Here is a 72089-nt window from a genome sequence, read left to right on the forward strand (position 1 = left end):
CCTGCCACTAGACCCCCGAGGAATTCGTTTCCTAGCTGTGGAAAATGATGAAGGCGTCCCTTTCGACGCAGTAATGCTGATGAGATTGCACTGTATATGGAAAGCCTGCATGGCAGCGCGACACGCTGACATTGATGCAAGGCCGGCACGCCAGTACTTCTGCGAATCCGTTGCGGCATTCGTGGCAACCCACAAGAATGTGTGCCCGGTGCCCGAATGGGTATCGAGAATTGAGCCCCTTATGCACATGAACAGTTTGTAGCCCCTTTACATCAGTCAAGGTTTGGCTGGAGGTTTTAGCCCATACCGACGCTACTTTTGTTGTGTAGCGATGTATGTCTAAGCAGGCAATACAAAAAATAAAAACTCGTGGCTGAGTGGTAGCGTCTCCGTCTCACACTCTGGATACCCTGGTTCGATTCCCACCCAGCCCATCTTGGAGGTTGCTTTATATTTATGAAGTGCATGCCGGGATTTATCGCTCACGGCCAACGCCGCCGACGCCGACGATACCGGCTTTCTGCAACACGAGCTCCATAACACTACCGCGTTAAAATTGCCCAAATTCACCGACTCTCACGCACCCGGTATGGTCGCCTTATACTTGACCGCCTACATGTAACTCCTATCGGGGATACATATTACGCAGCTTACCTTCCTATAGGGGTCTACGGCCCCCTCATGGTTAAACCCATTCCGAAGAATATGCTGGCTGGGCGCCACAACGCACGCCATCGAATCAAGGCCGAGACACTGGACACCACTTACCTTACAGACGACCACGCATGCTACGTGGATGTAGCTATACAAAGTGACAACCTCTATGTCGCATGCATAGCCACGCCACACTCCACACTTGTTACTGCTGCCACGGTTAGCACTCCCTCTCCCACCGCGGCAGAGGAAACTGCGATCGCGTTGACCATCACCGGCCCACGTACGCACACTGTCCTTAGTGACATTCAACGTGCGATTCAAAATTATTCGAAAGACCTTATCTGTCCAACCGCAGCACGCATACTCCGCGGCCGCACTCCCGATCATAAAATCTCCTTGGTCTGGGTACCCGCCCACGCGTTGAACTCTGGGAACGAAGGGGTCTACCGACAAGCCCGAGGTCTAACAAACTGGGCGGGCGGCTCCGCGCATCCAGGTACCTTCGCCGAGGCCCCCTTGACATTTTCAGAAATCGCCAACCTACACAGAGAGACGAGACGACGATTCCCGCCTCCCCATCCTGACCTTGACAGAGCGCAGGCCACCATGCTGCGTAAACTTCAAATTCTATTCTCAGCTTTTCGAGATTGGCACTGATTACGGACGGAGACTACGACCTCATTTGCCCCTATTGCGACTGTGCAGTAACGGCGACATTGGCACACACCCTTTGGGGATGTAGGGGAAGACCACCCCTTCCTATTCTACTGCCAGCTCCCTCCGAGGAGAGCTGGGCCAACTTCTTGCGCGCTCAGACAAGAAGACGCAGCTGGCGCTTGTCTCGTGGGCCCAGAGCATAGCTCCCACCTGGGGGCCACGCCAGGTCGACATGCCTTAATTATTGCTTTTTTTGGCATTAAAAGTTTTTTTTTCTCTCTCTCTCCCGTCAGGTGGTCGAAATTGATCTGCAGCCCTCCACTAGGGCTCCTTTTCTCTCTATCTACTTTCACTCCCACCCTCCTCCCTTTCCTTACGGCCGGTTCAGGTGTCCACAAAAACAAGTGTGACAGATACAGCTTATTTACCTTCCTATGAACCAATTACTATTATTAGTACCGGAGGCACCACAACATTTGAAGAAAATTGCCTGTGGCTTAGCTTGGTTAAGCCTGGTAATTGCGAAGCTGTTAGAACTGGTGCTTGGGCGAGTTGGTATGCCATTTTGTGAAGAACAGCGCGACTTGGACAAGGACGGAAGGAGGACAACACGGACAGGCGCTGACTTGCAACTTGCAGGGAAGTGACATGGTGGCATCACATGTGTTTCCAAGTGTAAAATCAAATGTGTATCGCTTCTGTGTTTTCTTTTGTTGTTTGGAGCCTGATATATATATTACCACGTTCCGAGCAATAAACATCAGTTGCAAGTCAACGCCTGTCCGTGTTGTCTTCCTTCCGTCCTTGTCCAAGTCGCGCTGTTCTTCACAAAATTGCGAAGCAATACGTGGGTTCTGCTATTGTACCGCTTGTGAAATGCGTGAAAGCCTTCCAATGCGTGAAAGCCTTAAGCAATGTAGGAAACATGAGGGAAGTCACCGGCGTAAGTTTATCTTTGTGCCACAACCGGTAACACACCGAACATGCATAGCCAAACGGATTGTTAGTAAAGCGTCTATTGAATTCACGTGTTGCCGCTTCAAACTCCTTCACTCTCCTTGCATGTTCTTCACGGCACTGTGTCACAGCACTTTCGTCGGATTGAGTCTGGGTAGCTTGGGTGAGAGATTTCTCTCGTGTTTTCTTCAAACGTTCCTCTCGTTGCTCGGGTGTTTCTTCAGCATGCCGTTTTCTTCGCTTTTCATTCTGCCTCTCTCGATACGCACGTTCCTTCTCGAGTCGCTGCTGCCGCTGTTCAGGAGTTTCTTGGGCACGTCGCTCCCGTTTGGCTGCGTTCCGGCGTTCCGAACTAGTAGTGCTAGAACGAGATGCACATTTCACATTGTCGGCCAAACTTACAACTTCCTCACTTGCTTCTGCCGTTGATTCTGCTGCCGAAGACGCTGGGCGTTTTTTTCGCCTGACTGCATCTTGAGCTCGTCGCTGGAAAGCAAGTTAGCCAGAGAGATTTATCAAGCATATGCAATCTGTGACTCGGGAGACCAATGTGTCAGCATGCCATCGGTGGTTTTGCTGAAGAAGGACGTAGAATTTTTGCGCTAACCAGCAGGATGTTAACGACAAGAAAGAAGTTGGCTGCTGACGTAAAGTGAAGGAAGAAGTGAAGAAAGAAGATGTGCGGTTTCCAGTTAATGTAGTTGTCAGTGCAACGTAGTCCTTGTGTGCGTGTGTGTGCCTCTTGTGCGTTGTGTTGGTGTTACCAGCTCTGCTGCCTTCTTCCAAGAGATGTGTGACCAACTAGCTCATCGTTCGGCTATTATTGTCATCATCGACTCGAGGTTCACCTGTGAAAGTTATATGCGCGGTGAGGTGGGCACAATGGCTCACCGCTTGCTTTAGAATGCGGACCGCAACGGGGAACCCCACCCTAGGCGCATCGTGTGGGCGCCGGCCCATCAGTCTACTAAGGAACAGGACGGCAAACGCTGCTGCCCGCGCGTTTATCCTCCGGGCACCCACCCTCAGATCCCTAGATGACGAGCTACCGACCGCTGCTGCAGCTCCGAGAAATTATCGACGACCGTAAAGCTCGGCATCAACGAGTACCCCTCTCCGGCAAAAGGGCTGTCGAAGGCCGAGGACAGCGTTCTGCGACAGCTCCAGACCAACACTTTCTGGTGTCCGGCCCAGGCTGCTCGCTACGACCCAAATAATCAACCAGCAAGCCCACGCTGTGGTGAGAGTCATAGCTCCTTATCTCAAATGGTGTGGGCATGTAAATTTAGTCCCACTTTTCTCCCCACCCCATTCCCACTGAAGAGGCGTGGGAGGCCTTCCTCCTAGGGTGCTTGTCGGTCGCGGCCCTGGCCCGTCGTTCTCGCGAGGCGGCTGGCATTTGAGGCGGCCCAGACTGGAGGTGCTGACCAACTGAGGCCGGCGTTTACCATCTTCACCGGCTCGCGTCCTCTCATCAAATGAAATAAAACGTTTCACAAGCAAGCAAGTCGGAGACCCTATGTGAAGGGTAGAGGTGAAGGTGGGAGAAGTTAAGTTGCAGAAGTGCGCGCTTGCCCTAGAAGCCGCGGCAAATCCAACGTAAGATGGGGAGAAAATTAGCGGTCCGTTCCGCCATACCGGAGTGTAGGGGTGGGGAGGAAGGCACGTGTCTACTGGCATGTGTTCATGGGGGAATGGCCGGCTGCGCTTGCGGAGAGCGGGTAGTGGCAGGGGTCAGAAGTTTGGTAAATCAATTTTCATTACTTCGGCCATATTGTTGAGCATCGTGTCCATGCGCTGCTCCAGCGTTTCGGTAAGAGCGGTGGCAAGGTGACTGAATTTAGCCTCTAGGCGGGCATCTATTTGTTTATTTTGTGGGCGTATTTGGCCTCCATTGCGGATAATCTAGCGTATATTTCTGGGGACGTGAGAGTGGGTATGGCATGTGAGGTGTGTTGTTTTGCTTTAGGGGATACTCGCAGACACTATGGAGGAGGAGGTGGGGTCAAGGAGGGGTGAGTCAGATTGAGAGGGCGTGGAGGTTGTACTTAGGAGGAGGAGAGCTGTTTCGTCCCGCAAGTCCCGGAGTTTCCGGTCTCTGGGATCTTGGAAGGGCTGGGTTGGCGGGAGATGGCAGGTGGTGTGGCCGGAAACGCGGTCTGCTCAGCTCATTTGCGAGTTCTTGCAGCTCTCTTGCCGGTGTCTAGGAGTTGACCTAAAATTATGGAAATGCGTCTGCTGGCTTTGCGTTCCGGCCGATCGCTGGGGGACTGCCGCGGCGTCGATGTTGGAGAGATCGTGTTCCGAGAGATGTTAGTTTACGACCCTGTCCTTTGCAGTTACCAGTCACAGTCACGTGCGGGCCTCCACATCTCGGAGATGGGATACCCCACAGCGGGGGCACTTGTGTGATTTGGGTTGTACACACACGTCGGCTCGTTGTCCGGGAGTTCGGCAGTTCGTGCAAGCGTCTATATGCCCCCGGTAAGGGAAAAACTTATGGAGGGCTGCTCCGTAGAGGACGGTACGTGGGACAGGGCCTGCGCGGGAGGTAATTAGTATGGAACGCGTGGCGCCCATCCGGCATGCGTCAAGTATGGGTGCTTCAGAGTTGCCGACGATGAGGTCTTGGAGGAGCGCTGTAAGAGCGCACGTATCAGTCCGCGTACTGATCATTCCGGTGGAGCTATGTAGGCTGCCACTGCAAAAGCTTTGGCGCCGTACCGGATAGAGGTAATACGAACCAGCGTGACTGGACCGGCTTGTAAAGGCGTGCTCACAGTATACGTATTGTTGAGTGGGTGTACCCTGATTTGAAAAATCGAAGAAGAGAGCCGCTACTTGGGACAAACAGAGGATAATAACGGACAACCGCTGACTAACAACTGAAGTTTATTTAAAAAATACACAAGAAATACAAACCTTTTTTCTCAAGGACCAGGACGCATGCGCACCCAGACAAGCAGCAGTCTAATCGTGTGGATCCAGATATACAATTTCACTATCATGCAGAAACACCGATGGCGTGCTCACGCAACTATCCCCTTTCTGTGCATATGATATGCTTCAGATAACTCCCTGGTTGATCCTTATGCCTTTAGATTATATTAGTGAGGGTAAAAACTATTTAGATACGCATGGGCTCCTGAAGCTCGGACGCTGCTTTCAAGATGGACTCCCGCAGCTGTCTGGGCGGAAGCATGGCGAGCTGCAGCCCGCCCCGAGGTCTGCACACCTCCTTGTAGTCGGCAGCAGGAAGCGGCGGCCGACTACATCGAAACGCCGCCGGTCGGGACAAGAATAGAAAATTTGCACTGTGCGGCACGAGTCCTGCACTTGCTAGCAAAAGCTACACAAAGGGCGAGTGATGCACCGTGTGCATCACTCGCCTTTTTTAAATGTGGTAAGAACATTTGTAAATGTGGTAAGAACAAGGGCCAGGAGGTATGTATGGATCAGCCCATAAGGGATCGGTCCTTACAAGCACTAGGTGGAGGTCCCTAGTTTGGGACCGCAGTGGCGGCTGTCGACGCCCGGGCACGCCCGAATAAGGCTTGTTGGGCTTGTAAGCCATCGCAGCCGAGCAGATTCACCTCCCAGTTCTCCCGAGTTGAGTTGGGGATAGGGAGAATAGCCGGGTCGGAGGGGCAGGCCCACATCATGTGATAAGTGTCAGTAGACACCGCTCCACAGTGTGGGAAGCTGTCACTAAAGGACTGGCCAAAATGTTTTAGGGACGCCGGGCACAGCATTGTATTGGTGAAAAGGCGGTCTCCGCCTGCCTTTCTGAGGTAAAGACGATGTCAATTTTGATAGCACGTCGTGATATCTTTGAAGGTGTAGACCGGATTAAAATTGGGTTCCTGATCGGGTGGGGAGGAGAAAACGGCCCCGTGAAAAAGCGCGTGGGGGGCTGCGTCTGCTGCTTCGTTTCCTGCCAAACCCTGATGAGTAGGGGCCTATATGAGGTAACGGTGTGCGGGGTCCGTATCCCGTATGCAATTTGAGTAGATTTGATAGGCTAGAAAGCGAGTCCAGCCTGCTTGACGTTCGGACAGGCTCCTCGCGAGTCGTTAATTATGTATTTTGAATCGAAGTGAGGCCGCGAGAGTAATCGCCACCTCTTCTGCGTGTGTTTTACTGTGGGCTCTGATGGTGAGAGCGGTAACCGTTTTGCTGTTGTGAACTACAGCGGCCGTTTGTACCATCCTCCGTGGTGAGGGCCGGATGCATCTACTTGGTATACACCTGGTTTTTGCCTTAATGTCGGGCTAGGGCTTCCGCTCATGCCAGGCGCCGACATTATGATCTTCATGTGACATATTGACTGGAAGAGGTCGCACACAGAGAGCTCGTCTCCACAGTTCTGGGATGCGAAGCCTGTTTTTCATGAGAGTGGTGTGTTCGATACGGAGTCGAGCAAGAAGGTGACGACCCGACTTGGTTTGCGACAAACGCGTGTATTGGTTTGTAAAATGCGCCTCCTGGAGCTCCCGGAAAGTGTTCACCACCCCAAGGGCCATAAGACGGCTGTTTGAAGTAGTGATGGGGAGGTCCAGGGCAAGCTTAATAGTTTTGCGAAGAATTACCTCGAAGGCATCCTCCTCTTTTTCTGTTGGTGGAAATAAGGTGCCCAGTAGAGAATCCGACTGGTGACGAAGGCGTTTGCCAGCAGCAAGGCATCCTTACTTCGTAACCCCCCGCATTTGTTTGAAACCCGGCGGACCATGCGGCCCACCTGGTCCCCCACCTTACGGCGTTTGGCAAATGTAGTGTCGGACCGTCTTTGTTTGTGGATGTAGAGTCCGAGAACCGTATCTCGTCAGCTTCGTGTATGGGACTACTATCTAAAAAAAGAGTGATTTGAGTTGTGCACTTTGGCCAGGGGAGGAGGTGCACAAATTCCGATTTTTGTGGGGAACACTGAAGGCCGCAGCGGCGGGCGTAGCGGTCTATTATCGTTGCCGCTGTTTGCAGGCTGGTTTCAATGTCCCCTATGCTGCCATGCGTGGCCCACAGAGGGATGTCATCGGCATACAGGGCATGCTGCACACCAGTGACACCATCGAGCTGGGAAGGCAGGTGCATCATAGCCAGATTGAAGAGCAGCGGGGAAGGTACTGCGCCTTGCGGGGTTCCGCGCGTGCAGAGTATGTAAGGGCCATGCGTGTTATCTTGAATGCGAATGTAGTAATGACGGTTCGTGAGAATTCCTTAATGTATTCGAATGTGTTGCGGCTACAGTCGGTCTTGCTTAGGTTAGTGAGTATTATCTCGTGTGTTACGTTATCAAATGACCCTTTGAGATCTAAGGCGAGTACTACCTAGTCATCATGGGGCATTCGAGTGGGTCAAGGACTTCCCGATTGAGTTGCAGGATGAATCCGAACATGGTGCCCGCGAAAACATGTGTCTCTTCAAGATATTCAGATAGTCGGTCCCGCACCATCGTCTCCATTCATTTGCCTGCACAGAAGGTGAAAGAATTGGGGTGGAGGTTCATCATCATCATCATCATCATCATCATCAGCCTGATTATACCCACTGCAGGGCGAAGGCCTCTACCATATTTCTCCACTTAACCCGGTTCTGTGCTAGCTGCATCCACTTGACCCCTGCGAACTTCTTAACCTCATCCGCCCACCTAACTTTCTGCCGCCCCCTGCTACGCTTTCCTTCCCTTGGAATCCAGTTTGTTACCCTAAGCGACCATCGGTTATCCTCTCTTCGCACTACATGTCCTGCCCATGTCCATTTCTTCTTAATTTCCACTAGAATGTCGGTAACTTGAATTATTTCTCTTACCCACTCTGCACGCTTTCTATCTCTTAATGTTACCCCTACCATTTTTCGTTTCATAGCCCTCTGGGTTGTCCTCAACTTAAGTAGAATTCTCTTGGTTAGCCTCCACGTTTCAGCCCCATAGGTGAGTACAGGCAAGATGCAACTGTTGTATACTTTCCTCTTGAGCGATACCGGTAAGCTGCTAGTCATAATCTGCGAGTGCTTGCCAAATGCGCTCCATCCCAATCTTATTCTTCTTGTTATTTCCTTTTCATGGTCCGGATCTGCGGTTACTACCTGTCCTAAGTAGACATATTCGCTTACTACTTCCAGTGTTTCGCTACCTAATGTAAACTGCTGTTCCTTCCCGAGGCTGTTGAACATTACCTTAGTCTTCTGCATATTGATTTTCAAGCCTACCTTTCTACTTTTTCTGTCTAGGTCATCAATCATTATTTGCACTTCATCCCCCGAGTTGCTTAGCAAGGCAATGTCATCAGCAAATCGCAGATTACTGAGGTATTCTCCATCTACCCTTATCCCTAACTGCTCCCATTCCAAATCACTGAATACTTCCTCTAAACAAGCTGTGAATAGTACTGGGGAGATTGTGTCTCCTTGGCTAACACCTTTCTTTATGGGAATTTTGTTGCTTTCTTAATGTAGAACTATGGTTGCTGTAAAGCCACTATATATATCTTCCAGCACTTTCACGTACGGCTCGTCTACCCCCTTTTTTCGCAATGCCTGCATCACCGCCGAGGCTTCAACTGAGTCAAATGCTTTTTCGTAATCAATGAATGCTATGTATAAGGGCTGGTTATATTTCGAGCATTTTTCGATCACCTGATTGATGGTATGGATATGATCGATAGTAGAGTACCGTTTCCGAAACCCTGCTTGATCCTTTGCTTGATTGCAGTCTAAGGTTGTCCTGATTCTATTAGCGATTACCTTAGTAAATACCTTATACGTAACAGACAGTAAGCTGATTGGTCTGTAATTTTTAAAGTCTTTAGGTCCCCTTTCTTGTGAATGAGGATAATGTTTGCATTCTTCCATGCTTCCGGTACCGTCGATGGCCAGTTTTTCTAGCACGATATCCCCCCCGTCCTTCAGCAAATCTGTAGTTATCTGATCCTCTCCAGCTGATTTCCCCCTTTTCATAGTTTCTAGTGCTTTAATGACCTCGTCCTTCGTCACTGGTGGAACGTCTGACTGTTTTTCCCTACCGCCAATCTCATTACGGTCCTGACTACTTTGGCTACTGTAGAGATCTGTATAGAACTCCTCGGCTACTTTGACTATCTTGTCGATATTCGTGATGACGTTGCCCGCCTTCTCCCTTATCGCATACATCTGGTTTTTGCCTATGCCCAATTTCTTCTTTACCGCTTTAAGGCTTCCCCCGTTCTTTACAGCATGCTCAATTTTCTCCATGTTATACTTCCTTATATCGGCCACCTTGCGCTTATTGATTAGCTTTGATATCTCGCCAGTTCGATCTTTGGTCTGTTCGATTGGAAGCTTTCATACTCTGCCGTTTCTTAATCAAATCTTTCGTCTCCTTAGACAGCTGACCGGTATCCTCTCTAACTATCCTACCGCCTACTTCTACCGCGCACTCAGTAATGATATCTCTGAAATTATTGTTCCTTGCCTCTAGGGTAATGTCGCCATCCTCAGTTAGAACTGAATACCTATTCTGTAGCGAGATCCTGAACTCTTCTGCCCTCCCCCTCACCGCTAATTCGTTGATGGGTTTCTTTCTTACTAATCTATTGCGTTCCTTCTTCAGATTTAGGCTAATTCGGGACCTCACCATCCTGTGGTCACTACACCGAACTTTCCCGATTACCTCTACATCCTGCACAATGGCGGGGGTTGAACACATTATGAAGTCGATTTCATTTTTAGTCTCTCCGTTAGGACTTTTCCATGTCCATTTCCGGTTCTTCCGTTTGCTGAAGAAGGTATTCATGATTCGTAAGTTATTGCACTCTGCAAACTCAACTAGTAACTCCCTCCTGCTATTCCTAGAACCAATGCCATAGTCACCTACTGCCTTGTCTCCTGCCTGTTTTTTCCCTACCTTGGCATTGAAGTCGCCCATTAGTACAGTATACTGCGTCTTTACTTTTCGCATTGCCGATTCTACATCTTCATAGAAGCTTTCAACTGCCTGGTCATCATAACTACATGTAGGTGCATAGGCCTGTACAACCTTCAGTTTAAGCAGCTTATTAAGCCTAATTACGATGCCTGCAACCCTCTCATTAATACTATAGAATTCATCTATATTACCCGCTATATACTTATTGACAAGGAAACCTACTCCTAGTTGTCGCTTCTCTGGTAAACCTCGATAACACAGTACATGCCCATCCTTCAGTACAGTATATGCCTCATTCGGCCTCCTAACCTCACTAAGCCCTATGATATCCCATTTCATGCCCTCTAGTTCCTCTAACAGCACTGCTAAACTAGCTTCACTAGCTAGGGTTCTAGCATTAAACGTTGCCAGGGTCAGTTTCCAATGGCGGCCTGTCCAGCGGAGCCAGGCTTTCTTAGCGCCCCCTGCGGCGTCACAGGTCTGACCGCCGCCGTGGTCAGTTGTTCCGCAGCCGCTGGTGACTGAGGGCCGGGGTTTTATGGAGCTTGTCATAGGAGGTTGTGGCCAATTACTGCACCAGGGTGGCCAACTCCTGTTCTGGTGAGGGAGTGCGTTGCCGGAGGGGTTCACCGGCATCAGGTCGCACTCCAAACCTGTATATGCAATTCCATCGACACGCGGATTTTTTTTTAGTCATCCGGTGGAGAATTGCGCGGCACCGGGATTTGAACCCCGGTCCTCTTGCATGCGAGGCGGATGTTCTACCGCTACGCCACCGCTGCACCGTGGTGGAGGTTATCTGCAGCAGGACTTTTTGACGGGTTAGTTGGTACATGATCTTGATTCTTATAGCGCCGACGAAACACCACAGGAAGAAAGACACAAAAGGACAGAAGCACTTCTGTCCTTTTGTGTCTTTCTTCCTGTGGTGTTTCGTCAGCGCTATAAGAATCAAGGAGGTTATCTGTGTCAATTGGTTTGCCTGATTTAGGAATAAAGGTTACCAGAGCCGTTTTCCAGTCGCTTGGCAGGGGGGTGTTCTCGGGCCAAAATGCATTGATGTAGTCGAGGACGGTCTGGTATGCCAAGTCGGGCAGGCGCTTTCGCATTTCTCCTGCTCATATTTTGCAGTGCTCTCGCAATTTTCGTTATGGAAAGGCCGCTTTTTATGTCGACTTTTCGAATTGTTATCAGCAGCAAAAGCTTGCAACAATTGCAAAAAAACAATTGCCAACAATTACGTTACTTTTTAATGCGAAATTTGAGTGCAGCTCATTAGTTTTTTAGCTTTTCGATAGAGTGAGCAAAGAATTTCAGCAAGACATGTATGCACAATTAGACATTTTTTTTTATTTTTCCATATAATAATTCTTCAAGAAACACTCCATTATGTCACACAGCATGCTTGTGTGACGTCACAGGTCAGGCGAAAGCAGCTATAAAAGCAGCTGCACTTTATATTGGTTGTTCTTCGTGTGTCAGACAGGGCCTGAATAAACGCTGGCATATGCAGTCTTGCCATGTGTGCAACTTGGTGAAAATATAAGGGACGACGGGGATGGCATCCACCTTGCAATTGATGCAGTACTGTTCGGTAGCGCAAGCACTCGGGCGCCGGATAGCAACATGGCTATGCTCGGCCAGTTCGACTAGTTTGTTGAGGACGAGGACAAAGCTTTCAAGTCTTAAGTCGAACGCATTCAACATTACCTGTAAGCTAACAAGGTGATGAACGACTTGAAGGTAATAAAAGTGAGTTGGCAGGCTAGTTGGTTTTGCATGGTGAAGGAACAGCTCAACGGACGAGACAGAGACGCGAGGAAGCACAAACAGAAGGCGCTGACTATCAACCGTTGTTTATCGCAAAAAGGCAGATTTATTTATTTATTCAGGTTACCCCTAAAGGGCCTCCAAAGGAGGGTATTACATAGGGGGATACAATTGTAAAAAACACGATGCAATTAGCAACAATTACAATCGGAAACACTGGTGAAGAGGAAGAGTGCACGAGGAACATTCCAGGCAGTGGCATCGTGATCGCTGCTCGTGTTGGACCTGACTGTGTTCGCTGTTGCTGTGTTCGCCGCTGATCTGCCCAGTCCTGCTGATCGAGTCCTGCTGATCTGCTCAATAAACCCCCATCTTACATTTGGTGGAGCTGCCGGTTAAGATCTATCCTCTCGCCCTGGACCTCCGCAGCCGCACATTACCACCTCCTGCGATTCCTGAGGACGTTAACCACCAAGCCGTACAAGTAGGTTCGCCATCATCTGTCCCGGCTCCCTCCGCCAGCGAGACCCCGCCATCTTCAGCGGCACTGAGGACCATGACGTCGATGACTGGCTCACATCCTATGAGCGAGTGAGCGCTTAGAACAAATGGGACGCGGAAACGAAGTTAAGCAACATGATTTTCCACCTCACCGGCGTAGCAAATCTATGGTTTCGGGACCATGAAGCGGACATTCCATCATGGTCCATGTTTAAAGTCAGCTTCTCTGAAGTTTTCGGCCGTCCAGCTGTGAGGAACCTCCGCGCTGAACAGCGCTTGCGTGCGCGGTCTCAGCAGGTTGGCGATAATTTCACGAGTTATATCGAGGACGTCGTCGACTTGTGCAGCGCGTGAACGCACAGATGTAAGAGGCCCACAAGATCAAAAACATTCTGCAAGGCATCGATGACGACGCCTTTCAGATGCTGACGGCTCGAGATATCTGAACCGTCGTGCAAGTGGTCACACTGTGTCAAAGTTATGATGAACTGCGCAAACAAAGGGCCATAACTCGCGCGAACACCATGCACTCTGAGTCGCTTGCTGGCATGACAGATGCAGGCGAACATTCTGCGCTCCTGTCACAAATCAAGAGCTTCATTCGGGAAGAAGTTGCTCGATAGCTCTCCCTTATGTCCTGCCATCAAGAGCCTTCCTCACACCTAGCTCCCAGTTTGCGCCCAATTATTCAAGAACAGGTAGCTGTATCTCTTTCTACAGCCCCTCAATCCATGCCTGCCGCAGCGCCGTTAACATATGCTGCTGTTGCTTGCCACCACCACCTACATATGCTCTGCCGCCACCTGCCTACATTTAGCCGCCTCCTGGGCCTGCTCGAGAACCTGCGCAGTTTATTCGACCGGCTCGAAGACCACGCAATCCCTGGCGCACGACAGATAACCGGCCAATTTGTTACACTTGCGTGCTTGTTGGACATGTTTCTCGTTATTGCCGCAACCGTCTCCATCTGTCGGCACCACCTACTCACGGTTCTGGGTACTGGTCTCCGACGCCTTAGTATTCCGCGCCTACTGAGCCTCCTGCCAGCCGTCATTTCTCCCCGGATCGCCCAGCCATGTCCGACATCCGTTCACCATCGCCGCGACGCCGCTTTCTCTTTCCGATGCGACGTAATCAGAACGCTTCACGTGAGGAAAACTAGAGGCCGCAGTTCCTGAGGCGACAACTGCGACCCCGCCGAACTTCCCAAGTTCTCAGCTGTCACCGGCAAACCTAATTGATGTCTTCGTCGAGGGTGTTGCTGTCATGGCTCTAATTGACACTGGTGCTGCGATTTCGGTTATGGACGCAAAACTATGTAGCTCTTTAAAGAAAGTGAAGACGCCAATTGCGGGACTTGCGAACGGCCAACGCTCCGCATATCAAGCCTTTGGCAGCGTGCACCGCTCGAGTAGTTATCCAGAATTGACTTTATACGATTGAGTTCGTCGTGCTGCCAAGTTGCTCACACGCTGTAATTTTAGACTGGGATTTCCTGTCGCGTCACGCTGATATGATCGATTGTGCTCGAGCTGAAGCGGAGTTCTCGACTGTGCGCGATGCCTTACCAGACGCTGATCCATCAAATTCCTGCGCTAAAGCCCTCGTCGCCGAAGATACCGACCTTCCTCCCTGCTCTTCTGTGCTTGTTCGTGTCGCTTGTGCTTCTGTTGGTGATTGACACCATTCTCTTCACACCAGCCGATACTTTCCTGCGCCGCAAGTGCCTTCCATTGCCCTACGCAGTGCTCACTATTTCCGCTGGCCTTTCCATGTTATGAGTCTCAAACCGATTTAACTCCCCTACTGCTTTGCGCCATAGTGAATGCCTCGGAAGTATCCAGCCAATCGCATCTCTTCTGACCTCTGAGGAACTTGACGACGCGCCGCACTCTGCCGTGACTGCGCACAGCCGCCCTTCACCTGCGCCCGCTCTCCCCTCTACAGACTTGTTCATCCGTTCCATCGACGCCGATCTTCCTCCAGAGCAGCGCACTCAGCTTTTGAACCTACTACATCACTTCCGCTCCTCCTTCGACTCTCATCAAAGTTATTTGGGTCAAACTTCTACAGTCACTCATCGCATCGACACCGGCACCCACGCACTACTGCGACAGTGCCCCTATTGTGTGTCTGCAACCGAACGCCAGGCTATTGAAGAGCAAGTCAACCTAATGATCCAGAATGGCGTGATTCAGCCCTCAAGCAGCCCTTGGGCGTCACCTGTTGTCCTCGTAAAAAAGAAAAATGGTTCTATCTGCTTCTGTGTAAATTATCGCCGCCTTAATAAGATTACGCGACAGGACGTATACCCTCTTTCACGCATCGACGACGCTCTCGATTGTTTGCAAGGCGCCGAGCTCTTTTCTTCCCTAGATTTACGTTCCGGGTACTGGCAAGTTTCCTTGGAAGCGTCTGATCGCCCTAAAACTGCATTTGTAACTCCCGATGGCTTGTACGAATTTAGTTATGCCGTTTGGCCTTTGTAATGCTCCGGCAACTTTTGAGCGGACGATGGACACCATTTTGCGTGGCCTAAAGTGGAAGACGTGCCTCTGCTACCTCGACGACATTGTCTTCTTTTCTCCTGACTTTCACACATCTCTACCGTCTGAAGCCGTTTTGACCTGCCTATCTGATGCCGGACGGCAGCTGAATTTGAAAAATGTCGTTTTGCCGCCCACCAGCTCACAATTTTCGGCCACGTTGTTTCCAAAGAAGGTGTATCTCCAGACCCTGCCGAACTTCCTGCCGTAGCAGCCTTTCTCAACCAGACTTCCATCAAAGATCTACGTAGCTTTCTCGGGCTGTGCTCTTACTTTCGCCGCTTTATTAGAAATTTTGCTTCCATTGCAGCTCCCTTGACAGAACTTCTGTCTGGCAGTTCCGACCTTTCGTCGTGGTCGCCAGCGTGCGACGATGCCTTCAATGCTTTACGCCACATCCTCACGGCACCGCCTGTCCTACGTCACTTCGACCCCACAGCGCCTACTGCGGTCCACACGGACTCCAGGGGTATTGGTCTCGGCGCTGTACTCGCTCAGCGCAAATCTGGTTATACTGAATACATGGTCGCCTACGCTAGCCGTACACTCACGAAGGCTGAATCCAATTACTCTGCCACTGAAAAAGAGTGCTTAGCGGTTATTTTGGCTCTTATTAAATTCCGCCCTTATCTTTATGGCCACCCTTTTGACGTAGTGACAGACCACCATGCGCTTTGCTGGCTTTCCTCACTGAAAGACCCGTCTGGCAGTCTGGCAAGATGGGCTCTTCGCCTTCAGGAATATGATGTTCGCGTTGTTTACCGCTCCGGCCGCAAGCATCACGACGCCGATGCACTTTCCCGCTGCCCCCTTACAGCTGAGGTCGCGAGCCTTTCCTCTTCCGACGTTTCCCCGCCATCGCTTCACATCAATGACATGCCGTCAGCGCAGCGGCAAGATCCTTGGATAAATTCTCTCCTACATTTTATCTCCAATCCTACAGCTGCTTCTTCATCGCGTGCTTTCCGCCGCCATGCTTACCACTTCGCCATTCCTGATAATGCAGCCGCAACTACAGCGCAGATGGCCGCAAGTGGTTGCTAGTTATTCCCCGGCAGCTATGTTCGCAAATCTGTGACTATTTCCACGCTGACCCACAATCCGGTCACGCGGGCATCTTCAAGATATACACTCGTCTCTGGCTGCATTACTACTGGCGCGGCATATACACCTTCGTCCTCAAGTACGTTCGCTCATGCCTCACCTGTCAACGTCGCAAGACATCTCCTCAACGTTCTGCTGAAGCATTGCTGCCTTTACCCAGCCCACCACGCTGTTTCGGCCGCGTCGGCATTGATTTATAAGGGCCGCTTCCCTACACTGCGGCCAGCAACCGCTGGGCTATCGTAGCCGTTGATCATCTGACGAGGTATGCAGAAACTGCCGCACTTCCATCTGCCACAGCGTCGGAAGTGGCTTCCTTCATTTTGCAGCGATTTGTTCTTCGCCATGGCGCACCTCGAGAGCTGCTCAGCGACAGAGGACGCGTTTTCTTCAGTGACGTAGTGAAAGCCTTGCTCACCAAGTGCAACATTATTCTTAGAACCACCTCCGCCTATCATCCCCAGACTAATGGCCTCACTGAGCGTTTCAATCGTACCCTTGGCGACATGCTCTCTATGTACGTTTCCTCCAACCACTCAAACTGGGACCTCGTCCTTCCGTATGTCACGTACGCTTACAATACCTCAACGCAGTCTACTACTGGCTTCTCTCCTTTTTTTCTCCTCTACGGCCGTCACTCCTTTGCTACAATCGACACTATACCCCCGTATAAGCCAGGCATATCAGAGTATACTCCTGCGTCTCAAGCAGCCCAACATGCTGAAGACTGTCGACAAATTGCCCGCGCATTCACGGCTAACACCCAATACCACCATAAATCCAACCATTACAGCCAACACTCGACACCGGACTTCTCGTCTGGCGCTCTTGTGTGGCTGTGGATATCTTCCAATGCTCCTGGACTGTCTTCAAAATTTCTTGCTAAATACCATGGCCCATTCCGAGTTCTGGAGTGCACCTCTCCGGTTAATTATGTGGTGGAACCTGTTACGCCGTCCCATGATCTACGCCGGCGCTGACGCGAGATTGTTGACGTCCAGCGCCTCACGCCGTAAGTCGCCAGGATGTCTCCTCTTCGTCCCGCGGGTAATTGTGAAGAAGTAGTGCACGAGGAACATTCCATGCAGTGGCATCGTGATCGCTGCGCGTGTTGGACCTGACGGTGTTCGCTGTCGCTGTGCTCGCCGCTGATCTTCCCAGTCCTGCTGATCGAGTCCGGCTGATCTGCTCAATAAACCCCCATCATACATATTAGTGTCCGCCTATTAGCTTACAACTCCCTCATCCGTCCACTGTTAGAATATGCCGTAATTATATGGGACCCTTTCACCTTAACTAACATTCATAAACTTGAGCGCATACAGCATAAGGTCGTTAGGTTTGTATTTAATTCATATGGCCGTGCGTCTGTCAGCGAGCTTGTAAAGCGTAGTGGATTACCTTCTGTGACTCAGCGCAATCGTGTCTGCCGATTAAAGTTTCTTTTCCAGCTCGTAAAAGGTCATTATAATATTAACACTTCCAATTATATTACTTACTCTTCAGGTTATAATACGAGACAAAGGCATGCACTAACAATAACCCCTGTGAACGCGCGAAATAACTGTTTTAAATATTCTTTCTTTCCGAGGACAATTACGGAATGGAATAAACTTAATAGCGAGACTGTAACTCAAAGTTCTTTACTAATGTTTGAAAAGTGCCTGCAAATTTTATGAATTTGAGTGCGTTTATATGCTTGTATTTCTTTTTGTTTTTCCCACCCTGCTATGATCTGTACCAGATCGCAGTACCTATAAATAAATAAATAAATAAATAAATAAATAAATAAATAAATAAATAAATAAATAAATAAATAAATAAATAAATAAATAAATAAATAAATAAATAAATATAACATCAAAAGAGGAAAGAAAAACAGCAGCAAAATATTCTACACATTTCCGTGACAGCGAAGTAGCTCTTGGAATTTGTTTATGTTAGTTTCTGTAGCTATGTGCGATGACAAGTTATTCCATTCAATGATAGTGCGAGGTATGAATGGATTGGCATAAGATGATAAATGACACTTTGCGCGTTTAACTTTGAAGGCATGCTCAAGTCGTTGAAAAATGACATCAGGTGACTGAAACAAATTGCTGCGCAGTAGTGGACGGTGATAAAGCTTATGGAAAAGTGTTAACCGAGCGTGTTTACGACGACATAAGTGTTCCAGTTCAGCACGTTGTTTTAATGCTGTGACGCTAGTGAAAGGTGACTAGTCTGAAAAAATGAAACGCACACCATGGTTCTGCAAGGATTCGAGGTTGGTGATAACATAGACTTGATCAGGGTCCCAAATAGCCACGGCATATTCAATTTTATGGCGCATTAGAGTGATATAAGCAAGTTTTTTAACATGGATAGGAGCGTGTTTGAAAGTACGTTTAAGAAGACCGAGTGAACGGTTAGCAGCAGCTAGGCTGAGGTCGATATGGTGATGCCCTGTTAGATAAACTGAAGGTGCGTGCCAAGGTATTTGTAAGTGTTTGTTAGTTCAACAGCATTGTCATTGAGCATGTAAGTGGTTGAAATGCGAGCTGTACGACGCGTGAAAGATATCTGTTTAGTTTTAGAATCGTTTAAAGTCATTACCCAGGATGAGCACCATGAGCTTACTGCGTTAAGGTCAGATTGTAAGAATTGGGAATTGGCGGCCACTGTCATAAATAACGTTACGGTAAACTACGCAGTCATCTGCGAAAAGACGAACTCTAGATGTTACACAGGCAGGTAAATCATTAATATAGATTGGAAAAAGCAAAGGACCAAGTACGCTTCCTTGCGGTACACCAGATGTCACATTTAGTCGAAGAATAGTTAGAATTATTAACTGAGGTATACTGAGATTTAAAAGAAAGAAAATCCTTAATCCAGGCGAGCACATTATGTGGATGTTAAGCTTTGCTAGTTTTAGTAAAAGTCTGTGATGAGGGACCCAATCGAATGCTTCTGAAAAATAAAAAAAAAACTGCTTCGACCTGAAAGCCCGCGTTGAGGGATGGTTGTAAGTCATTAACAAAGCCTGGTAGTTGAGTGTCACGTGAAAAACCCTTGCGAAACCAGTGCTGATATTTGAAAATAATGTTATGATCTTCGAGGTAGTTAATGACTTGGCTATGAATGATATGCTCTAGACGTTTGCAAAAGTTGCTGGTTAACGAGATAGGTCGATAGTTAAGTGGGGAGGAACGTTCACCTGATTTGAATATAGGTATTACCTTTGCTACACGCCAGTCATTAGGAATTAGTGCGTTCGATAACGACTGCGAGAATACCCCCCCCCCCCCCGCCCCCCCAGGACAAGATAGCGGAGATACTTCTGAATGTATTTTTTAGTATCTTATTGTTAAAGCCAAGGTGATCCGAGCTACTTGTAATTTTGAGATTGTTTAATAAAGCTGAAATACCTGCTTTGTTAATAACTATGTCAGGCATACAGAGGTCATAAAATGTATTTAAGATAGGAGATGACCTAATGTCTTCGTTGGTAAAAACTGATGAGAAGGTAACTTTAAGAACCTGAGCACAATCGGATTCATTGATTATGATGCCGCTACTGCCGGAAAGTAAAATGTCAGGATGAAAGTTAGGATTTATGATGCGCCAAAATGTACGAGGGTTGTTGGTTAACAGAGAAGACAATTAAGTCATGATTGAAAAACTGACGTCGAGTGGATTTTAATAATGACTGGTATTCTCTGTCGTATTTCTTATACTTTTCCCACGTGCCTAAACTACTATTTTTTTGGCCTGCCGGTAAAGTCGCTTTGTTTTTGTTATTCATACGCCGCAGCTTGTGATTGAACCATGGTGTATTGCTGCTACATCTAATGGACGTAAGAGGCACACAGTTGTCGATAAGGTTTGTAAGGGTAGTTTTGAATAAATCTCAATTTTGCTCAACAGTGCGCAATAAATATTAATTTTTGAACTGGGCAGCGAAATAATCTAATTCAGTGTTAATTATTTCATAATTAGTTCTGTTGTAACATCTTATTTGTTTAACAGTAGTTTTCTTTTCGTTAAAGGAGCCGGTAATGCGTCCTGTTATTACGTCGTGATTTAAATGCCGTCTAAATAAATTATGTCTGAAAAATATCACGATTATTTGTTAGTAATAAAACAAGAATGTTGGCGGTGCTCGATGTGCGACGTGTGGGATTGGTGATAAGTTGCGACAGCGAAACATCAAGACATGATTAAAGAAACATATGAGCTTCGGTTTCACTCGCTGTGACGGATTGTGTAAACCAGTTTATGCTAGGGAAGTTGAAGTCCCCAAATATGAGCAGTGTAGAGTTAGGGAAACGCGTACAAATTTCACACAGGATTCGATTAAATTCAGAAGAAAAGCAAACAGTCATATTAGGAGGATGGTAGATAGCACCAATGATTACATCAATTGAAAAGCACTTTAAAGAAACCCATACACATTCAAGAAAAGAACTAGCCATCACAGGTACAGCCAACAAATCGTCTTTTACCGCCAAGAGTACACCACCTACTCTACGATTGTCTCTCATTTCGAAAAATACTAAAACATGTTTCGGTGACAAAAATGGTGTTATCAGGAACTAAGTCAGTGAGCCATGTGTCAGTTAGTGCTATTACTGATGCAGAGCATGAGTCGATCAGCGAAGATATTTCAAAAACCCTTGATACAACCCTTCTGATGTTAGTGTAAAGAAAAGCAATGGTTTTATTGGTATTACATGATGATCTTTGTGAAGAATGGGAAGCTGGTGCTTTATCTGGGATAAAAGAAAAACGTCACTCTTCCGTGGATGGGTGAAAAACGCAGACTACGCTGGCAGCCTGAGTGTTCCACACATAGACGTCATTATTGATGTGTAGCTTATTAAAAGCGATACGAATGCGGTCACCTTCCTTTTTTACTGATTTGGCGTACTGCCAGAGATTACGGCGCTTTTGTCGGACGGCTTCAGAGTAATCACGAGAGATGCTGTAATCTGTGTCCTTCAGCTTGGATCCGTTGCTCAGCACCAATTTACGTCTTTATCATTATAGAAGTTAGCAATGATAGGTCGGGGATGGCAAATCGATAGAGATAATGCTCTGTCAGCGGCCGTCGGAAGATAGCCACGTCAGTGAGTTAAAACGTCTGCTAGTGATTGAAGTTGCGGTGAAAAAACAGCCATCGGTGGAAAACAAGATAAACAATAGATTAGCAATAATGGAATATGAAGTAGAAACGAACTGGCGGTAAAATCTATAGAACGTAAAGGGTAAAATTGAGGTGTAAAGGGCCTTGGTGAGACCATGACAAACTAAACCAAACTAAAACCAGAAGCAGAAGCAATTTAAAGCACCCAAAGAAGGGTAAAATGTTAAAAAAAGTAACATTACAAGCTGTAAAATGCATACGGGGGAAGAAACAATTAAAAGCGGTAAAAATATAAGTACAGCAAAGAGTCAGGCGATAAACAATAAAACGCTGAAACAGGATAAGGAACCTTCACAACGCATGCCCGGAGGCGCTTAGGAATTTCAATTCTTTCTCCGATAAACAGTTGATGGTGTGCTAACACAGTGGTCCTTGGCACGGCGGATTTTGATGGCTTCAATTATCTCCCTAGACATACGCTTTCATCCTCTACCGATAATCAAACAGTTATGTAATATATGAAGAAACACTGAACCAGGGTAAAAAGGTACGCCCTCCCCCCCCCCCCCCTTTGCAGAAAGGTTTAAAATTGTCCCCCTTAGATATATTCGTTATCAGTGCCCTTTACAAAGCCTGTCCCTTCGTAAGTTGTATCTGCATCAAACCTGCTTAAGTGGTGACGAATCGTCTACCCGGTATTGTAGTGTTTCCTTGTACAGCCGATTTCACTTCTTTTGCAGGCCACAGGATCCCTGGTTCCAGGCTGCGAAATGCATACTGAAGAAATATTTTTTGTTCGCTCCATGACCTACTTTCTTCTCACACATCCTCCCCTCCACACTCCTTCACCTACTTTCTTCTCACCCACTTTCCCCTCCCAAGCTTTTCTGCCTCGGAAGCAAAAGTGTATTTAAACCCCTGCCAGTGATGATCGCTTTGCCCAGACGAGGACAAGACCACTTGTAGAAACGTTGGCTCGACCTGCGAACTGATGCGTAGCCCCTTTACCCTTGTTCAGCGGTCCTTCATACCTTGTAAACCATCTTCTTCCTCTTGTTCTACCTGAATCCTCAGTAACGGAAGATGACGACGGAACAAAGTAAGCCTCCTCTTCTTTCACTGGCACACGTAGCGCTTATGAGTGACAGTCAGTGCAAGTACAGCTAGAAGCAATATGAAAGGGAACACGGGAGCGCGTGGCCTCCACTCTTTCACATGCGCTGTCACCGACAGGTGATAAGAATTAGTAGTAAAGATGCATCTAAAGTAAGCTTGGTCGGCTGCTCTTCCCAAGCATACCGTTGACGTCAACCATTCACCTCCTGCGTTGATGACAGCGCTTTGCAAAGCGTGCGCAGGCCACGCGCTTTCGTGTTCTCTCTCATATTTCTTCTAGCTGTACATTCACACACACTTCCCTTCTGGAGAGCACCCACCTTACATTACGTTTCAAAGTGGTGCCACGACTGATGATATAAGGAAACTCATAGCACCACGGTAAATCACCCATTGCGTCCTTCATTGCGGTACTAATGACGTGAAACACAGCGCCGGAGAACAAACGAGTTAGACGACTCAGACCATGCAAACGCTCATCCACGATGTTCATGACTACAGACCAGACGCGAAACTCACACTGACGACCATCCTACCTAGGTTCACAAACAAGCACCAAATGGGCATGTACCAGTCATGCACCCTAGCAGCACGCGCAGAGAACGCATCTAAAGTTAACCACTTCTTGCTTGACATAGAACTCAGTCATGAACACGTCGATGTCATCCACTATGAACCTGAGGCACACCTGGCCAGGGATGGACTATACCCCAACTTTCAAGGCGTCCGACGAATGGCAAACATGATCAAGTATAGAATTAGGAATGCATTTAAGTCGATGCAGCCATGTGAACCTACCACACGCACCTCTCTGGCCAGCAAGTATCAACTGAGCACACACGAAGCTGACAATGAACCGGAACGCCCACGACCTCCCATTGTCAGTACCCGCGACATGTGCACACAAACGGAGGCCGTGGAACCAACACGAGTGGAACAACACGCGCGCACAGACCCCAAGACATACCACAGTTTCTTCCCACAGACACCCACATATTCTAGGAAAGACACAAGCTGCCAGGCAGGCACCAAAGTGGGCTTCGCCACAAACGCCAGCCCTAAGTCAGCCACACCCAAGCATGTAACGCCTGTCAGGAAGTCCACTCGGAACAAAAAGAAATCACTGACTCCTAGAGCCGTAATCCTCCAGCATAAACGTCGGCCTTTTCTCGTTGCTAGGAAATTAGCCGCAAAGCACAGTAACGTCATTTAGATACTTACAACAAGCATTATTAAACAAAAGCAATGGAACCGAAAGGACTTAAGATTGATGTGAAGTGCGCTCTCGGCACACTTCGCCGTGAACTATTCAATCGCTGGAAAAAGAGTTTAGATGACGCGTCATTAGCTTTGATAGCTGTTTTAAAACAATACTGTCAGGAAAAAGTAAATGAACTTAACGACCAATAGACAAACACTAACCGCGGACGAGCATCAAGTACTAAAAGAATTCGTGAAAAGGAAAGCACAAAAACTTCAGGTTAAAAAACAGCGTAAATTCATAAGGGATATGCTGTCGGTAGATAATGACACACCTTGGCAGCGAAGAATACCTCCTGCAGTTTCACAACAACGACCGGTATCACCTGCGAGACAGGACATAGATGATAGCAACGTCACTGACATTTCTAAATCTCTAAGCGATAGTGATAAACAGATTCTAAGGCGAGACCTGACCTTCTGCCCAGCGAATAACAGCTTTTAAGAATATAAACTTTACCGAGATATAACTGAATTCGCAAGAAGAATGCGTATTGAGAAATTCTTCGCTGAAAATAAAAATAATGTAGCGGAAGCCTCTAACCTACGCAGCGCCCCCCCGCAGAGCCCTAAGCACAAGTTTCCTGATGCAGAGCGCAGCCCCGAACTGGACCTATATATTAAATCCGTCTCAAAAGAAATGATTGAAAAAATAAAGCTAGCTCGAGAGCCCAAAAGACTCTCTATAACTGAAAGGGACTCTCTTGACAACGAAGCTTCTAGAACTGAGTTATGAAGCCTGCAGACAAAGTTGGTAGCATAGTGATTCTCCCAGTTGAATATTACAAAAAAGGCATATAGTCAGCTTAACAAATCTTGCCACTATGAAAAGTTAAATGCCGATCCGACTGAACAGTTCAGTGAAGCCATCCTGAATAAAATGAGAGACCTATTCGCAAGGGAACTAATTACCGAGATGAACTACAAATTTCTTAAGCCGTCAAACAAACAAGCAGGTCGATTGTATCTACTGCCCAAGATCCACAAGATTTCCGCTGAAGCATTGTTCAGGAAAACCGATTGTTTCTAACAATAATAGGCCCACAGAAAACTTCTCAATATTTCTAAATCACCACCTAGCTGACCTCCCGACCCCGCTTCCTTCGTTTGTGCAGGACACAGTTCACTTTCTCCGAATTATTGAGTGGGCTCGGTAGCTGTGCAAAAGCGCAGACTACGAATCCGTTTGTCTTCATAATGCAGGCGCTTACAGTCACCGTTCACCTGCTGCTCGTTGCCTTGCTGCATGCTTCACCTGGCTCCCCGCTCCGCGTGGCCACTCGCCACCATGAAAATGCAGCTTTCCTGCCTGCTACGTCACCGGCCCCAGACCTGCATGCGCCACCGCCGCCGGATTACCTCATCCTGGATCGTGCATGGCCATCCCCAGCGAGACAACCATCATCGACTGAAGCATCTATAAATGTGTCGCATCTGTCGCCGCCGCTCTGTGGGCTCGGTAGCTGTGCAAAAGCGCAGACTACTAATCTGTTTGTCTTCATAATGCAGGTTGGTAACAAGTTCTCTTTTCGCTAAAAAAAACTAGTAATTACTTCCTAATGCAGCTGCCGAGCCTGCAGTGCTGCGCTAGTGTTGTTGATTGTTCACGTGCCATTCGTTTACTACTACTCTTGTCGGGAGATGTGGAGACCAACCCTGGGCCCGAGAACTCTGAGACTATACTGTCCGAACTGCAGAAATTGACAACTGGACAAGCAACGCTAATTTCCGACTTGCAGGACATCAAAGCACAGCTCAAAACAACTGACATAACCTTGGCCGATTTAAACAAACGCATGATTAACCTGGAATCGCACTGAGCCACTCTTTCTGCCCTTAACTCTGAAATAGACAGCCTGAAAACATTAACAACTGAACTGAGCCAGCAGATCATCAAACTAGAAGAACGCGTTGATGACGTAGAAAATCGTTCCCAGCGCAACAATCTGATATTTTATAATATCCCTGACACTAATGCGTCCGAAAACTATCAGGACTCAGAACAAACAATCATTCACCACTGCTCCACGCATCTAGATTATGAAATTGACCCGAATCAAATCGAGCGCGCTCACCGTCTCGGCCGTTATTCCACAGATCGCTTAAGGCCAATCATTGTAAAGTTCTCATCATCCAAGACCAAAGAAACCATCCTCTCTTATGGCAAAAAGCTTAAAGGCACAAATTATAGCATTGGTGAGGACTTTTCCCCTGCGGTCCGTAACATTCGAAAACAGCTAGTTACCTACGCACGAACAATAACAGATAAATTCGCCTTGCGTTTTAAAACCCTGCACATCGGTCCTAAGCGTTACACTTACGACGAAGCTTCACAAACCATAAAAGGGATTAAATAGCAGTCATTCCGTCAACATTCGGCAAACAGTCCTAAACATGCACCGTAACCTACTCTTTCTTTATCAGCGATTTTCACGAATATCCGCAGTTTTATTTCAAAGCGCGACATCATTTCTAATCTGGTTTTATCATCATCCAGCAACTTACTAATCTTGAAAGAAACGTGGCTGCACTCTGACAGGGAGGTCCTAGCTGACTTGCAAAATTTTCGTCTTTTCCGCAAAGACCGCGAAGACAAGAGGGGAGGGGGAGTACTCATTGCAACTAGGCAGGAGCTATCATGCACATACATTAACTTGTCATCAGATATCGAAATATTGTGGATCTTACTTCACTCTTTACCACACTCAGTTCTCATTGGCGTTTGCTACAACCCCCCTAACAACAGGTCAGATTTCCCTCGTAAATTTAACAATGCATTGAATGAAATCAGAATCAAGCACCCTAATGCCACCATTCTACTCTTTGGCGATTTCAATTTTCCTACCATCAATTGGGAGACTCTAACAGCTATGGGTAACAGCGATGCTAACGAATTTCTGGATATTTGCCTTAATTTCAACCTCGTACAAATAATATCCGAACCAACTCGTGTAAGCCATGACTGCGCTAATACCCTCGATCTCATATTGACGGACCGTCCTGATTATGTTAAATCTGTCACATATCATCCAGGTATCTGTGATCACAAAATAATACATGCATGTTTCACCATTAAACCCCTTTCTCGCATAATCAATAAGCAAACAAATAAACTATACGATAAGGGAAACTATACTGCCATTAATGACGGTCTTCGCGCGTTCCAACTTTTTTTTGAGTCAAACTATAACCAAAGAACAGTTCATGACAACTGGTCACTATTCAAAAGGAAAATTGAAGAATTGGTTGAAAAATTTATTTCTAAAATGACCGTACGAAACAACCAACAAAACCCATGGTTCACCAACACATTAAAACGTTTGGAAAACAAAAAGAAACGCCTTTACCGCTCAGCTAAAAAACATTACACTGACAAGTCATGGAATAAGTATTACGAGGCCGAGAAAGTATACCTAAATAAAATTCGTGAAGCCAAACGCACCTTTCTTCATTCCGATTTACCTAAAATGCTGACCACTAACCCCCGGAAGTTTTGGCAACTCATTAATCCACAACATGCGCGTACCATTTCAATCGCTGATGAGTCAGGTGAAACAATCTTTGATACAGACTGCGCAAACTTATCTAATGAAGCGTTTTGATCCGTATTTACTAACGAATGTGATCCACCTCTTCCTGTACAACAGACATTTATTCACCACCCTATGCCTCCCCTAATATTCTTTCCTGCAGGAATCTTATCATTGATAGAAAACATGAAGCTCTCATCTTCTGCCGGTATCGACAATATCAACGCTCAAATACTGAAAAACACCAAAGACACATGTGCGTATTTATTGTCATTGTTGTTCACGCAGTCACTACTCACAGGCCAACTACCCAACGATTGGAAACGTGGGAAGGTCGTTCCAGTCTTTAAATCAGGTAACAAGAACTCGCCATTAAATTACCGCCCCATTTCTCTAACCAGCGCACCCTGCAAAATCATGGAACATGTTATCTATACCCATATCATGGCTTTCCTTGATTGTAACAACTTTTTTCGCCCCGCGGAGCATGGGTTTCGTAGGGGCTACTCTTGTGAAACCCAACTGGCTATTTTTGTGCATGACCTGCACATTAACCTGGATTGCTAATCAACAGTCCGACGTCATATTTTTAGATTTTGCTAAAGCCTTCGGTAAAGTACCCCACAAACGCTTAATGATAAAACTTTCCCTATTTAATCTTCGCCCCAACATTTTGAAATGGATTGAAGAGTTTCTAACTAATCGCTCGCAGTTTGTTACTATTAACAATAAGTTCTCTAACTCCCTTCCGGTGACGTCAGGTGTTCCCCAGGGATCAGTACTTGGCCCCCTACTTTTTCTTATATACATTAATGACCTACCAGCACATGTAACCTCTAACATACGCATGTTTGCTGACGACTGTGTAGTTTATCGTACGATCACTGGTCCCACTGATCAATCAACACTACAAAATGACCTTAATGCTGTACATAACTGGTGTGACCACTGGCTAATGAAACTTAACCCACATAAATGTAAACATTTATCCTTCCACCGTCGTCATAATCCTCTTATTTGTTCCTACGTAATCTCTGGACTGCCCGTACAACCTGTTCAGTCATATAAATATTTAGGCGTAACACTTTCTAGTGATCTTTCTTGGAATTTGCATGTAACTAAAACAATATCATCGGCCAATAAAACATTAGGATTCTTAAAACGTCATCTACATTGCGCGCCTCAACATGTTAAACTCTTAGCCTATAATTCACTCGTCAGGTCTAAACTGGAATTCGCGTCACCCATTTGGAACCCCCATCAAGCTTACCTCATTAATTCTTTTGAGTCCGTTCAAAATCGCGCTGCCAGGTTCATCCATGCCCTGTATTCTTATGATGTTAGTGTCTCTGCCCTAAAAACAGCCTCAGGTTTATCATCACTATCTCTCCGTCGTCGCACTTCAAGCCTTTCTTTATTCCATAAAATATTCAACAGTCCCATGCGGGCAGCCCCTTATATTCTTCCCCCAGCACGCATATCACCCCGCACCAGTCATCGCCTGCACGTCGCCCGTCCATTGTCACGCACGGTTACCTTTTCGAATTCCTTTTTTCCCCGCGCAGCTGCAGACTGGAACGGCCTTCCAGGTGACATCGCTGTTATCACCTGCTCATCAAAGTTCTTTGAAAATGTAAAAAAATATGTACAATAACAATGTTTTTATAATGTTTCCCACCTCTTATGTAGTACCCCTTCCTGGGGCCTTTAAGGAAATAAAATAAAATGAAATGAAATAACACCAAAAATCTTGCAGATGATTGTATACCTGTCGCATTTGACGTCGCGGCACTCTACACTAATATTCTAATCGATGAAGGTATCGACGCCCTCTCTCAAGTATTAATCAACAACCGCCATCTGCATACCTCAGAAGTTTCTCTCACGCCTTAAACTAACCCTAACTAAATTATTTCGAGTTCGATTTATCGTATTGCCGCGAACTGTTTAAACCTTTATTTGTTCCTTTTCGACAGCCGCTGGCATGCGGCCTTATTATTGTTATTCTAGCGCGCTTATCAATTCTGTATCCTGTGTTTGTTCATGCTCGTTGTAGCGATAAGACGCGTTATCATTTTCTTTGTCGCGAACGATGCGCCGAGATCTGTCTCGAAGATTCCGGCCACTCGTGTGTCTTTCTACAATGTTCCAGCTTGTGCAGGTAGCAGTTTGCGACGTTGTCTAGATTGTTCTGAGCAGCCTTCAAGTTGAGCGTTGACGAGTACGACGGGCATTATTTGTTCGACGATCGACGAGCACGATTGTTGCTATCGCCGCCTCCGAGTTGCTTAGTTCTTTTGCGGGCGTAAGTCAGCCCAATAAAGAGTTATTTTAAGTACCATCACGCCTGTGTCTTCTTTTCGTGTCTACGGCCTTGTCACCACTACGTGACATCTGGTGGAGGTGCTGCCTTGATTCTTCAAGCGAAGACCCCAGCCTTGTTCCTGTTACCCTGGAGGCCCAGTCTACAGGCTACCGAACCAGTCGCCGGCTTCAAAGGCTCCAACCTGGACACGGTCTACTGCTGGACCCCATTTAATCTCAGAAGGCATCGACGCTGTCAATGGCCCAGCCTACAGCACCGGTTGTTTTCGTCCGACCCCGTGAGCCCCCCTGCTTCCATGGACAACCGGATGAAGATGCGGGAGACTGGATGGGCCCTTTTGACCGTGTGGCAGAATTCAACGGCTGGAATGATGCTGCAAAACTCAGTCAAGTCTACTTTGTTCTGCAAGGACATGCCCGAGTTTGGTTCGAAAATCACGAGACTTCTTTCAAGGATTGGGAGATATTGAAAGCGCAGTTTTTGATGGCCTTTGCAAGTTCTGTCTGAAAAGAAAGAGCTCAGGCCCTCCTCCAATCAGGAATTCAACTACCAAGCGCCCGTTCTGGTCTACGTAGAGCATATGAAGCGCCTGTTTCGCCGCGCCGACCCTAACATAACCGAAGGTGAGAGAGTGAAATTCTTAATGCGAGGCGTTAAAGAGTCTCTTTTTGCAGGGCTTGTCGGAAACCCGCCGAAAACTGTGGAATAATTTGAAAGTGAAGCATTGACCATCGAGAAGACGTTGGACACCCGGATGCGCCACTACGAGCAACCACTGCAACCAGATTGCTCAAGCCACTACCCCAGCGCATCTGCGAGCGGGGAGAACCTTCGGGATCTCATCCGGGAGATCGTGCGAGAGGAGCTCCGCCGATTACTGCCATCATCGCAAGAACTCCAGGTGACGACGCTCGCAGACGTCGTCTGTGAAGAAGTCCAGCAGGAGCTGGGCGTTCCTAAAGCGATGGCTTCGAGAGTTTCAGCACAAGAGGAAACAACGATGAACTACGCTGCTGCATTACGTCGCCCTGCGCCCCGACGTGATGACTTTCCAAGCCCTCGCCGCTACCGTCCTGTTCCTGAAATCCGCCCCTTGGCCCCCGCCAGCCAAGCCTACCAATGCCCCCAAGCCCCAGGAAGTGCGACGCCTGGAGGACTGCGAACAACAGGCCATTATGCTTCCACTGCGGTGAGGCCGGCCACGTTCTACGATACTGCCCGTACCGACGCATCGGCCTACGCGGATTTGCTGTCGACGCCCCACGACCCCGCCCCGGTGAACGACCTCAAGAAATCGAGAGCTACCTACGTAGCGGTGAGTTGGCGCCACAAACCTGTCGATTCAGGTCCCCATCACCGTACAGGGCCCGCTTTTCGTCGCCAGGCCGCAGCTACGATTACAGTGTGCGAGGAAGGTCCCCAAACCCTCGTAGGGGAAACTAAAGGTAGCAACCTTTGGAGGTGAGGTTGCTATATGGCGAACTAACGAATATCCTTCGCCGCCGACGACGAGTAACGATGCCGCCGCTATGACGCCCACATTACTTGTGAAGACGCCCTCGACGCGCCCAGACTTCAAGCTGACACCGCTGCAACGCCCGACGTCAACATCCAAGACGACATGACTGAACTTCAAGCTACCACTGCCGCCCAGCGAAGTGACGACGGTGTGCCCCGGCCGCGACCTCAGCACGAGACGAAGCAGAGATCGAACAATGAAACCAACGTGCCATACGAGGACTCGAACAAGCTACCTTGAGGTTGCTGTCGACGGACGCACGGTTACCCTCCTAATGGACACCGGTGCCGACTACTCTGTCATCAGTGGAGCTTTCACCGCTCAGCTCAAGAAAGTGACGACCACTTGAGACGGCCCGCTAATCCGCACCGCTGGAGGTAACCTTATTACGCCATCGGGGCGATGCACCGCAAGGGTTACAGTAAATGGACATACCTACCCTACGAGCTTCGTCTACCTACAGCACTGTTCCCGCGCTGTGATTCTGGGCATGGATTTCCTGAACGAACATCGCGCAATCATCCAAACTCATCAAGCTCCAGACCGACTAAGCCATACCTGCTACGAGAATTTCGACTCATCACGTCGCTCTCAAAGTTCTCGACGGAGAATTGACCGTACCGCCCCGATCAAGCGTCGTCGTCCCTGTGGTTACAACAGAAGTCCAAATCACGGAAGGGATTGTCAAAGGAAACACAGTTGTTACTGAATAGAGGACTTGGCATCGCAAGAGGCATCGTCCGTTTCCGTCATGGACAAGCTGATGTGCTCGTCACGAACTTCACCAACGAATACCGGCACCTGAACAAGGGCATCACGATTGCTTTCCTTGACGAGCTAGCGGACACACGAGAAGTCTTCGCGCTCCCCAGCTAACTTGAAGGCGATACACCAAACCGAACCAAGCAGCCCAATTTCGACATTAATCCAGCGCTCACCCGAGAGAGACAAGACCGGATTCGCACTCTTCTTTAGAACTACAACGAGCGCACGTTAAAGATCCCCAGGGGGTCGAGATTACTCCGTAGCCCTCCACTACGGCTCCCCTTTCTCTCTTTCGACTTTCACTCCCACCTTCATCCCTTCCCTTTCGGCACGGTTCAGGTATCCACAGAGCAAAAGTGACAGATACTGCGCCTTTCCCTCCCTGTGAACCAATTAAAAAAATAAAAAAGTGCTTTGCCTCAGCGTCGAAGATGCGGCAAACTCCGTTGGCAAAGCATCGTATCATAACGGACGAAAACAGTCGACCGCTATGTCAAAGCCCCTGCCGTGTATCTTCACGAGAACGCCAGGATATACGCGATCAAGTTGAGGAAATGCTGCGTGATGACGTGATCCAGCCATCCAACAGCCCCTGGGCGGCACCAGTCGTTTTGGTGAAGAAGAAAGACGGCACACTTCGCTCCTGCGTCGATTACCGCCGCTTGAATAGCATAACTAAGAAGGATGTCTACCCACTTCCCCGCATCGACGACATACTGGACCGGCTGTGCAATGCAAGATACTTCTCATCGATGGACCTGAAGAGCGGATATTGGCAAATTGAGGACGGCCTTTTCCAGTTCAAAGTGGTACCATTTGGCCTCTGCTCCGCACCAGCGATGTTTCAATGAGTAATGGACACTGTGCTGGCGGGCATGAAGTGGCAGATTTGCCTGGTATACTTGGATGATGTCGTTGTCTGCTCTTAAAACTTTGAAGACCACCTCAAACGGCTGCAGACAGTATTGGAACCCATCAACTAATCGGGACTAACGTTAAAACCAGAGAAGTGCCACTTCGCCTACGAGGAACAGCTGTTCCTAGGTCACACCGTTAGCAAGGTTGGTGTTCGGCCAGACCCGGAAAAAACAGCTGCAATCGCACAATTTCCACCGCCTGCTGACAAGAAAGTCGTGCGCAGGTTCCTTGGGCTGTGCGCTAATTGTCGACGATTTGTCAGAAATTTTTCGCGCATCGCCGAACCGTTGACGTAGCTTACAAAGGCTGACGCACCTTTTAAATGGGAAGCGCCGCAAGGAGAAGCCTTTGACGAACTCAAGCGCCGCCTGCAGTGCCCACCTGTACTTCGCCACTTTGATGAAGACGCCGAGACCGAAATTCACACCGACGCAAGCAGTTTTGGCCTAGGAGTCGTTCTCGTCCAGAAGAGTGCCGGAGTAGAGAAGGTAATCGCCTACGCCAGCAGGTCCCTCACTAAAGCCGAAGTCAATTACTCGACGACCGAGAAGAAGTGTCTAGCGATCCTCTGGGCCATTTCTAAGTTCCGTCCATACCTATACGGTCGACCATTCAAGGTGGTAAGCGACCACCATGCGCTCTGCTGGCTGGCTAATTTGAAAAACCTCTCCAGCCGCCTTGCCCGATGGAGCCTAAGACTTCAACAATTTGACGTTACAGTAGTCTATTAGTCGGACCGCAAGCATTTAGACGCGAACTGCTTATCCCGCGCTCCCGTCGACGTTCCTCCGAAGGACGATGACGACGATGCCTTTCTGGGACCAGTTAGCGCCAGCAGCTTTGCACAACAGCGATCAGATCCTCAGCTGAAAGACCTAGCAGATTACTTGGAAGCCAATACCGCTTCTCCTCCTGCTATGTTTAGGCGTCAGTTGTCATCGTTAGCCTTAATCAATGACGTCATCGTAAAGAAGAACTTCGCTCCCAACAAGACAGCGCAGCTTCTTGTCGTACCTAAAAAGCTCAGGCAGGAAATTCTTCGTGCGTTGCACGACGAGCCAACAGCAGGGCACCTCGGTTTTGCGCGCACGTTGCATCGAATCCAGAAGTACTACTGGCTGCGACTGCCTGCCGACGTTGCCGATTACGTAAAAACGTGCCGTGAGTGCCAGCGACGCAAGACGCCGCCGATCAGGCCAGCAGGTCTACTGAATCCGATACCGCCCCCAACCCTGCCCTTTCAACAAATTTGGATGGATCTTCTCGGCCCCTCTTCATCTTCATCTGCGGGTAACAAGTGGATCATCTTGGTCACCGACTACCTTACCCGATATGCCGAAGTAAAAGCACTGTCCAATGGTACTGCAGCAGAAGTGTAAAAGTTTTTTGTCGAACAAATTATCTTGCTACACGGTGCCCCAGAAGTCCTTATCACGGACAGGGGAACGGCATTTACGGCAGAGCTGACGCAAGCCATCCTAGAATAGTCATACAAGTCATCGACGAACTACTGCGTACCATCCCCAGACAAATGGACTTACGGAGCGTTTTAACAAAACTATTGCGGATATGATTGCAATGTACGTCGACAACGAGAACAAGACATGGGACGCCATTCTATCCTACGTCATCTTAGCTTATAATACCGCCGTCCAGGAGACAACCAGGTGGACCCTGTTCAGCCTTGTGGGCGGCTGGGAGCCCACGATGACGCTTGACGCAATGCTGCCACACGTAACTGATGAGGATAACCTGGACGTCGCCGCCTACCTTCAACGTGCCGAGGAAGCCCGAAGACTCGCCCAAATGCGCATTAAAGATCAGCAACGAACCGACGACCGACGTTACAACTTACGACGACGCGATGCTGAGTACAAGCCGGGAGATCAAGTCTGGGTTTGGACGCCGATTCGCCGCCACGGACTGAGCGAAAAGATTTTACGCCGATGCTTTGGCCCCTACAAGGTGCTTCGCCGATTAGGACAATTGAACTACGAGGTCGTTCCCGACGGTGCGGCAGCATCGCAGCGGCGCCGAGTGCATCCAGAAATTGTTCATGTTGTACGCCTTAAGCCATATTATGCGCGCTAAAGGCTATTTGTGTTTGCGTTGCAATATTTAGGTTAATTCATGTCTGTTCATTTGAAACATCGAGGCGATGTTTTTTTCAAGGGGGAGTAATGCCGCGAACTGTTTCTTTATTTGTTCCTATCCGACAGCCGCTGGCATGCGGCCTTATCGTTGTTATTCTGACGCGCTTATCAATTCTGTATCCCGTGTTTGTTCATGCTCGTTGTCGCGATACGACGTGTTATCATTTTCTTTGTCGCGAACGATGCGCCGAGATCTGTCTCGAAGATTCTGGCCACTCGTGTGTCTACAATGTTCCAGCTTGCGCTGGTAGCAGTTTGCGACGTTATCTAGATTGTTCTGAGCAGCCTTTAAATTGAGTGTTGACGAGTGAGACGGGCATTCTTTGTTCGACGATCGACAAGCACGATTGTTGCTATCGCCGCCGCCGAGTTGCTTAGTTCTTTTGCGGGCGCAAGTCAGCCCAAGAAAACGTTATTTCAGTACCATCAAGCATGTGTCTTATTTTGGTGTCTACGGCCTTGTCACCACTACGTGACAGTATTATTTGCAGATACTTGGAACCAGCATGGGTACTCCATTCGCGCGAACCTACGCGAATATATTCATGGGAGTTCTAGAATCCAATATATTTCTGGAAAAGCCACTTACATACCTTCGTTATATTGACGATATTTTCATGATGTGGCAGCATGGATCAGAATCACTCCAGTCGTTCGTCTCGCATCTCTATAATCATCACACTAGCATTAAATTCACTCGTCAGTCGTCGCACTTAAAAGTCGACTGGAAAATGGAAAACTTAAACATTTTTTGCACAGAAAGTCAACGGATAAGCAACAATACCTAGATTTTACGAGTCATCATCCGAGACATTGTAAGCAAGGAACATTTCCAGGACAGGCGAGACGGCTTAGCAGAATATGTAGCGATGATAATGATTACCTAACGAACTATATTCATTGAAAGCAACACTAATCCAGAGGAACTATCCAGGTACCTCCCTTAGTATGGCCCTCGAAAAAGCAAGCACTTTAAACAGCAACAATGTGCTCACGAAAGGACCAAAAGCCAACACTGAACGCTAGCCTACTTTTGTAACTAATACTCCAATACCCTTCCAAATATAACTAATATTCTGCGGAAATATCATTCCATGCTAACGTGTAATGAACGCCGGAAGAAAATATTTCAAGAGGCACCAAGGGTAACATACAAACGTAACGCAAACCTCAGAGATATTCTAGTACATTCTAAACTCGACAACTTAGCATCGAACACAACCACACCCTTGCTCTCGACCTAGATGTAATGCGTGCAGTCATATACAAAACAACACTACGGTTAAAAGTTATGCAAGCGATTTCACTTTTCACAAAAAATCAGGCTTTAACGGCACATCTTCAAACGTTGTCTACCTTCTAGAATCCTCCTTCTGTCATAAACAGTACATCGGAGAGACAGGGCAACCAATGAACATAAGGCTTAATGGACATCGGGCAGACACAGGTAAAACTACCGAAAGCAGTTTCCCAGCATTTCAATCAGAAGGACCATAAGTTCGAAGAAATTAAAAAACATTATCTCCAGACAGAAAATATAGAGAGGCATATCTAATTCATAAATTTAGAACACTGGAACGAGCAGGAATAAATATATTGTCACGTGCAACAAGCTGGGGAGAAGAAGAAGAAACAGAAGACACAGTGGCGCGTGCTGGTGTTCCGTAACAGTTGTGGTTGAGTTTGCGGTGTAGATCAACACGGATCCGTTGTCTTCGACGAAGCCGCCGACTCGCTTGTTTGCCACTCCTACCATCTAACATGGCTCAAGACGGCGACGCTGATCGAACAACAGCTGCGGTGAGCAACTGGCAGCACTACCGCGAGCCGCGCACATTTGGTGGAAAATCTGACGAGGGCGTCGACGAGTGGCTAACCAACTACGAACGGGTGAGCCGGTACAATCATTGGGATGCGACCGTGAAACTAGCGAACGTAGTGTTCTTCTTGGAAGGCACTGCCCTAGTTTTGGTTGACAATCATGAATACTGACTTACCAGCTGGGATTGTTTCACAGAAGAGATAAAAGAGTGCTTTGGCGACGAATCCGGAAGAAGAAACACGCAAAGCGAACGTTGACGCAGCGGGCCCAGGTACCTGGCGAGACTTGCACCGCATATATAGAGGATAGTATGAAATTGTGCAAGATTGTAAACCCTCGAATGTTCGAGGAAGATAAAGTGGGGCACTTGCTCAAAGGTATCACTGTAGATGTCTATAATTTTCTTATCAGCAAAGATTATTTTAACTCTACAGCTGACTTCATCAGGCACTGCCGCACTTTCGAAACCTTGAAGTTGCGTCGCCTCACTCCTACATTTGGGCGACTGGCCAACGTCACATCTGTTGCGAGCTTTGATGTCAGTGCTCCGGAGTCCATGGCTGATCTGATATGCCGGATCGTGCGGGAAGAATTACTGCGTGACAAAGATTCTGCGTGCCGGGACGAACACCAGTATGACGGTTGCGCGCTGCAAGCAGAACCCGCGACCCCATCAACTTCCTGGACTCCGTCTTTAAATGCGTCAAGCTTTGACGAGAGCAGACAGCATAATGATTTAAGCACTTCTCAGCCACAGATGGGCCGAAGGACCACCTACACACGCCATGTGGTTCGTCAGCAACGCCGTCCCGATTACTACCGGCAACCAGAACGAGTTTCCACCCGCATTCACACGGACCGGTGGCGCCAGTAATCTGTGTGTTATAGCTGTGGTATGACCGGACACATATCCCGGTATTGCCGTCGGCGGGGCCTGCTACTAAAAGATCATCGCCCGCTGCCCAACGTTCCTGATCATTTCGCCACTCAATTTTATCCGACACCGGCTCTGGATACATACCCCCGGCACAGATGCGAAGCGGATTGCCTGCTTCGAACCGCAGCTTGACGCCGCCAACCCAAAGACAGCGACAATCACCGTCTGCTCGGCGCCGTTCTGCCCCTTCGGGAAACTACAAGACGCAGCCGATGGGGGTGAGGTCTCCGAAAAACCAACGTTCCCAATACCTCTACCTGTGTTTAAGTTAAAGAACAAACTCGCAGTATCAATTGACGGCATCCCCACTATGGCACTAATTGACACTGGAGCAACAGTCTCTGTTATGAGTTTAGCATTCAAGAATCGATTAGGACATAAAGTGATGTTTAGCGTGAATCAAGCTGTGGTATTCCGTGGTGTTGGCGGTAAATCATTGATGCCTTTGGGTGTGTGCTATGCGAAAGTTGTGATTGGGGGCCAGGCGTTTCGAACCGAATTCACAGTGTTGCCTCGCTCCACGCATGAAGTAATTCTAGGTATAGACTTTTTATAACAGTGTGGTGCAACGTTAGACTGCCGTAGTGGATATAGCTCGCTTAATGCTGCGTTGATGTTGGCTCTTGTAGAAACCTCGTCGCTCGATTTAGGAGCATTTCCTGTGTCTGAAGATACAGTTATACCTACGATGTCTGGAGAATTCATTCAAGTTATTTCATCTACGAATTTATGCGAAGATTTCGACGCCGCAGCGGAACCTACAACACTGGCCTCTAGAAATAAGAGTGTCTTGGTGGCTCGTTGCATACGTTCACTCACCAGAGGCCACACCTTGCTGTGGACTGCAAACTATTCAGACGAGCCAGCCGTGTTGCCTCGTGGCATGAGGCTCGCTCATTACGAGGAAGGTCCCTTTCATGGATCACTGCCTTATCATGGCGGAGGGGCTTGCGAAACTCGATGAAGTCGTGTGCTCTGCTGTGTAGGGCCACCCAAGATAGACAGGTCACGGCAGAGAGTTCTGAAAAAATGTGATCCACTGGAGAGGGTAATGGCAACCCACTCCAGTACATCCTGCCAAGAAAACCCTATGGCCAGTCACAATAGCATTAATGATATGGCGCCGGAAGATGAGCCCCCCAGGTTGGAAGGCGTCCCACATGTTATTGGGGATGAACAAAGGGCGATTCCTAGTAGCTCCAGGACGAATGAAGCGGCTGGGCTAAAACCAAAAGGACGCTCAGTTGTGCATGTGTCGGGAAGCGACCGGAAAGTCCGATGTTAGAAGGAAATATATCACATAGCAACATGGAACGTAAGATCTATGACGCAAGGTAAACTGGATGTCATCAAGCGAGAAATGGACAGATTGAACATTGATACCTTTGGTATCAGCGAGCTCAAGTGGACCGGAATGGGAGAATTTAATTCCGGCGACCATTATGTCTTTTATTGTGGGCACAAATCCAAGAAAAGGAATGGTATCGCTCTCATAATAAACAGAAGAATGGGCAAAGCAGTGCTAGGGTACAACCCCAAAAACGACCGAATGATTTCACTTCGGATCCAAGGTCAGCCTTGCAACATAACAGTTATCCAAGTCTATGCACCGACCACTGCTGCTGAAGAAGCTGACGTTGAGAGATTTTATGCGGACCTGCAATGCATTTTAGACCGCACTCCATCAACAGACGTCGTTTTTCTCATAGGAGACTGGAATTCTAAGGTAGGGAGTGAAGAAATATTCGGAATTACAGGCAGAGGCGCCTGTACACATGGGCTTCACCGGATGATCTGTACAGAGATGGAGAAGCATATACAAGCAGTAAAAACAAGGCCTGGGACCGATTGTGGCACCGATCATCAGCTTCTAATTGTTGCCAGAATTAAGCTTCGATTGACGAAAACGCAGAAAACTAGAAGGCATTTCAGGTATGATCTGGATCAAATTCCATCAGAATATGCTGTGGAAGTAAGGAATCGATTTCAAGAATTATATTTAGAAACAGAGAGCCTGAAGAGATGTGGACTGATGTTCGTGATATAATACAAGAAGTTGCTACTAAGGTAGTTCCAAAGCAAAAGAAATGCAAGAAAGCAAACTGGTTATCTGAAGAGGCTTTGGAAATAGCTGAGGAAAGGATGATGCCAAAAGTTATGGGGAAAGAGAAAGATACAAGGTGCTCAATGCGGCTTTTCAGAAAGTAGCAAGGAGAGATAATGCCTTCCTGAACATACAGTGCCAAGCAGTTGAGGACAACAGCCAATTAAGGAACACAAGAGCTCTATATATGACAATCAACAATTTTAAAGGAAGCTTCTGTGCTAAGCTGGGTGTGATAAAGGACAAATGAGGCAAGGACCTTACTGAAGCATCAGAGATAAAGAAGAAGTGGCAGGAATACACAGAAGAACTGTAGAAAAAGGACCCGGATGTGCAAACCCAACATAAGACGGTTGTAATTACTGATCTCGAGCCGGGCATCCTAAAGAGTGAAGTTAAATGGGCCTTAGCCAGCCCTGCTAAGAAGAAAGCTAGCGGAATTGATGGCATTCCAGCTGAGTTGCTTCAAAACCTCAACCATGACGCTGTTAACATTCTGCATACGTTATGTCAGAAGATTTGGACAACCCTGCAGTGGCCACAGGATTGGAGGAGGTCAGTTTACGTCCCCATTCCAAAGAAAGGCAGTGCCAAAGATTGCTCCAACTACCGAACGATCGCGAATATTTCGCATGCTAACAAGGTGATGTTGAGAATCCTCCAAGGCAGGCTGCAGCAGTATTTGGATCGCGAGCTTCCAGACGTTCAAGCTGGGTTTCGCAAGGGCAGAGGAACTAGAGAACAAATTGCCAACCTTCGCTGGATCATAGAAAAAGCAAGAGAGTTCCAGAAACCCATCTACTTCTGCTTTATTGATTATGCGAAAGCGTTTGACTGCATAGATGACAGCAGATTGTGGCAAGCTCTTCAAGAGATGGGAGTTCCAATTCACCTCATCTGTCTCCTCAGGAACCTGTATGAAGGGTAAGAGGCCACAGTCAGAACTGGGCATGGTCTGACTGAATGGTTTCCGATTGAGAAAGGAGTGAGGCAAGGCTGCATACTGTCGCCCTGCCTATGTAACCTATATGCAGAGTGCATCATGAGAAAGGCCGGTCTGGACGAGTCTTCAGCTGGAGTGACGATTGCTGGAAAACGTATCAACAACCTTAGATATGCGGATGATAGCACTTTATTGGCAGAAAGTGAAGTGGAACTCAAGACACATCTGATGCGCGTACAAGAAGAGAGTGAGACGTTTGGGCTTAAACTGAACATTGAAAAGACAAAGATCATGGCGTCCTGCCCTATCAAGTCCTGGAGCATCAAGGGAAAAGAAGCGGAAGCTGTGACAGATTTTCTCTTCTTGGGCTCCAAGATTACTCCGGAAGGAGACTGCAGCCATGAAATTAGGAGACGCCTGCTTCTGGGAAAGAGAGCCATGGTTAGCCTTGACCACCTAGTAAAGAGCAGAGACATTAGTCTGCCAACCAAGATCCGTATAACTCGTGCTATGGTCTTTCCAGTTGTGATGTATGGATGCGAGAGTTGGACTGTGAAGAAGACTGGCCGCCGAGGAATTGACGCGTTTGAATTGTGGTGCTGGCGGAGACTCTTGAGAGTTCCTTGGACTGCCAGAAGATCATATCAGTCGATATTGTCGACTGTAAACCCTGACTGCTCATTGGAGCGTCAAATTCTAAAGTTAAAGCTCAGCTACTTTGGTCATCTGAGGAGAAGAGAGGAGTCACTGGAGAAAAATTTGATGTTGGGAAAGGTTGCTGGTCGCCAGAGAAGGGGTAGGTAGCGAACGCAATGGCTAGATGGCATCCTCGAGGCGCTGCAGATGAAGTTATGTGATGTTAGGAAGATAGTGACAGGCCGGAAAGCGTGGCGTGACATGGTCCATATGGTCTCGAAGAGTCGGACACGACTGAACGACTGAACTGAACTGTGTCGAATTACGTGGCGGCACTAAGTAGCCATGCTCCTGAAGAGAAAACATCCCATTTTGCAGAGTCTCGAATCCAGGCAATGATAAACACATCGTTGGGAGCACAGGAGCGCCGAATTTTGACTGACCTGCTTTCCAAGCATGTTTCGTTTTCGACTTCACCAGAGATTATCAGCCAACTATTCCAAATTCTCGCATAAGTCATTCTATTGATACTGGAATCTCTCGCCCGATCAGACAGAAGCCCTATCGTGTGTCTCCGACCGAACGTCAGCTTATTGACGAACAAGTTCATGACATGCTCCAACGTGGCGTTATTCAGGAAGGTTGAAGTCCTTGGGCGGCTCCAGTTATTCTCGTTAAAAAGAAAGACAACACTTGACGTTTCTGTGTGGGCTATCGTCGCCTTAACGCCGTCACCAAAAAAGATGTATATCCGCTTCCACGTATTGACGATGCAATCGACTGTCTTCATTCGGCGTCATACTTCTCTTCGGTAGACTTGAGATCGGGGTACTGGCAGATACCGATGAATCCAAGCGACAAAGAAAAGACGGCATTTGTGACACCCGATGGTCTCTGAGTTCAACGTAATGCGCTTTGATTGTGCAATGCGCCTGCCACGCTCGAGCGATTCAGGGACACCATTCTGCGGGGACTCAAGTGGAAAATTTGTTTGTGCTATTTGGACGACGTTGTGATCTTCGGCAAGACCTTTCAGGAACACAATAGCCGCCTCACCATCGTTCTTGATTGCATTGAGAGAGCAGGCGTCGTCCTCAACTTTAAGAAGTGCCATTTTGGCGAACGCCAAACAATTGTTCTTGGTCACTTGGTCGATAAGCATGGTGTTCGGCCGGATCCTAAGAAGATTGCGGCTGTAACCAGCTTTACAGCACCGAAATCAGTGAAGCAGCTTCGGAGCTTTTTAGGACTGTGTTCCTATTTTCGTCGTTTTGTGCCCAGATTCATTGACATCGCATACCCGCTCACGTGCCTTTTGCACAAAGATGCACCGTTCAATTGGACTACTGACTGCGACTCTGCCTTCCGCCACCTCAAATTCCTTCTGACATCAGGACCTATCCTACGTCACTTCTGTCCTTCTGCCCCCATCGAGGTTCACACCGACGCTAGTGGCGTGGGCGTTGGTGCTGTGCTCATCCAACGTAATGGCACCGATCATCACGTGATAGCCTATGCTAGTCGTTCGTTGAGCAAGGCGGAGCGTAACTACACCGTTACTGAGCAAGAGTGCCTCGCAGTGGTTTTTTCGGTGCAACGATTTCGTTCCTACCTATATGGCAATGTTTTTACCATCATCACTGACCACCATTCGCTCTGCTGGCTCGTAAATCTTCGTGACCCTTGCGGCCGGCTCGCTCGATGGGCATTGCGGTTACAAGAGTTTAACTTCACTGTGGCATACAAAAGCAGCCGTCAACATGCTGACGCTGACTGTCTGTCACGCTTGCCGCTTTCGTCAACTGGTAGTGATGACAAATTTGATGACTACCTGGTGCCTGTCTCGGCAACGTTTCCTGACCCTCAACTGTTCCAGACAGAACAACGCAACGACCAGACTGCCGCTCAAGGTTAAAGAGATGCGCGTTTCTGCGTTCGTGCTGGCCTGCTTTACAAGAATTTAAACCCCGGAAGTGCCGTCGTGCCGGAAAACCTCTGTATTCCCGTTCTTGAAATGATGCACGGCGATACCACGTCGGGCCACTTGGGTGTCACCCGGACTCTTCATCGCACACAGGAACGCTTTTACTGGCCGAAAATGCGTCAAGCCATTCAGCGCTATGTAGCTAGTTGTGTCAAGTGCCAGCAGTACAAGCTCCCTCCTTTCCGTCCACCGGGACCGCTGCACCCTTTGAGCAGGTGGGCATCGACCTCTTGGGTCCTTTTCCGCGATCTTCGAACGGTAACCGGTGTATAGTGGCATCTGTTGACCATCTCACTCGATATTCAGAAACAGCCGCAATACCCTCAGCCACTGCTTACGAAGTATCCCTATTTCTTTTGCGATTTCTCCTCCTGCGCCATGGCCTTCCTCGAGTTCTGATCAGTGACCGTGGGCGCCAATTTACAGCTGAAGTTACCGAAGAACTCCTTCGTCTATCACCTGCGATTACCGTCATACAACGCCGTATCATCATCAGCATCATCATCATCATCTGCCTGATTATACCCACTGCAGGGCGAAGGCCTCTCCCATATTTCTGCACTTAACCCGGTTCTGTGCTAGCTGCATCAACTTGACCCCTGCGAACTTCTTAATCTCATCCGCCCACCTAACTTTCTGCCGCCCCCTGCTACGCTTTCCTTCCCTTGGAAACCGGTTTGTTACCCTCAGCGACCATCGATTATCCTCTCTTCGCACTACATGTCCTGCCCATGTCCATATCTTCTTCTTAATTTCTACTAGAATGTCGGTAACTTGAGTTATTTCTCTGACCCCCTCTGCACGCTTTCTATCTCTCAAAGTTACCCCAACCATTTTTCGTTCCATCCTCAACGTAAAGTAGAATGTCAGTAACTTGAGTTATTTCTCTGACCCACTCTGCACGCTTTCTATCTCTCAAAGTTATCCCAACCATTTTTCGTTCCATAGTCCTCTGGGTTGTCCTCAACTTAAGTAGAACTCTCTTGGTTAGCCTCCACGTTTCAGCCCCATAGGTGAGTACAGGCAAGATGCAACTGTTGTATACTTTCTTCTTGAGCGATACCGGTAAGCTGGTAGTCATAATCTGCGAGTGCTTGCCAAATGCGCTCCGTCCCAATCTTATTCTTCTTGTTATTTCCTTTTCGTGATCCGGATCTGCGGTTACTACCTGTCCTAAGTAGACATATTCGCCTACTACTTCCAGTATTTCGCTACCTAATGTAAACTGCTGTTCCTTCCCGAGGCTGTCGAACATAACCTTAGTCTTCTGCATATTGATTTTCAAGCCTACCTTTCTACTTTTCCTGTCTAGGTCATCAATCATTTGCAGTTCATCCCCCGAGTTGCTTAGCAAGGCAATGTCATCAGCAAATCGCAGATTACTGAGGTATTCTTCATCTATCCTTATCCCTAACTGCTCCCATTCCAAGTCTCTGAATACTTCCTCTAAACAAGCTGCTAATAGTACTGGGGAGATTGTGTCTCCTTGCCTAACACCTTTCTTTAGGGGAATTTTGTTACTTTCTCTATGCAGAACTATGGTTGCTGTGCAGTCAATATATATATCTTCCAGCACTTTCACGTACGGCTCACCCGTACGCCGTATCACCCGCAATCAAATTGAGTTTTTGAACGGACCAACCGCATTCTGACCATTATGTTGGCGATGTACGTGGACTCTGATCACAAGAACTGGGATGACATCCTCCCTTTCATTACATACGCGTATAACACAGCACAGCATGAGACGACTGGCTACAGTCCATTTTACCTCCTGTATGCTCGAGTTCCCCGCAGCTGTCCTGATACCGTCCTTCCTTTCTTCCTCCACAAGGAGCCTTCTATCGCCACCACTTTACGTCGAGCCGAAGAAGCTCGCCGCGTTGCCCGCCTCCGCATCCTGGACTCACAGGAACGTTCGAAGGAGCGTTATGACAACCGACGCCCACATGTCTCTTATGTGCCCGGTGATTTAGTGTTGCTGTGGACGCCGCTGCGCAAGCGTGGTTTAGCCCAGAAGCTGCTGAGTAGCTATAGCGGCCCTTTTGTCGTTTTGGAGCGCCTGAGTGACGTGAACTATGTAATTTCACGCCGCACCGAAAGTGGCCGATGCTCACGCCGGACTCAGGTGGTGCATGTCGCTCGGCTAAAAAGGTTCCATCCCCGGCACCTTCCTTAAACTGCTTGCCCTGGGGCTTCGTCTGCGAGGGGGAAGCATCACGTGCTTCGGGGCGTCAGAAAGGAAGAAGCTGGGGAGAAGAAGAAGAAACAGAAGACACAGTTGTGCGTGCTGGTGTTCCTTGGGGGACTCACAGTGCTTTAGAGGACAAATAAACACCCCCGTTACGTACAGAGTACGTAAAAATATCTAAGGGAACGTTAGAATTCCTTATGTATAGTCCCTCTGCACCATAAATATTGGGGAAAACAAGCCCACGTAGCGTTAATAGTCCAGTTTATTTACAACGCATGTGCACTCTATTCCCTTCCGCAATGGCATAAGCTGTAAAGGTTTTTCCAAACACGTTTCCTCCTTATCACTTGTTGCTTGAGTCTGTCCTCGAACTTTTTTTTCCTTTTTTGCATGTCAGTTGTAGTTCACTGTGCGGTTATTATCCTGTGACTTTGCACTTCTCCCCTCCGCCCCTCCACCTTTGCAGAAAGTTTTAGGAAGTTTTCCCCTTAGATATATTCCTTATCAGGGCCCTTTGCAAAGCTTGTCCCTTTTTTAAGATGTATCTGCACCAAACCCGCTTAAGTGGGGACTAATCATCTACCCGGTATTTAGTTTTTTCAGGTACTGTCGCTTTTACTTCTTTTGCAGGCCACAGGATCCCGGGTTCCAGGCTGCGAAGTACATTTCTTGAAGACATAGCGCAAAAAAGACGGGGACAACTAGCACAGGACAGGCGCTATCCTGTCCTGTCTACATCTGTGTTAGTTGTCCCCGTCTTTTTTGAGCTATGTCTTCAAGAAACTGCTACCAACTAGCCCGAACCAAATATCTGTTGCGAAGTACATACTGAAGAATTCTTTTTTTTATTTTTTTTTGTTCATTTCATGACCTAATTTCGTCTCACCCATCCTACCCTCTACAGTCCTTCACCTACTTTCTTCTCACCCACTTTTCCCTCAAAAAGCTTTCCTTCTTCGGAAGCAAAAGCGTATTTAAATCCATCCCAGTGATGATCTCTTTCGACAGACGAAGACTAGCCCACATGTCAAAACGTTGGCTCGACCTGCAAACTGAGGCGTACCCCGTTTACCCTTGTTCAGCGCTCTTTAATACCTTGTAAACCATCTTCTTCCTCTAGTTTATATGAGTGATGTAATGGCCCGACATTAATGTTATGCTCTTGCAGCCTGATATTTATGGATCTCCTAGCGCAGGTCGGAGGCAAAGAGAAGAAAACACCGGAGGGGATTGCTGTGCCACGCTCTCCCACAGAGCGAGGAGAAAACAACGCGTTTACTAGCTGACTGCTTTGATGAAGGCATGACGACGACATTTCTTTTCTTTTTGCTGTCGCTCTGTTTTGGAGCTGCTGAACGTTTCTCGATTAGACTGCCGGCCACTGATATCACGAGAGGCTTCATCTTCCATTATTGTTAATCTATTGTTTATCTTGTTTTCCATCGATGGCTGTTTTTGAACCGCAACTTCAATCATTACCAAAATGGTTTAATCACTGACGTGACTATCTTCCGACAGCCGGTGACAGAGCGCTATCGCTATTCATGTGCCACACCCTCTTCTCTTCGATATATAATCTCAGCCTTTTTGCAATAAACTCAGTTGATATTCAGCGCCTTGTGTTCTTGCTTCCTCGTGTCTGTGTCCCATCCCTCGCGGTGTTCCTTCACTATGCAAAACCAACTACTCTTATTAATTTCATCTGTTGTTCTTCGGGCTCTGTCAACTGTCTGAATTGTGATCCAAGCATCCTGATTTCTCTAAGCGCTCTTGCTCTTTGCCAGCCTCTTCTTCTGTCTCCGCCACAGGTTCCTACTCCCCGACGTTCTGACTATGTATGGTGGATTCTCCCCGTCAGCCGGCCATATGGGAACCGAATCCTGAAACTTCTGAGGTCCGAGTGACAGCGGCAATTCCGCTTCTGCAAAGAAGCCCTTCACTTTCGCCTTTGCTCCAGCAACGTATCTCACGGAATGTTTAAATAATGTGCCCGTACTCTGGGTGGAATTCCTTTGGCAACGGCATCCCAAGAACTCTGCGTTGAATTGGAATCCTCTGCATGCCGTCGGTGATGCCGGTTTATCTGACAAAGTTCTTACTGTTCTTAGCCAGGGACCGAAGTTCGCCGTTGAACTCAAGAAGACAGCAGTAGAACTTCTGAGCCTCGTGAAGCAAGTGGCACAACGAGCTCTGAACGGCGACAAGGACAGGTGCATCTCCGAGGGTGTTGTCCTCCTGATCTAGCGCAAGCCGTCTTCTAGGATGATGCAGTACGCCGAGCTATCACCTTTCTTTAAAGCCACGCTGTTTCTGCTCCCCGATGACAAAGGGGCTGGTTTCACCATGCTTATAAGTGGTGAATATAATACGAGAGTCATCACCGCCTTAGAGACTGAATTCGAAAGTAAGGAAGCTGTCAACCTGTCCAAGGTAATAAGCCAAGCACTTCGCCTCTGTAAGACCGCTAAACTTGATACACTACCGCGCTCCTTGAAATCCACTAGACAATTAACAGGTAATGTGTTCTTCTCTGCCAAGACCACAAAGCGGGCTGCGCGTTTAGGGTTATTGTATCCGGGCAAAACTCCTAACAGAAGGTACTCGCTAATTTGATTAAGGACAAACTAAAGCATTTAGAGGTCAATGATCCTTTTGCAACTGGCGGGTCTGAGCATATTATTCAGTTTTTAAGCGTGTATCCGCCTAACGACCTTAAAGGATTCTCCATTAATATCAAATACTTATTTAATTTCGATTATTTTATTTCAAAAATTATTCGATGCCGCACCAGAAGCTATTGAATTGCGTTGAAGAAGCTATTGAAATTAATGTTGTAGTTAAGATCCAAAACCGAATCGGATTGTCTAGCTGGGAATTTCTGGGAGTTCTGAACTTCTATCTTAAGTCCTCCTTTGTGAAGACGAACCAGCGTACCTACCTGAAAGGTCTGTGCATATATGCTCATGTGCAGCCCCTGTCCTTAGCGAACTGTTACTTGCTACTTCAGAAAAAGATGCGTGGCACTTGTGTGGTAAACATTTTTCGTTTTGTAGACGACTATCTCGTTTTTGTAAAGTGCAGTGAAAAAGAATTTAGAAAATTTTCTACCGAAGTACAGTCCCTGCTTGACCGATGTCTTTTGCCTCTCGCTTTAACATGTCAATACCCGGAAGATAACACCATACGTTTCCTCGACGTACGCTGCTGGTCCTATGAGCACAGAGGTAAAAAACCGCTCCTTTCATATTTGTCTGCCCAAGTTAATCAAGCGAGGCATCATCAGGTTGTGTTTTCTCAATGCCATTCAAAAACCTGTGAAAAACGGCTCTCAAGCAGGTCAGACGGCCGCGAGCTACCCTCTGCCCCTCCTGATATCAGTGGCTTGACCAAGACACGTTCAGCGGCTCCAAAACGAACAGAACAGCAGCTTGGGCTTGTTGATTATTCATCTTTGGGTAGCAGTGCAAAAAACAGCGAAAAAAGTACATAAAACAGAGGTACTAACGATAGACTGAAAGAACATAAAATTAACGTTGATCAAGCACGCAGGCATATTGGAATACATGTGACAGATTGCCCGTCGAAAACGTGCATGGCTGTATGCACACTGTAAGTTGTCGATAAACACATCGAGCAGCTGGTTCGGGAGATAATTGAAGCAGCCGAGATAGCAAAGCTTGGAGATGACTGTATCAGAAAACCATCTGTACTTTTGACAAAAAAACAAAAAAACTGGAGCTGTTGGATATCGTACAATGATGATACGTGTGACAGAAGTCACGTGCCTGTGTCTGGTACGGTTCGCAACAGTGTATAAAGCAGTGTATGCCTCGGAATAAACTTGTTGAAAGTCAGCGCTCAATGTGTGTTCTTGCTCTTTTGCCCCGTCCATGTTTTCGTTGCAGTTACCTGAAAGTCCAAAACAGAGCGACAGCTAAAAAAGTCGTCGTCATGCCTTACCTTCATCAAATCAGCCATTGTTTAAAGAAGTTTGGTAAACCCGCAGGCGTTTACGTTGTTTTCTCCACGCCAAACAAGCTTGCTTCGCTCTGCGGGAGAGTAAGCAACCAACTTGCTCACCTTGGCTGTGGGCAGACGCACAGCAATCCCCACGTTTCTTGAGCCTCCGGTGTTATCTATTCTGTGCCCCTGACCTGCGGGAGGCAATGCATCGGTCATACGGGTAGGTGCATAAATATAAGGTGGCAGGAGCATAAAAATAAACTCAGAAACACTGTATCTTCTGGGAACATGGCCAATCACTGCAAAAAAATGTGAAACAAAATCTTGCGCCCCTGTATTGCACAGTTGTTTGACTATCGGTAAAGGACGAGATCGTACGTCTAGGGAGATCATTGAAGCCATCAAAATCTGCTGTGCCAAGGACCACTGTATTAGCACACCATCAATCTGTTTATCAGAGAAAGAATAGAAATTCCTACGCGCCTCCGGGCATGCCTTGTGAAGGTTCTCTATACTTTCTTAGCGTTTATTGTTAATAGCCTGACTCTTTGCTGCATTTTTATTTACCTCTGTTTTAATTGTTCCTTCACCACTAGGCATTGTACACCTCGTAATATTACTTTCTTTTAAGATTTTACCCTTCCTTAGGTGCCTTCAATTGCTTCTGCCATTCGGTTATTTTAGTTTCTTTTAGTGTGTTCTGTTCTCACCAAGGCCCTCTACACCTCAATTTTACCTTTACGTTTTATAGATTTTAGCGCTATTGCGTTTCTACTTCTACTTCATCTTCCATCATTGTTAATCTATTTTTTATCTTGTTTTCCATCGATGACTGTTTTTGAACCGCAACTTCAATCATTACCAAATGTTTTAACCCACAGATGTGACTATCTTCCTACGGCCGGTGACAGAGCCCTATTGCTATCGATGTGCCACCCCCTGTTCTCTTCGCGATATAATATCTGCCTTCTTGCAATAAACTTCAGTTGATAGCCAGCGCCTTGTGTTTTTCCTTCCTCCTGTCTCTGTGTCCAGTCCCTTGTGCTGTTCTTTCACCAGACTTGAAGGTACCGACTTTTATGACTGCCATCGCGAAGGAGACTTATCGGACTCAAAAAATGTGCTAGCTCAGAAGATGAGAGAACAGACTACGATCACTTGGTGAAAGTGCTCAAGAAGGGCTACTCTCCAAAATGAATGACAATAGCACAGCGGTTTCGTTTTTAACTGCCGACCTCAGCATGTAAACAAGACAGCTGTAGCGTTCGTTTTGGGATTGAAAAGGATAGCAGCTACCTGTGAATTTGGGCAATTCTTGGATGAAGCATTGCGGGACCGTTTTGTATTTGGTTACTCAAGCAGAGCTCCTAAAGAAAAGCCCGCTGTCGCTGCCTGTGAATTTGTCAAAAGCATTGGGTAGCCTGCACAGAAACAACCTGCCTGTAACGAAGCGGAGAAAGTGAACGCGCTGAGACGAGGCAGTACTAGCGGAACCTGCAGAGTATAAACGCGAAGCTCAATCGTGGTTGTCCTCGTTGCGGAAACGCGCACGCTGAAGGTACCTGCCCCTTCCGGAAATACCGTATCTCCAAGCGGACGGGATACATCGCCAGGGTCTGTCGAGCACCGACCAGTTCTGTGCGAACCGTACAGACCAAGAAGCAGTAATGAAGGCTGAGGATGCTCCCGTATTGCGTAGTGTATTTTCTTGTGACAGTAATCGGCGTAGCTACACTATGAATATTATTGCGGGCGGTAGAAATGTTACAATGCAAATTGATACAGGTTCTTCCTTTTACATTGTTCCAAAAAGTGTTTATCAGAAGTACTGATTACCCTTGCTCTACGCAGCTGTGCACTAAAACTTACGAGGGCGTGCCTTCAAATATTTTAGGCAAGTTCGATTTGCCGGTCGAGCACAATGACCAAATCTGCCTCTTATCGTTGTGCGTACTTCACAAAGGTGCGAAACTCTGGCATAAAGCTTTGGAATTAAACTGGATGCGGCATCAGTTTGAACAAGGTAGCAGGCCTTATTGAAAAATACTCAAAAGTATTTGAGCCTGCACTACAAGTAATAGACAGCGTTTTGGTGAATCTCTTGTTGAAAGACTCCAGGACTCCTGTGCCCTTTGTGCTCCGCGAAGCATAAGCAAATGAGTTGCAGTCCTTGGTACGGTCGTGAGTGCTAGTTCGAGTCGAACGGAGTGAGACGGCGACTCCTTTAGTATTCGTTACCAAAGCAAGCGGGAAAGTAAGAGTATGTAGAGGGTCGCCGGAGAAGGGGTAGGTAGGCAGCGAACGCGATGGTTAGATGGCATCCTCGAGGCACTGCAGATGAAGTTATGTGATGTTAGGAAGATAGTGAGAGACCGGAAAGCGTGGCGTGACATGGTCCATAGGGTCACGAAGAGTCGGACACGACTGAATGACTGAACTGAACTGGAGATTATAGAGTGACCCTAAATCCGTGCTTCCTACCAACAGCTACGATAGCACCCGGATTCCAAGGCGCTTGTAGTGCTAAACAGGCACGTCGACACGCATGTAAATACATGCCTCTTCCGTACGGAATAACAAGTGCACCGTCTGTTTTTCAGGCAGTAATAAAGGATGTGATCAGCGAGTCGGAAAGAGTGTAATGCTATCTTGATGATGTTTTCATAGCCACGAAAATGTTGGAAGAATGCTATCAAGTCGAAAGTGTGCTCAACAAGGTTTACAAAAGAGAAATCAAACTGAAGAAAGAGAAATGCAAGAGCAAAAAAGGCAAAAATGCAAGAAACTACAGGCTACTAAGGAAGCACCAAGCCACTGGGACAAACACGAACTACGAGCATACTTTGAGGTAATAAATTACTAGAAGTTTCTTCCCAAGCTTTCAGCAGAATTGAAACCACAGTATGAGCTACTCAGTAATAACGTGAGATCGAAATGGACATCTGAAGTAGAAATATAATGTAGTTAGGACTAGTCTGTCACGCATCTGCGTATGGCGTAGGAGCCGTTCCGTTCCACAAAATAGGTTCAGAAAGGCCAGTCACTTTGGCGTCGAAGACAGCAAAACAGAAAAAGGCTATGCCCACATCGAAAAAGAGGCACTCGCCTTTGAGTTTGGACTAAAGTAATTTCTCAGGTAATTGTTCGGGCGGATGTTTTGCATTTACACTGATCATCCGCATTCAGTAGGTCTTTTAGGGCATGACAAGCCGATTTCCGCTGTCAGCGGCCCGTGTTTAGCGATGGGCGTTGTGGCTAGCAGACCGGTGGGCTTATCGGAAGTCTAGTGAGAATGTAACGCTGACGCACTGTCGCGGCTGCCATTGACTACCCAAGCTGAAGAACCTGACAGCGTATTTGTTTTTCTACTTGATGAAGTACCTTTATCTGCTAAGGAAATGAAACTGGAAACACGCAAAAACAAGGTTTTTTCCAAGGTGCTTGATTATACACAAACCAGTCAGCCATCGAGCATCGTAGATGATCTGCTCGCACCGTATTTTGATCGCAGCCATAACTTTCCATCGACCAAGACGTGTAACTTGGTGAAACCACGTAGCAGTGCCAGTGTGCCTGCGTGCACAAGTTCTGTCATGTTACACGAAGGCCACCCGGGAATGAGCCGAATGAAAATGTTGTCGCGAAGCCACGTGTCGTGGCCGAGATTAACTCAGAACATAGAATAGGAGTGTGCCACATGCCAGTTGTCGCGCACCTGGATTTTGCGCATCGTGATGGACAATAGTTTCTGGTGCTTGTTGACGCGTATTCTAAGTGTTTGGAAGTGGTGGTGATGAGTTCGGCGGCCAGTGAAAAACTGGAAAACATGCGTGGTCTGTTGCCGCGTATGGGTTATCAGAAGCGATAGTGACCGACAACAGCCCGCAATTTTTTATGCACATTTTGAGAACTTCTTGACCAGGAATGGCGTTCGGCGCAGTAAATCTCCTTATCATCCTGCTCCAAATGGCAGTGCGGAGCGCAGTGTGCTGACAGGGAAAAAAGACCTATGCAAGCAGATCCTGGACGAGCACTGGAAAGGCAAGACAATTTCTATGCAGCACCAGTTCTTGTTCACTACAGGGACACCCTAACGGCCACCACAAAGGAAACGCCAGCCCAAATTTCTCTATCGTGGGCGCCTCGAACACGACTGCGCCTTCTGCAGCCTGATATAGAGCAAATAATGAGAAGCATATTTGATCGTATAAAGCAGTCGGCAAACCGAACCCGCGGATCCTGGAGTGAGTTCGAGAAGGGTGACCACGTCCTAGTAAAGGGTCTCCAACCTTTCGATGAAAAATGGATAGCAGGGATAATCCGCAGGTGGGTGAGTGCACGTACTTGGTTCTTACGGGGAATGAAGAACTGTACGTTTGTGCTGAGTACCTCCGACGTGTACAATTCAGGACAAGGTAACGTCTGACTACCCTACCATCCCGCACGGAGGCGATCCGAGCATCCAGCTGCATACTAGTACGCCAGAGGGTACTGGGTAGCGCCCCTGGAACGACACGGGTACAGCAACCGAAGGCAACACTTCAGCACCTGAATTTTTTCAGTCAGGATCTCTGCCTGCATCACAGCCTGATCCTCAACCGCCATCTGATCCTCAGTCTCGTGCTCAAGCGCACCCTAATCCTCGAACGCCACTCCGTCGTAGCACTCGTAAGACGAGGGCCCCAGTCCGATATCGGCCATCATGACGACGAACACTGCATAGGGTAAGGAATATTGCGTCGCTACTCTCATAGCATGCTTGAGTGACTTAACGGGTGAGGAACTAGTGGCTATAAAAGAAGCTGCACTTTATCTTGGTTGTTCTTCTCTGTGTGCCAGAGAGTGCCTGATTAAGCACTGGCATGTGCAATGCTGTCTTCCCATGTGTGCTACTTTGTGAAGATATAACACGCTCCGCTAACAGTTCTTTATTGTCATGAAAGAAGCTTTGTGGTCAGAGAAATAGAGGAATATATCCTCGACTTGAAGCACCAATTGATGGTTCTCAAAGAGGAGGTCTATGCAAGCATTTTACGAGGTTGTCACACTCGCGGGAGGCGTTACCAACGAGAGGAACGGGATGTTCTCCCGCATAAATGGTAAGAAATTCATGTTTGTATATTAACATTAAAGTTCTCCACTACTAACATTGCTGTGGATCATTGGGCGGTTAATGCGAGTCGCAGGAAGTGCAGACAGCCACTACTAGCACGCAATTGGCCAACTTTAACAACTTCAACAATTGAACTCCACCTGACGTACCAAACATTTCGATCGGTATTGCAGAGAGACCCGTATGCAATTAGTTAGCCACTTCTGCCACTCAGCTGTTGCTTCAGCGACGCGCACTCCTGGATCATTATTCGCGTTCCAGACATAAAGCTGTATGGACGTACTTTGCATAGGCTCCGCGTTTTTTGATCTGTTTCCCTGGATCACTCCATCCTTGTTTCACGAAACTTGACCAACGCATCCATGCATGTTAGAGGATCGGGTTGTCATCTTAAAAGCTGGTTCCAGTTCATTTTCGCCTTCTTGGACTACTTTTGGTGCCCAGCCATGCCGTCAATGTACGAAGCCTAGCGTTCGGCGCTCGTTTCCGAGCCCCTGCGCAACGGACAGCTGCGTTCCGCGCCACACCTGCGTCCTTCCCTGCATCTCCGATGCCCATGCAATCCTCCACGCCACCGGTATGGAATACCAAGTAGACGGCCTTTCTATCCCCCTGCCGAGCTTGAAGCCGACCCACACTGTACGGGTGCGTGCTATGAAGGCACACCGTGCAGCTGCGGTCCACCTCAACCCCACTCGGGAGGACTGGGACGCTACCCTGTTCGGCTGCTATGACCTGCAGGCCCAAAAGGCCTTAGTCGAGCGCGCACGGGCAGTGGCCGATGCCACCTAGTATTTGTAAGGGCTGGAGCTTCAAAGATCCGGCTCATGCATACCGCCACCACTTTTGAGTCATTAAACATTTGTCACCACCACCACCACCACCACCAGCCCAGCATGTCACAGCCGCCTGTCTCGCCTCCCTCCAAGACACATACTCCAGCGTCAACCAACATCACACCTACTGCCACTCTTCACCATCACGCTGTCTTACCTCGCCTCCCTGCGGAAGGCTTCAAGGCCGTCTTCAGACCAGGAGGTGAACTTGACTCCACGCAAGTACTAACAGAGCGTTGCTCCATACTCTCTGCACCCATGCTAACATCGATTATGCCATAGTCTGTGCCGCCGACCATGTACGGATAAATCCGTACAACACCTTAACAATCAGCAACCCATCTGAGCCGCACGCTGGTCTCTATCTCCGGATCTCGGAACTCCGCATTGAGGACAGCTCTTAAACCCTGCGTTCCTACATCGCCACACCCGACAAGGCCCTTTGCGGCATTATAAACAACACTGTGGGCTCCCAAACGCAGGACGAGATAATCCATGACCTGCAGTCCATGACTACGCTATTGTCGACGCGCGCCAGATGGGGCGCACTAAATCTAGGATCATTCCAAGCACCATCATTTTCAACTGTGGTATCTACCGCTGCCACCCGCCCCGCCCCAAGGCAGAGGCCAGCAAAGAACTGTTGGACTCCTGGCCACCGAGCGGACGTCTGCACGAAACCTAAGTCTAGGTCAGGTTAGGTTAGGTTTAGCTTAGGTGAGGTTAGGATGGGTTGGGTTGGGTTAGGTTAGGTTAGGTTAGGCTAGGTTAGGTTAGGTTAGCCCCCCTTCTGCATCTTGTGCAAGGAGGCCCAACGGGGTCACACCCGTACAAGCTGTGGTTCTACCGGAACGGCCCATCGTCACTCCCGGCTATCTCGCAGCAGCAGCCTTCCCAATCAGGGGCTACCATCAAGCTCATCCTCAAGACCTCCCGGCTTTCCCGCCCCGACGCCGCTCTGCTTCCCACAGTGCAAGGTCTGCCAGCCGCCATCGCTCTATCTCCTTCCTGCGTCTGCCCTGGCCAGAGACTTCCACCGCCTCCGCCGCCATCGCCACCTCCACTAAGAACACACCGGTAAGTGTCAAATCGCAGCCTCACAAGCCAGAACTTAAAATACCGGCCCGAGGCCACTATCGCTATCCAGCAGCTCCAAATTCAGGAGCTGTCGCATCGCTGCAGGCCGCGCTAGCGCGTCTGTTGTTCCCCATTTCTCCTCCTTCTCCAGCTCTCGCGCCTCCACAGCTACCGCCAGCGCCAGCTGATACGCTACTGCGTCTGTTGTCTCCCGCTGCTCATCCTCATTCTCCAGCTCCCGTACCTCTACAGCCACCGCAACCGCCAGCTGAGGAGCCGATGTACACGGCACCCTCAGCTGCGTCTTAGCGTTCTTTCTCTTCACCAATTGTCCCCCGCACAAACCCGATCCCCTTCGACCAACGCTGCCTATGTTGTTCGCCAAACAGCCTCCTAGAGGTGTTTCAGCAACGCATCATGACGCGCTTCGCGCCTAGAAATTCAAGCTCAACTGGAGGAGCGCATCGCCAGTATTGACACCCGCGTGGCCGCTATCAAATCCCACTTCACCGTCCTAGATACCAGGGTCGTGCCCCTAGGGGCCCACTATAGAGCGACAGAGGCCGCCCTAGCTCGCCTCGCACTTCCTGTTCCACCCATCCCGGGACCTACTCCAAACCCGAGGACCTTACCATCGATCATGGCCAGATAACACCCGCACCTTATCTCTGGCAGTGTAACTGTCCTGGATTCCGTGGCAAACGAATCACCCTGTAGCTCCACCTCCAGAACCTCCCTTCCGACACTCCTCTCCGTCCTAGCACTCCAGGAACCTCTAACTCCCTTGAAGCTGCGCGACTACGTCTTCTTTCGTCCTTCTGACACCCACCCAAATGTTGCCAGAGTGGTGCACCGCAACTTTGATGCCGTGCTCCACAAGCTGGAGGTTTCGGACTGTTCCCGCCTCCTACTCGAAATCCTTCCCCGTCGTCGCACTGAGGCAAGCATATTGGTTCTCAATGTTGTACAGCCTTCCAAAAGTCCCCTCAGCCGCTCTCCTACTCGTCCTTCATAAAGCGCTCTTTTGAGCTGGCCGCAACGCCTTAGTCGTTTTACGTGACTTCAATGCCCCCCACACCCGCAGGGGCTACTCCCAAAACTCACGCAAGGGCAGCTCATTCTAGATTTTAATCCAGAACGAGTGTATTTCTGTACTTAATGACTTCGCTCGAGCCACCAGGCTCGGATCTAGTGTCCAACCAGACATCAATCCAGGTCCTTTCACCAAAACATTTTCGATCTGCCCCGTCGCGGTGGTACAGTATCAGGACAGTCTAGAAAGATATGTTCAATTGTTTCCACCTTTTTACATATAATACAATCGCAAACACCTGGGTGCGCAGGCACCCATGTGAGCCCAACGGGAGGTGGGGGGTGGGCACGTGCAGCAGGCAGTTCACCGGAGGCGAACCCGGCCTCTGGCATAATTTTGAATGGCAGTTTTAGAATCGCTAAGTACATAACTGGCATCTGTGTATGTCAGAGCAATAGCTAAAGCGGTCTCCTCGGCTTCCTCACGGGTGGGGCCTGATGGAAGCTGGAACATTAGGGGGAAAATGTGGGAGTTGTGAACAACCGCAGAGGCTCCGTTCCCATCGCAGGCAGCATCGACGCAAACTGCATCGGTCTCATTCCCGTACCATTTGTGGAACGCAGCCGCGCGCACTTTCCTTTGACCTTGGTGAATGTTCTGTGGTAATGGTTAGGCATAGATTGAAGTGTGAATGTGGGTATGGAGTGTTCTTAGGGATGCATTGTTTGCGGGAATATTGATCCCTAGCTTACTGAGTATGGGTCGTCCGGTAGTTGTAGCGGTCAATCTGATGTATTGAGATTGTAAGTGGGCTACTCGAAGATCATGGATTGTGTTATGGACTCCGAGTTCGAGTAGTCTCGTTTCTGGTGCTTTTCTGTAATTTATGTGCTGCCTTGGTTGCTTGCCGAATTAAGGAGTCTATTTGCTGGACCTCGTTGCATGACAGTTTTAGGTATGGTGTAGCATAAAGAATTCTGCTTAGGGTAGAGGCGTGCACTATGCGAAGCGCATCCGCCTCTCGGAATGTGCGGGTCCTGTCGCCCTTTATATGAGTTGCGTGGTGTTTGCAACTGCCTTTTTGAGTATAGGTATAGTTCTAGTATGCGGATGTTATGGTCTTGTGGTACCTGTATTCCCTGAATTCGGATTTCTATGGCGCTTTGGTAGCTCCGTCGTTTAGGGGGTATAACTAGTAATTCCGATTTTTCTGGCGAGCACTCTAGTCCGAGTGTTGCAGTGAGCTTAGTTATCTTATCTGCTGCCGTTTGTAACGTGTCTTCGATTTGACCGTCTGATCCGTATGTTGTCCAGAGTGTGATGTCATCGGTGTATATGGTGTGACCGAGGTGAGAGTTTTTGTGTGGTTAAGGGGATAAGGGTGACGTTGAACAGAAAGGGAGAAATAACGGAGCCTTGCGGCGTGGCCACGTTGGCAAGTGTGTACGGTGAGGTGTGGAGATTGTCGATGTGAAGCGTGGCTGTCCTGTGCTGGAAGAAGGCTCTTATGTAGTTGTAGAGCCTAAGACCAATATGAATGTTCATGACTCCCTGTAGGATTTTTTGTGTTGTATAGCTAGGATCTATAGCCTTAATATGCATTGGTATATGTGGGTCAAGCACTGCTGATGGTAGCTGCAGCATAGCGTCCTGCGTAGATAGACGGAGCCCGAAACCGACCATGGAGTGCGGGTATTGGTCCGTGTCATCCATGTAAGAGTTAGCCGAGCTAGTATAACCTGTTCAAAGAGTTTTCCTAAGTTGGAGGTTAGCGATATTGGGCGCATACTCGCCGGGGAAATTGGTTTGTTGGATTTTGGTATCAGAATTACTGTCCCCTGTGTCCCTTCTGCTGGGTGTGTCCCATCTTCCCAGTGTTTGTTGTAGAGGTCTCCAATGACTTATCATTTAGATTTCTTAGCACCGCATGTGAAACTTGGTCTTCGCCTGGCGTTGTGTTCTTGAGCTTGTGAAGTGCTGCCCGTATTTCTGATGTCGTAATTGCAGCATATAATACATCATTTCGCCTCCTGAAGAGGGGGGAAGGAATTGCATTTGTTCTTGGGTGGTGTGCATGTGCTTTATAGTAGCTAGAAGGCCATCTGTGTCATGTCTGTGTTGATGGGTTAGTCTAGCTATTATATTTCATGTGTATGCCTTGCTCTGGGTATTGTCGAGAAGGTGCCGAAGTAGGTGCCATGCAGGCTTTGTGGTATGATTTCCTTTAGGCCTTTCACATATTTGTGTCCAATTCTGCTGGAACAGTAGCGCTACATGGTCTTCAATTTGGGTGGCCAGATCATAATGCGTCTGCTTAAGTTTGCGGTTGTGCTTCTGTGTGACTTATCGCTTAGTTAAACCATGGCGGGCTCAAGTAAATGTGCCATTCTGGCATCCAGCATTGGCACCTCTTCATTTGTATCAAAGATCTGCGTATTATTCTCCTGGTCCTGAAGGAGTTGTTTCACCCACAGCTCTAATTCTATGCAGTATTCAGCAGGCGTGTTTTGACGTTGTTGTCGGAAGTTTTCTCAGTTCACCAATCGATGCTTATACGACTTTGGTGTGCAGTGTGGTCCTTCAAGGGTACAACGATAATATAATGATCGCTGCCTAATGTGTGTCCTGGTTGTTCCAATTTCAGGTGAGGGATGTTCTGCCGAGCGTGAGATCTGGGCTGGTATCCATCATTCCAACCATACCTTGTCTGGTTGGCATATCGAAATCATTATCTGCGGATAGCTGGGACGGCTGTATCTGATTGGACAGAACCTCTCATCTGCTGTTTGTACGACTGTATCCACAACATTGTACGACTGTATCCACAATAACTCCTTCACGGATCACTGCCTTGTCGTGGCGGAGGGGCTTGCGAAAATCGATGAAGTCGTGAGCTCAGCTGTGTAGGGCCAGCCAAGATAGACAGGTCACGGCAGAGAGTTCTGACAAAATGTGATTCACTGGAGAAGGTAATTGCAACCCACTCCAATATTTCCTGCCAAGAAAACCCTATGGCCAGTCACAATACCATTAATGATATGGCGCCGGAAGATAAACCCCTAGGTTGGAAGGCGTCCCACATGTTACTCGGGATGAACAAAGGGCGATTCCTAGTAGCTCCAGGACGAATGAAGCGGCTTGGCTAAAGCCAAAAGGACGCTCATTTGTGGATGTGTCGGGAAGCGACCGGAAAGTCCGATGTTGCAAGGAGATATATCACATAGCAACATGGAATGTAAGATCTATGACGCAAGGTAAACTGGATGTCGTCAAGCGAGAAATGGACAGATTGAACATTGATATCTTGGGTATCAGCGAGCTCAAGTGGACCGGAATGGGAGAATTTAACTCCGGCGATCATTATGTCTTTTATTGTGGGCACGAATCCAAGAGAAGGAATGGGGTCGCCCTCCTAGTAAACCGAAGAATGGGCAAAGCAGTGCTAGGGTACAACCTCAAAAACAACCGAATGATTTTACTTCGGATCCAATGTCACCCTTTCAACATAACAGTTATCCAAGTCTATGCACCGACCACTACTGCTGAAGAAGCTGACTTTGAGAGATTTTATGCGGACCTACAATGCCTTTTAGACCGCGCCCCATCATCAGACGTCGTTTTTCTCATAGGAGACTGGAATGCTAAGGTCGGAAGTGAAGAAATATCCGGAATTACAGGCAAGTTCGGTCTTGGTGAACCATATGAAGCTGGGCAGAGACTAGTAGACTTTTGTCAAAAAAACAACCTGACCATAGCGAATACTCATTTTCAACAACACAAGAGGCGCCTGTACACATGGACTTCACCAGACGGTCTGTACAGGAATCAGATCGATTATATTCTTTGCCGGCAGAGATAGAGAAGCGCTATACAAGCAGTAAAAACGAGGCCTGGGGCCGATTGTGGCACCAATCATCAGCTTCTTGTTGCCAAAATTGAGCTTCGATTGAGGAAAACGCAGAAAAATAGAAGGCCTTTCAGGTATGATCTGGATCAAATCCCATTAGAATATGCTGTGGAAGTGAGGAATCGATTTCAAGAATTAGATCTAGAAGACAGAGCCCGAAGAGATGTGGAGTGATGTTCGTAATATAATACAAGAAGCTGCTACTAAAGTAGTTCAAAAAGCAAAAGACATGCAAGAATGCAATCTGGTTATCTGAAGAGGCTTTGCAAATAGCCGAGGAAAGGAGGATGACAAAAGGTATGGGTGAAAGAGAAAGATACAAGGTTCTCAATGCGGATTTTCAGAAAATGGCAAGGAGAGATAAGAATGCCTTCCTGAACATAAAGTGCCAAGCAGTTGAGGGCAATAGCCAATTAAGGAACACAAGAGCTCTGTATAAGACAATCAAAGATATCAATGGAAGCTTCTGTGCTAAGCTGGGCGTGATAAAGGACAAACGAGGCAAGGACCTCACTGAAGCCTTAGAGATAAAGAAGAGGTGGCAGGAATACACAGAAGAACTGTACAAGAAGGACCCGAATATGCAAACCCAACATAAGACGGTTGTGATTACTGATCTCGAGCCGGGCATCCTGAAGAGTGAAGTTGAAGGGGCCTTAGTCAGCCTTGCTAAGAACAAAGCTAGCGGAATTGATGGCATTCCAGCTGAGTTGCTTCAAAACTTCAACTATGACGCTGTTAACATTCTGCATACATTATTTCAGAAGATTTGGACAACCCTGCAGTGGCCACAGGATTGGAGGAGGTCAGTTTACATCCCCATTCCAAAGAAAGGCAGTGCCAAAGATTGTTCCAACTACCGCACGATCGCACTTATTTCGCATGCTAGCAAGGTGATGTTGAAAATCCTCCAAGGTAGGCTGCAGTAGAATGTGGATCGGGAGCTTCCGGACGAGCAAGCTAGCTTTCGCAAAGGCAGAGGAACTAGAGAGCAAATTGCCAACCTTCGCTGGATCATGGAAAAAGCAATAGAGTTCGAGAAACCCATCTACTTCTGCTTTATTGATTATGCGAAAGCGTTTGACTGCGTAGATCACAGTAGATTGTGGCAAGCTCTCCAAGAGATGGAAGTTTCAATTCACCTCATCTGTCTCCTCAGGAACCTGTATGAAGGGCAAGAGGCCACAGTCAGAACTGGGCCTGGTCTTACCCGTTGGTTTCTGATTGAGAAAGGAGTGAGGCAAGGCTGCATGCTGTCGCCCTGCCTATTTAACCTATATGCAGAGTGCATCATGAGGAAGGCCGGTCTGGACGAGTCTACAGCTGGAGTGAAGATTGCTGGAAAACGTATAAACAACCTTAGATATGCGGATGATACCACTTTAATGGCAGAAAGTGAAGTGGAACTCAAGAGACTTCTGATGCGCGTGCAAGAAGAGAGTGAGAAGTTTGGGCTTAAACTGAACATTAAAAAGACAAAGATCATGGCGCCTTGTCCTGTCAAGTCCTGGAGCATCAAGGGACAAGAAGTGGAAGCTGTGACAGATTTTCTCTTCTTGGGCTCCAAGATTTCCTCGGAAGGAGACTGCAGCCATGAAATTAGGAGACGCCTGCTTCTGGGAAAGAGAGCAATGGTTAGCCTTGACCACCTAGTAAAGAGCAGAGACATTAGTCTGCCAACCAAGATCCGTATAACTCGTGCTATGGTCTTTCCAGTTGTGATGTATGGATGCGAGAGCTGGACTGTGAAAAAGGCTGACCGCCGAAGAATTGACGCGTTTAAATTGTGGTGCTGGCGAAGACTCTTGAGAGTTCCTTGGACTGCCAGAAGGTCAAATCAGTCGATATTGTCGACCATAAACCCTGACTGCTCATTGGAGGGTCAAATTCTAAAGTTAAAGCTCAGCTACTTTGGTCATCTGATGAGAAGAGAGGAGTCGCTGGAGAAAGATGTTGGGAAAGGTTGAGGGTCGCCGGAGAAGGGGTAGGCAGCGAACGCGATGGTTAGATGGCATCCTCGAGGCACTGCAGATGAAGTTATGTGATGTTAGGAAAATAGTGAGAGACCGGAAAGCGTGGCGTGACATGGTTCATAGGGTCACGAAGAGTCGGACACGACTGAACGACTGAACTGAACTGAATCCACAATAAGCGTGTGCGCAGTTTAGGTCCCCCGCTATTAATAGGAATGTTTTCTTGGCCTCTTGTGATATTGTCCTAATTAGGTTCGCGCAATGAGGCGCGGGGCTAGCGGGGGGGTTGGGTTTTATATATTAGAGACTATTACTGATTCTTCAGTAATCATTTGGTATGATTTCTATGGTAACATGCGCTAACTCGTAGTCGTGTATTGTGAGTCTGAGTGAGCGCCTGATGTAGGATGTAACCACGGGCTTGTCTACGCTGGGTGCATGATAGGCTGTATATCCTGGTATGTTGAGAGCTATACGAGTTTCTTTTAAAAGTATAAGGTCTGGGGCTGACGAGTTGCGAGTTATGAGTTGTTGTACTAGAGGGTCCCGATTTCGATTAATGTTCCGGCAGTTCCAATGCCAGACTATTAGTGTGTTGTTGCTGTTATGAATGGGAGGATGAGCTGCCATGATGTTGCACTTGGGGTGCTACGAAGGGGGTTTGGTGGTTGGATAGGGGGATGGCTTGGGAAGAGAGAAAGAGAGGTTTGCAAAGCGGTGATTCACAACATCAGGTCTGACTCGAGCGATGACTCCATCTTTCAAGCCCTGAATTCTCCCGACCACCATATCCTAGGTGCACGACAACTCAGAAAATCATCCTCGGCTGTAGTAGTGTTTGCTGGACACCGAGTCCCGTTCACCATCAACTACGGCTAATCCGAGCGCCGTTGCTACATCTACCACAAGTCCAGGCTAAATCAAATCAAATCAAATTTATTTTGCAACAAGTGGATGGTCGCCTGGGCTAAAAGGTGTACAAACAGCTGGAAAAAGGCCCATGAAACCCGCACACAACATAGCAGGAGCAAAAAGCAAATTCCAGAAGTTCAAAATAACGGCTTGAGGGGCTAGTTGGTGCTGCATAATACCCAGAAATGTGGCGCAACAAGCACAAACACAAGCGGGTGTTGTGTCGCTTCGCTTGTGTTTGTGTATGTTGCGCCAAATTTCTGGGTATTATCCAGAAGTTCATTAATAATTCGACTACGACATCCAAAAGTGTTATACATTGCGTAAGTTACTGCAGCACGATATAAAAACAAAAATGAAAAACGTTGATCAATAATCAAATTAATAAAAAAATCTCAACAAGGCAGAAAGTTCGTAAAGGCGAGTATAATATTTAAAGTAAGAATACATGTATGGCTAGATTATATTTGCACGAAGTAGGCTCTCAACTGCTTAGGACTAAAACCAACAGTTTCTTTATATTTGTTGAGAAAAACTGGAAGATTGTGAGCCAAGGATTGTAATATGTAGTCTGTTCTAAAATGTGGTAGATGCCATGTGTCAGTGAATGTTGTGTTTACTACTGCAGTGCGGTGTTGAAGAGATGCAAGTTTTACCAAGAAATTACCCATACCTGTTGAACCGAAATAATTTAATTGTAATAAGCGATATTCATAAATATTATCCACACAGATCATATTATGTGATGTTATTATGGGTTGAATATTGTACGTTGGTTCTAATTTTACGATGAGACGAATAATTTTTTTCTGCAAGACAAGAAGCTTGTTCATATTTGTTTCAGTTGTTGCCCATGCTAGAGTACAGTAGTTAACATGAGAAAGGAACAAAGCATAGTTAGTTTGCAGTTTAGCACTTATTAGGAGCATTGTGCGACAGTGTGAGATTACACCAGTAACAGTAGAGAGCTTTTTTTGAAATATGGTTTATATGAGTGTCCCATTTAGGATGCGAAGAAAAGTATACACCTAAACCTTTATGCTTGTGAACTATCTCTATGTGCAGATCTTGGAAAATGAGTGGATTTAGGGGAGCAACTTCTTTATTATGAGCTCGAAATATAATGACATTGGAATGAATTGGGTTTACATTGATTTTATTTGCTTTGGTCCAGGCTGAGAGTTTAGAAAGGACATCATTAGATCTAAATACTGGTTGTCGGGTATTATTCGCGGTAATAAGTAGGGTACTATCATCAGCATAGATTAGAAATCGAAATGAAGTGTCAATGTTGGCAATATCATTTTACAAGTGTTAAATAACAGGGAGCCCAAAACACTTCCTTGTGGTACACCACATACTATTGGTAAGAAAGACGACATTTTGTTACTGATGCATACACACTCCTCCCTATTTTCTGTTCAATGCTGTTCAACGAATTTCATAAGATGAAAGTTTGTTAATGAGAATACTGTGATCGATGGAGTCAAACGCTTTACGGAAATCAATATATATTCCGGCTGTGAGAAATTATTATCAATATTAGCTAAAATTATTTCCTTCAGGGTTAAGCCGCCTCAGTTGAGGAACCCTTCATAAAACCATACTGTGAGTCTTAAAATTCTTCTTGCGAAAAAAGTTTGCAATACGAGAAAAACATAGCTTTTCTAATCCCTTGGAAAATACTGGGAAAACGAAAATTGGCCTATAATTTGATACAAGATTGTGATCACCTCCTTTATATAATACAGACACCCTTGCACATTTCATAGCCGTGGGAAATATACCTGACTCAAGTACCAGATTGAAAATATCAGCTAAAGGAGATGTTAGCAATACTAATACGTGTTTACCGGTTTAATTCGAATATCATCCGCATCTAATGACCTACTGTTATTTAGTCCCATGAATGTGCTGTATATTTCGTTTTCATTAGTGGGATCAAGAAATATGCTTTCAACACTGTTATAAGCTAGGACAACTGTGTCTGATGGAGTACAAATTGCTGTTGCAGTGTTTACGAAGTAGTGGTTGAAGTGTTCTGCCAATCATTTATGATAATTTTTTGTTGGAATTGAACGAGAGACATCACGTCCAATGACATTATTTGTAATTTTCCATGCAGCGCCAGGCCATTCTCTGTTACTAATTGCCAACAGGTTTTGAAAATATGCATTCTTTGCCCGCTTAAGCTCTGCGTTTACATGACTTCTTGTTTTTTTTTTAAATTCTTTAGCGTAGCTTCGCAGGAGGAGGAGAAAAAAAGCTTGATTTTACGAAGAATTTAAGGCACATAGGCCTCCTGGGTCTCCCAACTGGCGACCTAAACGTTTATGTGATGTTGGTCAATGACGTATGCGGCCCGACTGACGATGATCTTTTTCCTGGCCGGGTCCACTGACCGTAGTAAGGACTCCCAGCCCTCCCAGGTTCAGAGAGGCAGATGCCCGGCGCGGGACGGAGACGCCGGGCAGGATAAAAGAATGTGGGTAAGGATGGCCTTGGGGTGGGAGCACTAAGTGTATATCGGGGATATCGGCTTAAATTTTGACAGTAGAGCTGGTGTCCGCAGCGTTTGTGACTCCAAATTGACTGTTCTCTGGTAGTGAGGGATGTGTGGGGTGACGGATAGATCAGGCGCTCAGCGCGGGCGTTTGCAGTGAACTCAGCAAACGAGTGCATGCGCTCCTTCTAGAAATCCCCCACGAGGTTCGCCTGTGCTCGGTTTCTAGACCCTCAGGCTAAGGAGTCGGCGGCCTCGTTGCCGGGATTTCCCGAGTGCACAGGCACCCAGATGAGCTCAACCAGTCGGGGGGTAGGGGGGGGGGGGGGGGTATGTCACGAGGCGGTGCGCCGGAGGATGAATCCGGCCCCTGGCATAATTTAGAATGGCAGTATTTGAATCACTAAGCACATAACTGGCATCTGTGTACGCCAGAGCAATTGCTATAGCGGTCTCCTCGGCGACCTCAGCGATGGTGCAAGACGGAAGCTCGATAGTTAGGGGGGAAAATGTGGGAGTTGTGGACAACTGCAGTGGCTCCGTTCTCATCGCAGGCGGCATCAACACAAACTGCATCGGGCTCTTTCCCGTACCATTTGTGGAGCGCTGCCGCGCGCGCCTTCCTGCGACCTTGGTCATGGTGAGCGTGCATGCTCCGTGGTAATGGTTTCGCATAGATTGAAGTGCGCGATTTGAGAAATGAATGATAGAGGCGGCTTTTATTTCTGATCAATTTTAAATGCTGCGGGTTAACCCATGGTTTTCTTGTTTTATTTGATGGTTTTGCTGACAAAAACAGGAAACATTTTGCATATGTATCCACAAAGAGTTTAATAAAATCACTGCATGCCTCATTGCATCTGTTGTGCTGAAGACCGTAGACCAATCACAAGCCATTATGTCTTGTTTGAAGGATTCCAGGCTATCCTTGGTAGTGGACGGAACTATTAGCGACCCCTGGCATTCCCTTGTTCCTTTGGAATTAGTCTTATAGGTCGTAAATACAGGGCAATGGTCACTTATGTCAGATGGTAGGTTACCAGAGCTGTAAATGACAGTATTATTATTTGTGAAACTGAAATCGAGCAACGATCGAGCACTGCCAGTATTCGTGTAGATGTTGTTTTTAAATTTAGAAAACGAGAACAATGCAACACACTGTTAAAGTCTCGAGTAACTTTAGTATAATCAAGCAAATTTATGTTACAATCGCCACTGCAGAAAAGGCGGAAGTTGTTGCGGCAGACGTGTTCGAGCAAGAGCCCGAAAAACCTCATATAAGAATCCATGTTACCTCCTGGTGGACGATATACAACTGAGATGGTTTCATGTTTCCTCTGTAAGGTTATTATCTCATAATCGGACGTCACTTTACTAAATTTAGGTACAATTTCACACCTCTTACACATTGTAACAAATACTGCGACACGGCGATTCTGAAAGCAATTATTATAATCTTTTAGGTTTAACATTTGGCATCCATCATAGTACCATGTTGCTGAACACATCACAATTCTAAATTTAAAACTAGAATCATCGAGAAATGAAGTAAGAATGTACTCTTTTGCGTGCATTGATGCGCAGAACTGATTCAAAAAAATTCTGGAGTTTCAATATTTTTAGGAAAAATGAATTCTTGATAATTCATAGCAGAATCCATATGATTGTCAATTAGGCATTGATGTCAGCTCAACGGGCCTTCCTCCGGTTGAGAAAATATCTCTTCTAGACTACTTTCGCGTGGTGTCAATACGGCGGAGCTGCCATCTGCTTGCTTTTCATAGATTTTGTAGTTGTATGACGAGACAGATTTCCATTTATGCTCCTGTTTCTTTTTGACAGCCATCGCAAGCAATTTCTCAAAAAGTGCTCATTAGCGTAAACCGGTGCTTTATCATCAAGGCCGAGGTCATCATTTGTCAGGCGTGCTTTCTTTGCTTTCCTTAAAACAGCATCCCGTTTCGTGCGTGACTTAAACTGCACGACAATGCTTTTTGTCTTATCAGTCTTTCGGGTGGGAACTCGATGGTTTCCGCTTTGCAGCATGCTTCAACTGCGGCACGTCAGGGCACACAATCGACGTCTGCCACAACCCAGAAATTACTACGTCAACTGTACGATAACCAGCTCACCGAGGGAACACACGAGTGTAAGTCCATGTGCGCCCTGTGCAAGGGTCCCCACAAGACCTATTCCAAAGACTGCGGAGAGAAGTTTTGCTTTTTCAAACCCAAACTCGCAACTAACGACCACAGCGCACTTAAAGGACCATAGCCAAGACCCAGAAGACACAACCAATTTCCGAGAGGGAGGCCACGGACAAAGGAGCAGACACCGGGAAGGAGACACACCTGCTCCGGCTGCTCCTGACTATACCCACTGCAGGGCGAAGGCCCCTCCCATATTTCTCCAATTAATCCGGTTCTGTGCTAGCTGCATCCACTCGACATCTGCGAACTTCTAAACCTCACCCGCCCACCTAAATTTATGCCGCCCCCTAATACGCTTTCCATCTCTTGGAATCCAGTTTGTTACCCTAAGCGACCATCGGCTATCCTTTCTTCGCACTACATGTCCTGCCCATGCCCATTTCTTCTTCTTAATTTCCGCTAGGATGTCGGTAACTTGAGTTATTTCTCTGACCCACTCTGCACGCTTTCTATCTCTTCAATGTTACCCCTACCCAGGGACTCCGGAACTTTTTTTTGAGGGGGGGCAAACTATGTCAGGTCCTAATGGTTATTTTTCAGGTAATGTTTATTTTAATTATTATTTTAACTTTGTTTTATTGTTATTTTATTATTTTATCTTAATTATTAAATTAAACTTAGCCCCAAATTTACACTTTGTAAATTTAGTTTTATGCAATTTGAAACCATGTTTTAACCCTAAAGAAGAATGAGGCCTTGAATTGTTCGCAAATACGGCCATCTAAAGCACTGTCGCACTTCATACTTTCAAAATACTCATTACTGTACTCACTGAAAATTACCAACATGATTGAAGTTCAAGCAAACGAAAAGCTAGTTTAAGATAATACAAAACTTCAGGGAGCCAACAAAAGGTTGTTTAAGGGTTCCAAAAACTTGCCTTCAGGTTCTTTGCGAGAAGAAATTGTTATGTTGGTCTATTGCAATTTGTCAATTTTCACCTCCACTGAACATGCCAGGGCGAAATTGGTCATGGTCTTGTTTTGAAGAACTACTTATATCATCGCTTCGCAAGGCCAGGTAGACAAGAGTGTTGTGTCCCGGAACGTCGTCCGAGAAGAAGGTTTTATATTTTTCTTTGAGATATTCCACAGTCGTTTTGTCGCTGTCACGAGTGCGCATGACCACCTTCTTCCCAAGATTCTTGATTCGCTGCCTATAACAACTAAATGTGGCAGCTTGCAATTCACCCCTTTGTTGGGAACGTCAGTGAGAGGATCGAACTGTCTTGGCCTATAAGGTACGTGTCATCGTAGTTGTGCCGGCCACAACGTGTGAGAGGTGTCCGCGCTGATGAGAGTGCACACCCCTTCGATCCATCTCGAACTGCATCAAATGGTGTTTCATCATCAAGTGAGCTGATACTTACCACGTGAAGAGGTTAGCAACGGTGCAAGGTCGTACAGCATATACGATGCTGACTGGCATTGTTACCTTCCAAATCGGGTAATTGTGAAGCATCTGCGCTGTGGCTACATAAAATAGCTGATTTACCTTGCTTCTTTATAGTGATGCAGGCCTTCTCCAGGTGTCAACGCTGGTAGCAATTAAACGTCGCACGTAACTTCTTTGAACCAGCATGTCTGTGTATTTTGTTCATCACAGCTATCGGCAACAGCGCTGAACTTTTGCAAGTGTTTCCAAACACACATTCGTATTGTGGCTCTGGTTGTGCGACCGGCTTGTCTGGTGCACTGTCTCGATGGGTCGCCACATGCTTTCTAGAACGCAAGGTACTTTCCAACGAACCGGAGCTCTTGTAAAGCTTTGTCACGAAGCATGACCTCCAATGCGAACATAGTCGGGTTAACAAGCGATAGCGACGACACTGCTTTGGCTGACTGTTCAGTGGCTGCCGTGTCCGTATAGGCATTGTTCCAAATTTGCTGTCGGCAGCTAGTTTACAGTTCTCCCTCCAACTAGTCTTGTCATTGGAAGCGAGCCGGTTGCTGACTTGAGATGGCCGCGAATTTAAATGCTTCTTCAGTACACCTACGATGGTTTAGTACTCTAGCAGACCACGGCAACTGGCATGCTTGGCTGGACCACGGCACAGACAGCGTCACTCGTCTCGCCCCCGCACAGCTTGAGCAAGTCTTTTCTGGGCGCTCTCGGTGACACCGAAGCCGAAGTAAAGCCGTTGAATTCCGGTAGCCGCACGGGAAAAGCGAGCGTAGCCAAGGTGTTGCAAGAGCATAGCTTAAAGGTAAACTGAACAAATATCGTAGAATATTGAGAAAGCACCACAACTGAATTTTTGAGACACGAATGCACGTACAGACACATAATATGGGTCAGTTTTGAGTGGATGGCTGTATTTTTGACGTTTTCTGAGTGGCCGCCGGGTCAGAGGCAGCGCGCTTCCGCCTGTGAGCCAGCGGGTGTGACGTCACATTTACCCTCAGAAACGTCATGGCCCCGCGATCCAGCCGCCGTCGCCCCCGCACTTGAAATTGGTTGACCGGCTACAAGCAGTGTCGGTTCCCCAGCGTCGCGCCTTGCACAATGCTGAGAAGTGTGGAATGCTGCATACGAGGGAGGTCGAGGGGGACGCGTACAGAGGGCACGTATTGCGGACAATTGTTGGCGCGCTGGGCGGGAACCATGAATTGTGCGCAGGAATACGAGCAGCACAATCAAAAAAGAAAACACGTCCGTCCGTGAGCTTTGTGAGTGCCACGGAGGAAAGAAAAAATGAACAGTTTCCACCGCTCGCGATTGGGGTGGCTAGGGAGGCATGAGGGAGGCAGGTAAATGTGACGTGTTATCCGGTTTTGTCAGAGCTTTCACGGGAGCCAGCTAGGTGCGGCGATTTGAGAAATATTTAATAAAATACTTACTTTCCACTCATTTCTGTTCATAAAGTGGATTGTTTTGTTCACCCCCAATACGGTAGCTACCATCTGCGCTGGAAACCTCGGCGGAAATTTCATTATCAGTATGCCTTTAACGCTGGACTGGGATCTGCTTTCTCGTCACCACTGTTATATCAGCCGTTTACTTTACAGCAGCCGTTTTCCGGACGCAAGAAAACTATTTATTTACGCTCGTCTAGACGCCACATGTTTCGTGCATACCCGTTACTGGGTCCCCCGTGTGAATCTCCCGCGTAGTCTAGGCTCGAACTTAACTATTGTA

General features: G+C 47.5%; 1 pseudogene; it reads left to right on the forward strand.

Moving 5' to 3' along the window:
• The first annotated feature begins 22799 nt into the window (after positions 1–22799).
• On the forward strand, positions 22800–25950 carry LOC146194293 (uncharacterized; annotated as a pseudogene).
• The last annotated feature ends 46139 nt before the right edge of the window (positions 25951–72089 follow it).

The sequence above is a fragment of the Amblyomma maculatum genome, chromosome 3 (genome assembly GCF_055883805.1).
Source record: "Amblyomma maculatum isolate TAMU_Amacu chromosome 3, ASM5588380v1, whole genome shotgun sequence".
Taxonomy (NCBI): domain Eukaryota; kingdom Metazoa; phylum Arthropoda; class Arachnida; order Ixodida; family Ixodidae; genus Amblyomma; species Amblyomma maculatum.